We start from the raw sequence: 60,948 nt of genomic DNA, 5'->3' as shown, positions 1-60,948 counted from the left end.
TGTATCTGACTGTAATTGTGTGTGTGTATCTGATTGTAACCGTGTGTGATTGTGTATCTGACTGTAACTGTGTGTGATTTTGCATCTGACTCTAACTGTGATTGTGTATCTGACTGTAACATTATGGGATTGTGTATCTGACTGTGACTGTAACTGTGTGTTGTGTATCTGACTGTAACATTATGGGATTGTGCATCTGACTGTAACCGTGTGTGATTGTGTATCTGACTTTAATTGTGTGTGAGTGTGTATCTGATTGTAACCGTGTGTGATTGTGTATCTGACTGTAACTGTGTGTGATTGTGTATCTGACTGTAATTGTGTGTGTGTATCTGATTGTAACCGTGTGTGATTGTGTATCTGACTGTAACTATGTGTGATTGTGTATCTGACTGTAACTGTATGTGATTGTGCATCTGACTGTAACTGTGTGTGATTGTGTATCTCACTGTAAGTGTATGTGATTGTGTATGTGACTGTAACTGTGTGTGACTGTGTATCTTACTGTACCTGTATGTGATTGGGTATGTGACTGTAACTGTGTGTGATTGTGTATCTTACTGTAACTGTATGTGATTGTGTATGTGACTGTAACTGTGTGTGATTGTGTATCTGACTGTAACTGTATGTGATTGTGTATATGGCTGTAACTGTGTGTGATTGTGCATCTGACTGTAACTGTATGTGATTGTGTATCTGACTGTAACTGTGATTGTGTATCTGACTGTGTGTGATTGTGTATCTGACTATAACTGTGTGTGATTTTGTATCTGACTATAACTGTGTGTGATTTTGCATCTGACTGTAACTGTGCGACTGTGTATCTGACTGTAACATTATGGGATTGTGTATCAGACTGTAACCGTGTCTGATTGTGTATCTGACTGTAATTGTGTGTGATTGTGTATCTGACTGTAATTGTGTGTGTGTGTATCTGATTGTAACCGTGTGTGATTGTGTATCTGACTGTAACAGTGTGTGATTTTGCATCTGACTCTAACTGTGATTGTGTATCTGATTGTAACATTATGGGATTGTGTATCTGACTGTGACTGTAACTGTGTGTGATTGTGTATCTTAGTAACTGTATGTGATTGTGACTGTAACTGTGTGTGATTATATTTCTGACTGTAACTGTGATTGTGTATCTGACTGTGTGTGATTGTGTATCTGACTGTAACTGTGTATCTGACTGTCACTGTGTATCTGACTGCAAATGCATATGTAACTGTACCTGACTGTGACGATATGTGACTTTAGCTGTGTCTGTAAGTGTATTTGACTGCAGCTGTGTCTGACTGTAACTGGATGTGATTATAAATGTATGTAATTGTAACTGCAGGAGATTAGGTGTAGCCTACTGTATATGTACCTGACTGTATCTGATTGTTCTTTTGATTGTTATTGATTGATATTTGATTGTGGATTATGAGTATTTTAACAGGCACAGTCCTGGTGTGACGCTGTATTTGGGGCACTAAGGTCAGTTTGAGTGTACTGTGAGTGTATTATGAGTTTTTTAACAGGCGCAGTCCTGGTGTGACACTGTATTTGGGGGTACTGAGGTCAGATTCAGTGTACTGTGAGTGTATTATGAGTATTTTAACAGGAGCAGTCCTGGTGTGGCGCTGTATTTGGGCTACTGAGGTTAGTGTGAGGGTACTGTGAGTGTATTATGAGTATTTTAACAGGCGCAGTCCTGGTGTGAACGCTGCGGTTGCTCGGTGAGCTGAGGACCCTGCTTGGCTCCAGTAACTGTGGGGTCTCCAGCCTCCAAACTGTCCGACATTCGCTCACAGATAACGTCCACCAGCCGCTCAAACGTCTGCTTCACGTTGATGTTGTCTTTAGCGCTGGTCTCAAAAAACTCAAAACCTAAAATGCAGGATATCATAAAATAAAGTTATTAATGAATCCATTGTTTTATGTTTATTTTCTGTTCATTTTTGTGTGTTTAAATGTAAACATGTCTGTAGCGATGCGAGTAAATCACCGAGCTGATCTGCCAGCTGTCTCCCTCTCTGAGACGCCACCAGCCGCTCGTCCTCCATATCACACTTATTCCCCACCAGCAGTACCTGGGCGTTGTCCCATGAGTATGTTTTAATCTGAGTGGACCTGCAGCATGTCCACACCAATCACATTCAGGTGGTCAGAAAGTGGAAAGAGGTTGTTTAAAAACCATTTAAAGATCAATCAGAACATAGCAGAGCTCAAACAACTCATGTACCACATCTTTCATAAAAGACTGTCAGCTGCGTTTACTCCACAACCTGCTGAGTCGACTGTATTATCTGTATGTATAAATATATTATATATATATAATACAATTGTATTATCTGCAGTCAAGGCCTTTTTACACGGATTCAACAAGAAAATGCACGTTGACTTTTGAAAACACACGTATATTAAAGTCGACTTCCACATTGAGTCGGATAAACTATGATGCTGTGTACGTTCTCTTCTCGCAGCCTGCTCGATTTTTTGTGTTAATTTTATGTGATAAAGAACAAGCTGATCAATCAGAGCTCTGTCATCATGGCTGCAGCCCAAAGAAATGTGCATCAAGATGGCAGTGGAGTCCAACTTGCTTGTAGCAGAGCACAAAAGCTTATACGACCAGCAAAACACTGGCTATGAAACTGCGAAGTTTAAACAAAACGGGACGGAGCAGAGCTGAAAAGCTGAGAATGTCAGTGAGCATGTAACTGGAAACTATTAACTTCCCTCACTTATGAACATGCATCTTTATTTTGCAGTTGATGATGTAAAGAAACTGAAATCTCCTAATACAATAATCAGAAAGGGAAGAAGATTGATAGGCTTGCTGTAGTTCATTCACTCCTTTTTAATGAGAGAAGCAGAAGCAGAGATTTGAATTAACCCACTGACAGAACCAGCCTTTATACAGCTTCAGCTCCTGCATGAGGTGGCAGACTCATATACATGTATGCATATATATACGCATGTATATCTGTGGGTGGATCTCTCCATGTCAGTGTCTCTTTTGTAGAATGGGGTGCATCCAGGCTGCCGTTTAGTTGCAGAGCTTAAGAGAGTTTATACAAAAAAAAATATCAGGCTTGATGTTAAAAATCCATGTTTTCCATTTGGAAAAATGAAACTTGGTATGAACAGGCCTTTACAGTGGTAGTGAAGTTACTGTTAGTTAGAACTTCACAACACTGCACTACACCAACCACAGCCTGGAAAACAAATAGACCTATTTAAAATACGAACCTCAAGACTCTGTAAAGTGTTTTATTTTAAAAAAGTAGTCCAAAACACTATCATGTTATCAGGTGAATTTCTCATTGCACACAGAGAAATAATCAGCCTGAATGAAATAAAATGACCCGACAAAGACCTCAACAGGTACAGAGTCTAAAGACGCTCAGTAAACTCTTATTTTGACATGTGGAGTGAGGTGTGATGGGTTACAGAGCCACGATAAAGAAGAAGAGGATCGTTACCAGTCCTGAACCGCGTTAAAGGAATCTTCGTTAGTGATGTCGTACATCAGGATGAAGCCCATCGCGCCGCGGTAATACGCTGTAGTGATCGTCCGGTATCGCTCCTGACCGGCAGTGTCCTTCAAACACAAACACAGGCTCTCATCAGCCCTCAGCAAAAAACCCACCTCATGACACTCCAAACAGACAGACATGAGGAAAAAAAGAAAAACTGGCCAGACGGAGAACAAAAGACCAAAGAAACACACAAATATTCTCTGTTAAAAAATATAATAACCATCATTTTAACCACTGTTTTATCTTAGTTTAATGTCGTTTCTCTGTATTTTGGTCGTTTCCTTCATAACAAGCGTAAAAATAGCTAGTAGTGCTGATGTCACAGTAGGCAGCTAACTTTCCCGTTCCACCTTAAATAGTCCAGCAGTTCTGACGCCTGAAGCGCCAGAATGTAACTGCTGCTCCATTTAAGGTGGAATGGGAACACTGGAATGAGAATCTGGAGAATGTCTGACTTTAGCTTCAAATCACTGAAGAATTAGTGGGTGATAATAAATAACTGCCCCCTCTTTGAAGGCATATGATTAACAGTGGGTTCCTCTGTGTACCCAGATCTGCAGCTTGATCCTCTTGTCGTTCCTGTATATGGTCTTGACTTTGAAGTCAATGCCGACGGTGCTGACGAAGGCCGGAGTGAAGGAGTCGTCAGCGTAGCGGAACAGGAAGCTGGTTTTCCCGACGCTGCTGTTTCCAATAATCAGGATCTTAAACATGTAATCAAAGTTCTGATCAGCCGATTCCTTCTGACCATAACGGGCATCATTTGCAGAGGCCATCTGTAAACAACAATAAACACACTTATAAACAAACAAACAACGAACTTATAAACAAACAACAACACACACTTATGAACAAATAACACACACTTATAAACAAACAAACAACACACACATTTATAAACTAACACACTTACAAATAAACAACACACACTTATAAACAAACACTTATAAATAAACAACACACACACTTATAAATAAACACACTTATAAACAAACAATGCACACTTATAAACAAACAACCCACACATTTATAAACTAACAAATAACACACATATAAACAAACCACACACACTTATAACCAAACAACACACTTGTAAACAAACAACACACACAAACAAACAACACACTTATAAACAACACACACTTATAAACAAACAAATAACACACTTATAAACAAACAACACATACACTTATAAACAAACAACAACACACACTTATAAACAAATAACACACACTTATAAACAAACAAACAACACACACATTTATAAACTAACACACTTACAAATAAACAACACACACTTATAAACAAACACTTATAAATAAACAACACACACACTTATAAATAAACACACTTATAAATAAACAACACACACACTTATAAACAAACAATGCACACTTATAAACAAACAACCCACACATTTATAAACTAACAAATAACACACATATAAACAAACCACACACACTTATAACCAAACAACACACTTGTAAACAAACAACACACACAAACAAACAACACACTTATAAACAACACACACTTATAAACAAACAAATAACACACTTATAAACAAACAACACATTTATAAACACACACACGTTCAAACTCTCCTTATTATGAACATGATATTTAATGCTTTTACAGTAAATCTAGTCTCTCCTTTCTGATCTGATAGTGGAGATGGTTTATTCAGGCAGTTTATATTCAGGGCTTTTCCTAAACATTACAGCGTTCTTTTATAGCTTTAAAGTCTGTCTGCTTAATTACTGTAATACACTTAGACGAAGGTCACTTTACAAACAAAATCAATTCTTCTTCTCATTATTATTATTGTTATTATTATTAATACTGACAGAGAGGAAATGTTTAGATAATGAGAAAGAGGAAAATCAGACATGCAGGTGTTTATACTTTTATATAGTGTTTGTTTTTATCACGTTCACATGTTTATTGTTATTTTTCACACTCATGTTCACTTCGCGCATGTTTTGTGGAGGAATTTTTACACTAAAAACTTCTTTAATTTATGGTGAATCAATATCAATCACATATATTGGTTTTCAGCCTCTCTGATTACTAATAATCAATATCGGTGGAGATCTATTGATGAGCCTGACGGAGCTCAGACTGTCTCTGAATCCGTCAGTAATCATCACTGGTCACAGCTGATGTGATTGATCAGCTGCAGAGCTGATATATCGGACACTAGAGGGCAGCAGGTCCTCCTGCAGACAGAGACTTTAAACCATCTGGCTAATGAGCTGAGAGAGGGAGATTATTCCACAGACACTGTTCACAGCGGCGCTCCACCCAAAACTACAGCTTACTGTACTGTTTGTGGTGCTTTTGTAGCTCAGCTTCATCAGTTTAACAGAATTCACGATATTACAGCGTTTCCATTCATCAGTGTTCCCTCACTACATTTCCCGGGATGCACTACGTGTAGACGGAGAAACCAGACTTTCTGAACTGATTCAATAAATCATTCACTGTCAAATCAGTGCAGTTACAGTACAACATTCCCACTTATGCACATCGCAAACCCCCAATTTATTACTGTATATTTTCATCGTCGTTATTTTCACAGTGAATTCTTCTACATGACCAGGTCTTCCTATAAAAACAGCTCTACGGTTCATATTTAAATCTGGTTAATCTACTTTGGGTACAAAGTCAGTCAAATTACAGATAATATTCCTGTTCTAAGTGAACACACACTCACACTCTCACACACACACACACACACACTCACACTCTCACACACACACACACACACACACACTCACACTCTCACACACACACACACTCACACTCTCACACACTCTCACACACACACTCACACTCTCACACATACACACTCACACTCTCACACACACTCACACACTCTCACACACACTCACTCACTCACACTCTCACACACACACACACACACACACACACACACACACACACACACACACACACACACACACACACTCACTAACACTCACTCACACACTCACACTCTCACACACTCTCACACACACCACACACACTCACTCACACTCTCACACACTCTCACACACACTCACTCACACTCTCACACACACTCACACACACACACTCACACACACTCACTCCCACTCACACTCTCTCACTGATACACTCTCTCTCACACACACTCACACTCTCACACACACTCACTCACACTCACACTCTCACACACACTCACAGTCTCACACACACTCACACTCACTCACACTCACACTCACTCACACACACTCACACTCTCACACTCACACACAATCACACTCACTCACTGATACTCACACTCTCTCACACACACTCACTCACACTCTCACACACACACTCACACACACTCACACTCTCACACACACTCACACTCACTCACACACACTCCCACTCACACTCTCTCACTGATACACTCTCTCTCACACACACTCACACTCTCACACACACTCACTCACACTCACACTCTCACACACACTCACAGTCTCACACACACTCACACTCACTCACACTCACACTCACTCACACTCACACTCTCACACTCACACACAATCACACTCACTCACTGATACTCACACTCTCTCACACACACTCACTGATACTCCCACTCACACACTCTCACACACACTCACTCACACACACTCACACACACACTCACACACACTCACACTCTCACACACACTCACACTCACTCACACACACTCCCACTCACACTCTCTCACTGATACACTCACTCTCACACACACTCACACTCTCACACACACTCACTCACACTCACACTCTCACACACACTCACAGTCTCACACACACTCACACTCACTCACACTCACTCACTCACACTCTCACACTCACACACAATCACACTCACTCACTGATACTCACACTCTCTCACACACACTCACTGATACTCCCACTCACACACTCTCACACACACTCACTCACACACACTCACAGTCTCACACACACTCACACTCACTCACACTCACTCACTCACACTCTCACACTCACACACAATCACACTCACTCACTGATACTCACACTCTCTCACACACACTCACTGATACTCCCACTCACACACTCTCACACACACTCACTCACACACACTCACACACACACTCACACACACTCACACTCTCACACACACACACACTCACACTCTCACACACACACACACACTCACACTCTCACACACTCTCACACACACACTCACACTCTCACACATACACACTCACACACTCTCACACACACTCACTCACTCACACTCTCACACACACACACACACACACACACACACACACACACACACACACACACACACTCACTAACACTCACTCACACACTCACACTCTCACACACACTCACACACTCTCACACACACCACACACACTCACTCACACTCTCACACACTCTCACACACACTCACTCACACTCTCACACACACTCACACACACACACTCACACACACTCACACTCTCACACACACTCACTCACACACACTCCCACTCACACTCTCTCACTGATACACTCTCTCTCACACACACTCACACTCTCACACACACTCACTCACACTCACACTCTCACACACACTCACACTCACTCACACTCACACTCACACACACTCACACTCTCACACTCACACACAATCACACTCACTCACTGATACTCACACTCTCTCACACACACTCACTCACACTCTCACACACACTCACACACACACTCACACACACTCACACTCTCACACACACTCACAAAAACCTTGTATCTCCATCGCCACCTCGTGTATATATATGGAAGGAAACCTTGTTTTGTCATTTTTCAGTTTTTATCATAATCTGAAAACTCCTGTTCTTTACATTGTGTGTAAATTTCATGATGAATGGAGCAAAAGAAATCCCAGAATGACTTGGAAAAAGTTCTGGTAGTTTAAAAGTATGTTTTTCCTTCTCCTGTAAAGTTGTCATTCATATATACGGTATTATATATACATATATTCATGTATAATATGCACATTTAATATTAATGTATGCATTATAAATATATCCAGTTTATACATTAGTTTATACATTAGTTTATACATTAGTTTATATAGCTCATACCTGTTTATAATACGCACTGGCAGGACAGAAACCTGTAATATATATATATATATATATATATATATATATATATATATATATATATATATATATAGTATATAAGTGCCACCTCTAAAAAGTCCCAAAGCCGATCAATATGATGATTAATATGCTACAATCCAGCAATTACAGCACTAATCATGCTCTCCTCACAGTCAAACATGCAGAGGTGGGTTTAGGGTTAAGGTTGACCCTTTGGTCAGAGAACACACTGTGATTCACCACAATAACCATAAACGCTGCCATTTTGGCCTCAATATAGCAACTTGTGGCCACATTATAGTAAACTGTTGCTTCAATATGCTAAGTTACAGCCGTTATATAATAACTTGTGGCCTTAATATATTCATATACAGACTCAGTAATCTGTGGTGACGCCTTGTCAAAAAGCACTTTAAACGGCCTGTCCTCGAATCTCCAGCACACTTCTAGTGTTTCAAAAGCTCCTCTCACCTTCAAGACACGTCATCAGAAGGTGGTTTTACTGTTTACACTGGAAAATCTCAGCCTGCAGACACTGCAGCGCTGCTGTAGCCGCACAACGGGCGTGTTTACAACACACGCAGCCGTGGTTACGTTGTATATTTTGGCTGGAGTGTCCCTTTAAAGGAACGCCTCACAAAAAATCTAAATTTCTCCATTTTTAATTTTTTTTTAACCTGTTTATGTTTCTTTCGTTCTAGCACTGGAGCTATGAGGCCAGTGTAGCTAAGGAATCGTTAAAGTTCAAACCCCACCGATTAGAGCTGAACAGATGAATGAGGATAAAGGCGAAAGCTCCGGCGGGGCTGCTAATGGTCTGAGCTATGCTAAAGCACTTTAGCCCATGTTCACAGAAGACAGTGTATCAGACAGTGTCAGGAACCACATCTACATCACAGTTTAAACTGGGCTCTTTTTAAAAACAGCGAGTTGGCTTTTGAATTGTCCGTCCCACCTTAAATGGTGCTGCGGTTAAGGTGGAACGGACAATTGGAGTAAGAGGCTCAGCCTGTAGCTCAGAGCTAAAGCTAACTAAGCCGGCCGGAGCCCACAAACGGTGTAAAACAAGGCGGTCGTCGCTGAAAACGCGCGCAGACCGGTTTATCGCTGGTGTTATAGCAGATCTGAGTGTTTATAACGAGTGAATTACGGTTTCTTACTGTTTCATTCGCGCTGATCCGCCGTCAATGAGCTAAAGCAGCTAAACGGAGCTTATTACAGCGCACCCGTATTCAGGGAAACCCCGCCCCTCCTGCGCTATGATTGACCAATACAGTCCGGCCTCCTGCACTCTGATTGGCTGTGAGCTCACATTCCTGCTAGTCCTCCTCCAATCCACTTGCCATCTTTCCGGAATGCAGGTGGGAATAAAACAAACTATCTGCGCCTGATTGTGAGATTATATAGCGCCCCCTGTTGACCTCTCTTATTTATTACATTTAAAGGGAAATTGCAGGTTTTATCTACGTCGTGTACTGCAGAGTCAACGGAGCCCCTAAGGTGACATGGCGATTATCTTTTATTAAAAAGTGGCCACGAGTTAGTATATTTAGGCCAATTCATATTTTGAGGCCACAAGTTGAATTTATCAAAACTTGTGGCCTCTATATAATAAACCGTGGCTTCAATATAGTAATTCGTACCCTCAGTATAATAAGCTGTGGCCTCAACATAATAACACTAGGCCTCGGAATATTAATTTGTGGCCTCAACTCATTTGTGTAATTTGTGGTCTCAATATAGTAACTTGTGGCATCAATATATTAATTTGTGGCCTGAGTTTAATCATTTTTGGCTTCAATATAGTAACTTGTGGCCACATTATAGTAAATTGTCGCTTCAGTGTGCTAAGTTGCAGCCATAACATAATAACTTGTTGCCTTAATAAATTCATTTACAGACTCAATGCACTAATTTGTGGTGACGCCTTATCAGAAAGTGTCACCACATCACCTTTAGGGCTCTGTGGATTCAGCGTTTTTATCAGATCAGATGCAGACACAGAACCAGAGGATCTGAAGAAACGCAGCTAAAAATTATAATATAATCACAACACATTAGATTATATTTCATCACCTAGTTCATCACTTAAAGCTGGTAACGTGGAGTCAGTAAAACAGCTGGAGTCTGTAGTTTATTGGTGTTTCTAAGAGCAGAACAGTTACAGTAACAGATTTCAGGTAAACAGTTCAGGTGGAAGCTAAAAACAGAGTTTAAGCAGGTTCAGTCTGTTCTTACTGAGCTACTCCGTCTCCAGTAACAGTGTGTTTAAAACAGAAAGAATAAAGTGGAACATTTAAAAACACAGACTCCATTTGCTTCAGAAAACAGAGCTTCTGAAATAAAGCGAACAGAGGGATCAACGATTACAGTGAACACGATGTTAACGACTGAAGGAGAGGCTCATTACGCTGCATGGTGAAGCCCTCATGTATCACCACACCTGGCTTACAATCACAGCTTCAGGAGAGTTCAGTAGAGTTACATAGAGTTACACTAGAGTTGAGGAGAGTTACAGTACAGTGTAGTGGAGTTACAGTAGAATTCAATAAAGTTACAGTACAGTTTCAGTAGAGTAACAGGAGTTTCAGTGGAGTTACATTAAAGTACAGTGGAGTTACAGTAGTTACAGTAGATCTACAGTAGAGTTGAACAGCGTTACAGTTTCAGTGGAGTTACAGTAACGTTTCAGTGGAGTTTCAGTGGAGTTACAGTGGAGTTACAATAATGTTTCAGTAGAGTTACAGTAAAGTTTCAGTAAAGCTTCAGTGGAGTTACAGTAAAGTTTCAGTGGAGTTACAGTGGAGTTACAATAATGTTTCAGTAGAGTTACAGTAAAGTTTCAGTAAAGCTTCAGTGGAGTTACAGTGGAGTTACAATAATGTTACTGTGGAGTTTCAGTAAAGTTACAATAAAGTTTCAGTGGAGTTACAGTGGAGTTACAATAATGTTACAGTGGAGTTTCAGTAAAGTTTCAGTAAAGCTTCAGTGGAGTTACAGTAAAGTTTCAGTGGAGTTTCAGTGGAGTTACAGTGGAGTTACAATAATGTTACAGTGGAGTTTCAGTAAAGTTTCAGTGGAGTAACAGTGGAGTTACAATAATGTTTCAGTAGAGTTTCAGTAAAGTTTCAGTAAAGTTTCAGTGGAGTTTCAGTGGAGTTACAGTGGAGTTACAATAATGTTACAGTGGAGTTTCAGTAAAGTTTCAGTGGAGTAACAGTGGAGTTACAATAATGTTTCAGTGGAGTTTCAGTAAAGTTTCAGTAAAGCTTCAGTGGAGTTACAGTAAAGTTACAATAATGTTACAGTGGAGTTTCAGTGGAGTTACAGTAAAATTTCAGTGAAGTTACAGTAAAGCTTCAGTGAAGTTACAGTAAAGTTTCAGTAAAGCTTCAATGGGGTTACAGTGGAGTTTCAGTGAAGTTATAGTAAAGTTTCAGTGGAGTTACAGTGGAGTTTCAGTAAAGTTTCAGTGAAGTTTCAGTGAAGTTACAGCAGCGTTTCAGTGGAGTTACAGCAGAGTTTTTCTGTGGCGTTATAGTAAAGTTGCAGTGGATTTATAGCGGAGTTTCAGTGGAGTTACAGTGAAGATACAGTGGAGTTAAATTTTAAGTTTTGAATTATGACTTTTTAAAATGTTTTATTTATATATTGATGAGGGACATTTTCAGTAGTTTAGTGTGTTTAACTACTGAAACAGAGGATCCAGAACCCACAGAGATGCAGGTCTGAAATTTAATGTTTGCAGAATTTTTTTCATGAAGTGGAACAAGTTTGTGCCTCTACATCGTCACACTGAAGCCCATCAGGTCTTTCATATTTTGGTATTTATTACTCATATTACAGCACTCAGGCAGCATGTGATGTATTAAAGCCATCCGAATTCTACAGTTTGAGCCTAAAATTTTGGGCACAAATACATTTCCTGAAAATGTGAAGCCAAACTGAGTCATGGTGATTTGAGGCTGAAACCTTTGCAGTACCAACACTTTCAAACAGCAGGACAAAGACAATTACATGTTAAAAGAAAAAAGACAGAGAGAAAGAAAGAACAGAGGAAAAGGAGCCAGACTGGAGTGCTGAACTGTAACGTGACCAATACTGTCATCACTAATGGAAATTAGCCAGCGGCAACATGGAAACGGGGGAGGAGGGGGAGGGGTGCTGTAAGGGGGGTTGTTTCGGGTGAGTGTGGGGGGCGGGGGGGGGGGGGGTATAGTGTGGGTACATGAAAGTGTTTTTTGTATTACACAATTGAAAGTACAGAACTGGGAAATGAATAACATGCAACCAAATCACATCAGAAAGAAAATGTAGGTGAAAAATTTGAAAGGTATGAATTATATCCCTCCCTCACACACACACACACACACACACACTCTCTCTCTCTCTCTCTCTCTCTCTCTCTCTCTCTCTCTCTCATACATACACACACACAGTCTCTCTTTAGTGTTTATATTCTGGATTCTATCTCACCTAACATTGCATTTTAGTCAGACTTCGGTTTTTGTGTGAATCCAGTCTGACTGCAGCCCTTACAGAAACAGAATCAGATTTAAATAAAGTGCTACAAACGCTACTGAACTGGAAGCAGATCAGATAATTTCAGCAAAAACATTATTATACATACACATAACCTGTAGCAGAAATAAAAACAAATACTAAGCATTAAAACAACACAAAGGCAATGAGCTACAGAAGCATGTGGGATCAGTTAAAGTGAGTCTAAAACAACAACTCTTTCAGAGCCATTAATCTTTAGACACCGTCGAGGAGTCTTCAACCGAAAACCACTGACAGTGTAGCTTAGTCCAGAACCAGGTGCACTGAGGGTCCGGAAATCAGCTCAGGCTTTTGTTAATGGCAATTGTCCACTAGGTGGCGCTAAAAACAAATACAAAAAGATCTCTCAACACAAACCACATCTCAGCAATGCAGAGGAAGCTGGTGTTCGGTGTAAAAGCACACATAAGCCGTTGGTGAAGGTAGTCCTTTAGCATGTATCCTGAGGTGTTCATGTTAAGTTTGGTCTTCTTTGCTTTTGTTCAGGTGCAAAAAAACACATGAACGCCTGAAGTGTATTTTCTTCTGGAATAGATTTCTAGTGCACATAAATATCTTAGTGTTTCCTGCGTCATAATCATAATACGTCCTGGTATAAAACCACTAAACATACACTTGTCCTTTCCAGTCCACTTCCTCGTTCTGTGCAATGTGAAACCAGGCTGGAAAGCATACAAATATATCTGAATATATATCTCACAAGTCTTCAGATCTTCAGAGCAGAAGGAAACGTTTCTCCAGTGCGAGGTCTACGACTGTAACATAGAGTCGTGATCTGGGAGACTGCTTATGTTTATCATTTACATTTTAGCCAACACAAACAAACTCCTGCAGGGCAAGACATCAACTCTTAACGAGAATTCCCATCTGGAGGGAACTTCCTTTAGTTGTAGGGGAAGCGTAGATTTATAAGAATGAGAACCCTCTGAAATTTCGAAAGTAGTCCAACACTTCATGAAGGCAGATCTTAAAATAGAGGTGATGGTGCGCTTAGGAACATTTTCCACCGACAACAAAACTGTCGTTAATGTTGTGGTGGTAAACTAGCACGACTGAAACGTCCCCAAAAATGACTTCATGTCACATGTAGAGATGAGGCAGGTACACATTCAAAATGACCTCATTAAGGGAAAAGTATTCAGTTCAGTGATGTTGTCTAAAGCTAAAGAGCACTCTGCTTTAACTTGATGCTTTAGATTTACTGGACAGGAGGTAAAGGTTCTACTTCTGTCGCTCACAGAGTAAGTGACGTTAAAGGTGCGCTTGGATAGAAAGCCTGGGGGAGCTGTGTTAGCTGTGCACTTTGCCCGCAATTGTGTACTCCCATTACAAGATCACACAAAGAACACTCTGCCTTTCTATCAACACTGTGGTGTAAAAGCTACAGTACTCTGACTATGAAGTTTAAAATATTAAAACTGCTAAAAATCTCAAGGACAGAATCTTATAGTTCCAGGAGGTCTCAATCAGTTCCTTGAGGGCTGGTGACCCCAGTGTCAGTGCATGGTTGAAAGGAGGAAGAGGAACAGAAGAAAAAATCAACAGGAAGAACAAAATTTTCAGTGTTACGTTCCCAGCCTCACACTTTTCCCTTCTTGGTCAAGTTCTCCATCCTCATCATTGCTATCTGAGGTATCAACGCGCTGGCTGTGAAGAGCTTTGGGCTTCTGATTGGGGTCTGTCTCAGTCCAGTCCTGTCCAGTTTCTGTTTCTTCCTCTGGACTGTCTGGACTCTCTGCGTCTGTCTCTCCTTCCTCCTCAAGTGTCAGAACAAGCTGGAACTTCTCCCCTGGACCTCCAGTCCCACCGGCCCCTCCGGACCCACCACCTGCCCCTCGGCTCAGGCTCTTCTCCTCATGTGCGATGGTGGGGCTGTGAGGGATCAGACTCTGGTAGAACTCCCGGTTATCCTCCAGAGTGTCCAGGATGTCCTGAGCATCAGGATGGACCAAATCTGCCCACGTCTCCCAAAGAGGGTGCACAATGTAATCAATAAACCCCACCTGGAACAACAAACATCACTGTAGTCAGTACAGACACTGCCATCAATAAAGAACTATAAACAGATCAGAAATAGAGGGCCAGTTTACAGGACATGGATTAAGCCTAGTTTTGAACTAAACTGTGATGTCAATTGTGGCTTAATCTGAGTCTGTCTACATAGCGCTGTTGTTGGAGCAAAAACTTGTATCTCCAAAATGGTAACTTCACAGGAGAAGGAAAAAACCTACTTTACTTTTAATGTAAGTCACTGGTACCAGAATTTTTTCCAAGTCATTTTGAGCCATTTATTTTGGTCCCTTCTTCATAAAATATACACACAATGTAAAGAGTAACAGGTGTTTTCAAATTATGTCTAAAACTGAAAAATACTGGCGATACAAGGTTTTCTTCTGACAGCAGCGATAAACAACTAACTGCACAAACTATACACTGATGGGCCAAAAGTCAGGACAGGAGCTAGTATCATGTAGGACCCCCTGTAGCCCAGCAACTCAAGTGCTGCAACTCAACGTGGCATCGATTCCATCGATTTCAATCCCCTGAGCTGACAGTACATGACTGAAGTGCCCTTGAGCAAGACACCTAACCCCCAACTGCTTCCAGGGTGCTGTGGATAGGGCTGCCCACTGATCGCATACCACATTTTTTCCAGTCTTCATGGGTCCAGTTGGCAATCTCACAAACCCTGGTGAAACGTTGTGTCCGGGACACAGATGCACTCTGGTGGGTCTTCTGCTCCCATATCCCATGGAAACTATAGAACACTGCATTGACCTGTGGGATATGCGTGTGGGGCTTCCTGCATTGAATTTGGATGTGATTTCTGCCAGAGTCGCTTGTCTGTTTGCATGAACAATTGAAGCTAGACGCTGGTCATGATCATTAAGCACCTGTGGGCATCCACTGCGCTGTCCACTGTGGGTGCTAATGCCTTCTTTGGTGTAGTCGTGGGCTGGAGGTTAGGTACCCAGCCCTGTAACTGGAAGGTCACTGGTTTGATCCCCTCGGCTGACAGTACATGACTAAAGAGCCCTTGAGCAAGGCACCTAACCCCCATTTGCTCCCCAGGCTCTGCGGATAGGGCTGCCCACCACTCTGGGCAAGTGTGCTCACTGCCCCCTAGTGTCTGTGTTCACTAGTGTGCATGCATGTGGGTGTTTCACTGTACGTATGGGTTAAATGTGGAGGTCTAATTCAACAGTGTGCAAAACACAGTTGGCAAATGGTTCTAAATTCTAAATTCCCTGTACACATGTGACACTGTGGATCAAGGAATGTTAAATACATGCACAACTTCAGAAATGGAATGTCCCATTTGTCCCTGGAACTCTGACAATTCATGTTCCCTTGCCATGAGCATGTTGGCCAGTGTTCAACCTCACTCACAAGATAACATTTCACAACTTATACAGTTATGGACATTCCTAAGCTGACACCGGAGGTAACACCACATCATAATCAATTTACATACTGCTATTCCATGACTTTTGGGACATCTGTATATATGTCTTATCCCTCTGTGAAGCCACAGACCAACTGGATACTGACCTGTGATTTCTCGATGGAGGCATTGTGTTTGTCACACATGGGGCTAATCTCCATCCCTCTGTCCCTCTCTCTGTCTCCCTGGGTGAAGAACTCCACCATAATGCGGTCAGTCCACTGCCGGTAAATCTCCAGAGGTTTGGTGGGGTTACTGAGGTCAGCACAGTGCACCATGTTCTGAAGGACCTTTAAAATAATAGAATGTGATATTTAAACTAAACAAGTCTATTAGAGATTACTCCACACAGTTCTAGGGTGAGTTTGTAATGATTTAGGCTTGCAGTTATCACCATGCTAACAAGCATGTCTTGGGAGATCAACAGCATTCCGGGTATGGAGAAACATTGTGTAGAACTGATTTTTCACTGAATGAAGCAATGACCCTCCAAGGCCTTGGTGCAACAACCTGGTCCTGGAGATTTATCACCCTGCAGAGTTTAGGTCCACCCTTATTCTAACACACCTGATCCTTCAAACGGTGCCTGAATATTACAGCCAGGTGTGTTGGCCCTGGGTGGTTGATCTTCAAGACCAGGAATAGGTACCCCTGACATAAACAAACAAGTAAACGATACCTGGATACGATCTGAGTAATTGTCCAGGAGGAGAACCCCGAGACTTGTCACTTTTTTGGTTTCTACCATGGTCTTCAGATCTGCCAGCAGGTTCATGTGTTTGGACATATCTGTGGCTAGGACCTTTGATGGACAAAAGAAAATAATCCATAAATAACAGGTTTTGCCTGTGTTATCTCTTTATAACCTGTATGCCATACAGGTCCCTCACCATGTCAATGACGATTTTACGCAGCGACTGTCTCTGTTTCTTGCTCAGGTTCTGGAAAATATCACAGTTTTCTTCCTGCAGGAGTTTGAAGCCAACAGCCAGGTGATGGTTCTCCAGCACAGATGAGTCATTGTACATCAGAGCCAACTCTGAATCTGAGGGATGAAGAAAGGCACAATTTAAAACAACAAACATGAACCCTATATTAAATACTTACAAGACTTGTTAGTTTAGAAATGCCTGCTCACTTGTGTTGATTAGAAACTGATTAGATACTCCAGGATGATCCACATCATGGATCGCGCTGGCGAACAGTGCAGCCAAGATCTCGAGGTCAGTGAATACAGCCTAGAAAAATAGATTTATGAATTTCAGACTCATAGATCACACAGAAAGGGTGGTTAGTGTTCAAACACACCTCATTAATCAACAAAGTCAAATTGATGTTTATGATGTCGATTATGAAAGATCATGTATTGTTTACTAAAGAAAAATGCTCTCAATGTTCTATGATGGTCCAATAATCCATACAGTGGTTTACCTCAATGAACAAAGCAAAATAAACATTTCAAATACTCACATTCTTCAAAAATCATTCAAATTGCGTCACTAAAAACAGCAAGTATGATTCATTTGTACCTCAAGTGCTGGAGTTGACAGCAGGACGTTTGTGGACTGAACCACGTCGGCTGCATGGATGCTGTTGTGATACGCAACATCAGCACGGTAGTTCTCCTCCAGCGCCATCATGAAAGTAATAAAGGTGTCAGCTGGGATTTTAAAGTTCTTCAGCAGGTCTCTTTCCTACAGAGGCCAATTTAACGTAGGAAAACAATAAGAAACTTGGCACCATTGTGATATAAGACATTGCAATTGCAGTAACAATACCATGCATTTACCTGGAAAACAGTGTACATTGTGACCGTCAGTGGCCGGTTCCCGGAGTACTCAGATATCTTGAAAATATCTACACCCCATTTATGAATCTCCTCTAATTCCTGTAGATGAGAGACACACAGTTCCCTTCAAATATTCCTTCATCTGCTGTGGGAAAAGTTGCACCTGTGTAGTTCTAAAAGATTCCATGGATCTGAGGATGAAGAGAGAGTCAGACTGACCTTGGCCAGTTGTTCCTCCTGGTCAGTGCTAACCCCGAAGCGTGGAATGGACACATTGCGGCTATGTGTGGACGTCGGTTTCTTCACGCCACTGATCTGGGACATTGGCCTCTTCTTCTTCTCCTTGTCTTTGGGCAGTGGGGATATGAGCTCCAGGTCATGCTGCTTTTCTGCAGAACAGAAAAACAATCATATATAGCAAAGCATCAACACAGAAAATCACTAACATTTTTTAGTATATAGCCTGCCAGTTTAAGTAGCTGTATGGACCAGACATGCTGACCTCAAAGCTAATACCCACTTCATTTAACAATTACAATATCCAACAGAACCCCTAATCAAAAGACTTACAGATTTTTTTAGGATCAACTGAAAAGCACTCAAAGGCACCCAATGTTGAGGAAACACATTTACTTTGGTATATTGCTCACTACCCTCTGGATGAAAGGATTAGTTCCCAGTCTTTCTGAAGGATGGGGTGCTGCTGAGGGTGCTGAGTGCTGTGGAAGTTAAGAAGAAACACTACTCAGGGCTGATGCCATTACTTGAGAAGCTACTGCACACTCTGGAGCTGCTTCCCTGGAGCTGCTGCAATGGGTTTCCAGTACAAGTCCTTGCACCCTGCGATGATGCCGTTGGCATCATCAGTGCTAAGGGCATTAGTCTAGGACAGTTTTGTGATGTCTTCCTCAAACACAGCTACTAACACTCAGTAGGTAGTAACCATGTTTAGTAAGTGTGTTTGATCAGGAACATCACAACTGCTTGAACTGGGGACCTCTGCTGTAAGGTTCCCTTGTAGCAGTGCAGATTGTAGTTCCATGCACTTTGTTCCATAGTCATAGATCCAACTTTGTTGAATGCTGGCAGTGGTGTGGTGCTCCTGACCAGCTGATAAACTACTTTGATGCAGGACAGTGACTCTGTGGAGTGAAACAGCCTGTATTCTTAGGGCACTGGGGGTTGTCTTGGTTTTTTGGATGTCCAGTTCCTGATCACTGAGGAGTTCCTTGGCATGCCCTGGCAAGTACGAGGGTGTACTTGCCAAATTTCTCAAGGCATCAAGGAAATCAGCTGTGTGTACCTATAGGTCATTAATGGAAATAATGCAGGCCTTGATCCAAAAGCCTTTTAAATATGGCCAGATCTATCGCAAACTCCATATGGCATGCTGTTAAATTCTCAGAAGCCATGACCCAGAGTGTAAGGGCTCTCAGGATGGTGTTAGCGCCAAGGGGACCTGCTGTGTATTTCCAGTGGTCTGAACCATAGTGAATTTATTAGGCTATTGTCAGCCACTCTCAGAATGATGTAAGACTAGCTCTTAGAACAATTTGCTTTTGAAAGGTTTCTGTCACTACTGACATATTGTGGGGAGCTCATTCACCACATTGACTCAGCTCTCTTCCAACGTCATCATCTTTTGGCTTCTTGCCTCTACTGAACTCCATCGTTACCACCTCTGAGGGATGCATAATGAGGGTACATTACTTATCACTTTATTTATCAAATTCATTATTAAAGGAAAAGCAAAAGAACAGAACTCCTATCCAGGTTGTCAGGTTTACACCATCCTCCAATAACATGACCCAAAAGACAAGACCGCCAAAAGACTGGAGGACACTGTTGTAAGACCTCAGTCTATAAACCTATGTAAATTAGTGTCGAGCGAATCGTACCGAGGAATGTGCTGGAAATGTACTCGGACACCTGGTTTCCTGACCGGCTCGTTTCAGACAGCTGGGTGAGCTCACGGCTCAGCATCCTTTTAAACTGTGGGACAGACAAATAAAAATACACAAACTCTATCAAAAAAACACCGTTTATACTGAAAAACACAATACTACACTCAAAACAGATGTTGCCTGTGGGTATCTTGACATCTTGATATCCCTGCATGGGCAGAATCACTACAATATACCGGTAAGAGTCCTTTAGCAAGACTCCCAAATCTACCTTAAACTCAGGGACAGGATTAACCCCTTAAATGGTCAGGACCCACCAGCTGGTCTAAAGTTTACAACACACTTCTAGAACCTAAAAACAACTCAGCCACTTTGTATTGTAGTCTGTGTAGTTACTAATAATAAGTGTAAGTATGTGATAATCCTGAGATTTTAAGGGGTTAAACTTAGACTATCTGCCATATCCTCTGTATGTAAATATAGTAGGTGTGGGCGATTAGGCAGATATAATGACATGGTACATGTAGACATTTACACAAATCATCATATAAATCATGTCTGTCTGCCCTGTGATGGACCGGCGACCAGTCCAGGGTGTTTCTTGCCTTTCACCCACTGAACACTGGGATAGGCTCCAGCACAAGGATAAGCGGCTTAGAAGATGGATGGATGGATGATATAAATTATGATATTGGGTTTTTCTGAGCTTTGATAAATTGGAACAGACAAAAACCCTGTAATGCCACATTTTCCCTTTACTAAATCCAGCCAAACTGGAGAAACTGGAGAAACTGCTCTCTCTTTGTAGCAAAACATGCAGCTGGTGTTCTTTAAGTACTGATTTTATTTACAATATGCTCAGAAAAGCATATTGCAGTGTCATTTATCAAGATTATGGTAAAATCATTACAATGCGCACCCTTACAATGTAATAATGAATGTAAGCGTGACTCCTGATTATATTTCCACTGCTTAGACAGCGTGTTACTCAGATGTGTCTCATTACAGTGTAGATACTAAAGAGAGCGAGACATTCATTTAACAAATAATTGAATAATCAAGCTGGTGAGATACTCTGTTCTGAAAGAAATATGCAGTGAATACAGTCTGAGCTCCTCTCAGAGATGTGAGGAAGAGTGAATGAGTTACATAATCACACTCAAGGACTCTCAACCACACACACACACACACACACTCACTCACTCACACACACACACACACACACACACACACACACACACACACACACACACACACACACACACACACACACACACACACATTTATACAACAAACATCACTGTTATTCCAATACTGATACCAAAACATCCAGAATCAGTTGATAGTGATGCCTTTTCAATATTTCTTTAAAATCTTTTAAAAAAGTATTTTTAATTTTAATTTTATTTGATTTTTGAATTATGTATTTCAAAGTCAAGGCTAAAGTGAACTTGATCAAACAAGATCGCCCTTCTCCAACTCATTATTCTCATAATTATAACATAAATTTGACATAAAGGCAAATGCACATAGACATACTAGACAGCACAGACAGACATGAAACATACTTATAGGGGAAAATATATACATATTTAAATATATATACATATTTACAGCACCTCACTTACACTGATCATGTGAAGGTAGTCTGTGATGCTGAAACTACTGGCACTCTTTTAACCCCACAGGACAAACTACACAGCTAACAGCATCACATCACTCAGTCTGAGGATCTGTTACAGCAGTGGATCTTATTCATTCTTATTTCTGCTGATATCAGGCTGATACTGATAAACCATCTCTAAAACTGTGTTTGTGTGTGTGTGTGTGTGTGTTTCTTACCTCAATACTCCTTCTCGTCCTGCTGTCCGGCATCGCGAAACAGACACTATACTAACACACACATAGACACACTACACTCTGCTCTTCAGTTCATATACAGACTTCACTCTCAATGCTTCTCTCTCTCTCTGCAGCTATGCCTTCTCGCACGCTCCTCTCTCTCTGTACTCGTGTGTAAACACACACCACGCGCTCCTCCTCACAGCCAATCAGAAACACTCAGGGAAAAAAAGAAGTGGAGCTGAACAGAGCTGTCTGATTGGCTGGCAGGGCAAGAGCAGTGAATCCGTGTAAGAGAGGGTGCATCAGTGCGGTGCTGCTTCATTAGTGCAAATAAACACATAGAAGTCTGTAATGCAGGTGTGATACTGCGAGTTTATCTACAGTGCCTGGAGGTATGAACCTGAAACCTGAACCAGCTCACACACACTGATAGAGACAGATTATCACATACACTGCAAGCTCTCTACAGCTGACAGCTGGGCTTTTGCTGTAGCGACACTGACTAAACTGAGGAGAGGAGGAACTCTGAGTCTGCTGTAGCTGCTGTCAGTGAAGAGACAGTATGACAGTCCTGCACTGAGACCGCAAATATTATCACAACCTTGACACTGTACAAGATCAATGAGCTATAAGGTGGTGATTAGGACCAATCACAGTCAGGAGGAGGTCTCAGAGCAAACAAGGTGGTGATGAGAACCAATCACAGTGAGGGGGAGGTCGGTCTCAGAACTAACAAAGTGGTGATTAGGACCAATCATAATCAGCAATTAAGACCAATCACAGTCAGGAAGAGGCTCAGAACAAATTATGTGGTGAATTGGACCAATCACAGTCAGGGGGAGGTCTCAGAACAAAGGGTGTGGTGAATAGGACCAATCACAGTCAGGGGGAGGTCTCAGAACAAATGATGTGGTGAATAGGACCAATCACAGTCAGGGGGAGGTCTCAGAACAAATGATGTGGTGAATAGGACCAATCAGTCAGGGGGAAGTCTTGCATATTAGGACCAATCACAGTCAGGGGGAAGTCTCTGCAATGAGGACCAATCACAGTCAGGGGGAGGTCTCAGCGATTAGGACCATTCACAGTCAGGAGGAGGTTTCAGAACAAATGATATGGTGAATAGGACCAATCACAGTCAGGGAGAAATCTCAGCGATTAGGACCAATCACAGTCAGGGGGAAGTCTCGTAGATTACGACCAATCACAGTCAAGGGGAGGTCTTAGAATTAATGAGGCAGCGGTTAGAACCAACTCTGGAAGTTGGAATTGTTTTTTTATTCTGACTTTAACAAGATCTAAAAGTACCACATAGTGCTGAGATTGCATTACTATAGTAATCCTTTAGATCAGGTCATAGGTGGTTTAAACAGGTAATCAGAAAACTGTAAGGGAATACAGTGTTAAACCCTTCCAAACCCACATAGACCATCAAATACACTCTGATCCATTTCCCGAATTCTGTTGGCTGAAGTTTCTGTACCTTGTTTGATGCCATCTGACTGACAGAGTTTCGAGTTTTTAGGGTCTCCAGCTGCTCCAGACACCAGTCCAGCTCCTCCAGCGTCTCCACCGCCAGCTGCTGCACCGGCTCCTCTACACAACACACATCTCTCTGTCAGGCCACTCCGGTCAGTGAAACTCACCATCACACTTGCATAACACTATAGTAAAATCACTCCTGCGGGATTCCCTGTTTTAAAGAGCTCAGTGTCCGAGGGATTCTGACTGACCTGGTAGACTCGTTTTGCACATGGACGGGTTTCCAGAGGATCTCCTGTAAAGGACAATATTATCTGTTATGAATTGTCATGAACATTTGTGCTTTTTTTTACAGGCATTTGAATTAAAGTTGTTCTTATTCTGATCTTGTGATACACAGTATTTCCGCTTACTTGCCAGGCACGCGATCTTGCTGGTAGGTCAGAATGGCAAAGTTATTCCGGACTGTCCTCAAACTGGCCAGGACCTTAAAGAGGGGAAGCAGATGTCTGGCATTACAGTAAATGTAAGATCTTATTTTTACCTTGAATGTAACCCCAGGTTACACAGCTCTAATGAGGAATTACAGTACCTGCAGCAGTATGCGGGACTTGAATTCATCAGATCACACACAGATACAAGACCCTATAAATGTGCATTAGTACTGAAGAAGCACAATGATCTGCAAGGTTTTACTGACCTGTGCGAAAGGGGTCACTATCATGTCTTCTCCGTGTCTGTAAAAAAAGAGAAAAACATTGCAGTGCAGGTAAAAGAAGATCAAAATGTTCTTACATTTCTTTCTGAAATGAAGCAGAGTTTGGGAATAACTGGCAGCCGAGTGGAAATGATAGGCTGGGGCTTATTATGGGAGGAAGGAATGAAGCGTCAGGGAACAGCGTTTACAGTTTCAACAGGCCTGTTTTTACAGAATTCATTTCATCTAAAATATTTAGTAGGCAATTCAGATCCAAATGCTCATCCTTACTTTAACACAGTCTGCAGAACTCTTCACTATGTTCAGCATGGTTAAATGTACCATTTTATTTATTTATTTGTTTGTTTGTTTGGTAACACTGAGTTCTGATCTGAGGAATCAGTAACTGGTAAGAAGTACTGAGAAAAGACTGAACCGCTGAAGGTAAAAGAAGACAACCAGCAACAAGATGGATGGACACAGTCAGAGGTATTATTAACCAGCCTTTCGGAAGCGTGAAGACCCAAACAGAAGACAGGACATTCTGGAGAAACACTGTCCATATGGTCACCAGGAGTCAGAACTGAACTGATTACACTAATTAATAATAACTGTAATAATAAGGGTTATAATAATGGTAATATAAGAGTAACTGAGGACTGCAGAGTGCAAAATGACATATACTTTGTCTTTGTGTGTTTGAGGGGTCAGCAGGTCAGCAGGAACACACTCAGTCTATACCAGGGGTGCACAACTCAGTCTCACTCAACTAGCCCTCACCTCCAACCTCAAACCTATTGTGATGTAAAGAAATACTGTGAAGATCTACTTTTGCCATATTGCCCACGTTCAGTCTGGCCAACATGAAGTTTAGAGAGCTCTTCTTGAAGAAGATTCTATATGATTAAAATTGTTCCCTTGGTTCAGAATGTTGTTGTGCACTCCTGATAAAGCTCCAGTAAACAGTTTCTAATCAAGACATAGCCTCACCAGCGGCTCCCAGCGCTGTCCTCAGAGCCCCTCAGACGGTCCATACCATACAACTCACAACACAGAGAGATAAAGAACAATGTGGACCATCTGGTGAGCCCTGAGAACTGGGTGAGAACCTCTGGTCCAAACTGTAATACTGGGCTTTGGGCTCTGAGTTCAGGTGGGTATGGGAACAGGAACCAGTTAGCAGGTGGATTTAGGGATTAGAGGACAGTCCTGGGTCAATATTCAATACTCAATATATAATATCCTCCTCACCGGCTCAGCCAGTTCACCTCCCAGTGCTTCAGACTCTCTTCCCTTTAAAACACAAGAATAGATGATTCACCACAAACTAAAGTGAGTAGATGGACAATGTGTCTAATCCCTGCATCATAGATATGCTCGAGAACAGCTGAGAATTTCAGACTGGGCTTTAGTTTCCAAACTCACTGAGTGATATTATTGATTATACAACAGTTAGTTCCAGCAACACGGGATGACTGGTTGAGCTGCGTTCTAACTGCTGTTATTTCACCATAACATCACAGGTTTTTCACTCTATCAGTCCGCTGAGACGCCGTTGCTAAGCAACGACTCTGACAGCTGAACGTTTTTACTTCTTACTTTTCCACAAACAGAAAACAGACACTGTTAAGATCAGATTTGACCGACAGCCGATTTGGTCAAACTCTGAAGAAGAGACGACACTAAATTCCCAAACCGTCAGTTGGTCTGTGAGGAGCTGGAGAACGAACTGCCGGCTGTGCAGCGAGTGGGCGGAGCTCGCTACTCTGACGTAACAACAAGCTGCTCGTTAAGGAACTATAATTTGGAGGAAGGAACTGAACATTAAAACATATTAAACGCCGCATTCACAGCCCAGTTTATTCATTTCTTACTCTATTTATTTAATTGTTGTATTAAAGCAGTAGAACACTCGAGGAGTGTGTTATCACCAATAACATCACGGTTGTGATGATCTACGGCCACCAAATCACAGCCGATCTTATTTCATGAAACACGCTCCTCGAGTGTTCCATTGCTTAAATATAACATGCAGTCAGCAGGATAGTGTGAGCTGAAAATATCCTTTTTCAGACTTTAAATCCAAAAGACTAAACTGCAGCTCAGACTAACTGCACTCTCATTACAGCTCACCACCATATACTGCATATCAGACAGAGTATAGATGGATTAACCCTGACTGGCAGGTCCAAACGTCCACTAAATACTTCTATAGCTTTCTATAATATCTTTATTATTATTATAACTCCAGCCAGATTGCACTGTAGTCCAGATACACTGTTAAATAAAGGTGACATGGAGTGATAACATAGAAGAACCACTTTTGGCTCCCTAAAGAACCAGGTCAGATTTGTGAATGTGAAAAACTTTTACAAAAGCCAAAGGGTTTAAAGGTTCTTTCTAGAACTTTTAGATTATGTCTTTACACTTTAAAAAAGTTCTTCATACTCATGATAAAATGCTAATGAAAAGGGGGCTGTGATTAGTAAATTCTATTTGATCTGTATTACATTAATTTATAAAAACACAGTATTTGATATTTTATCTTATGAACTACTATTTTTTTTATAAATATACGCTCATTCCAAATTTGATGCCTACAACACATTCAGAAGAAGTCACAGGAGCATGTTTACACTGTGTTACATCATCTTTCCTTTCACACCCAAGACACAAACTGATCCAGTTTTGTAGGCAGAACTTTTTGAAATTCTTCTGTTATATAAGTCTTTAGCTGTGCAACCATACAGGAGTTTAAAAAACACATTTTCAGTGGGAGGCAGTTCTGGACCACAGGCAGGTCAGTCTAGCTTCTGCACTCTCTGAATATGCAGCCATGCATATTCATCTTTAGGTTGAAATGAACAAGGACATCCCTGAAAAAGACAGTGACTAAAAGGCTGCATATGGTGCTTTAGAGTGTGTTCTGTGCTAATAGAACTTTCACAGATTTGCAGGTTACCCACTAATAGCCCCCCAACACCATGACAGATGCTGGATTTAGAACTTTATGTTGGTAACAATCTCGATGGTCTTTTTCTGGAGAATACAACGTCCATTTCCATTCTGAAAGGTGGATTCTTCAGACCACAATACACGTTTCCACTGAGCTTCCGTCTGTTTCAGATTATCTTGAGCCCAGAGAAGTCAGCAGCGTTTCTGGCATTGTTGGAATGTGACTTCTGCTGTGCAGAGTTCTGTCTTAACCTGCATTTGTGGGTTCAGAGATGGACACTGCTTACCAACAACAGTTTGTCAAATTCCTGAGCCCATGTGGTGATCTCCATCACAGAAGCATGCTGGCTTGAATGCACTGCTGTCTTAGGGGTCGAAGGTCATGAGCATTCCAGTGTGTTTTTCAGCCTTTTCCTTTATACACCAAGATTTCTCCAGATTCCCTGAATCTATTCTGCACTGCAGAGGGTGAAATACCTAAAATCCATGTAATAACTTGCTGTGGAATGTTATTTCCCAACTGTTGGATTTTTTGCTGATGCATTTTTGAACCTCAACCATCCTCACTCATTCAGAACTCTGCCTTTCCTGGATGCTCCTTTCATACCAAAGCATGATTACATCACCTGTACAAGATGTTTAAGATGTTTCTTGAACAGTTCAAAATGCTGCTAGTTCTAAATTGCTCCTGTCCTAACTTTGCTCTGGAACATGTTGCAGAAATGAGTGCATATTTACAAAAAACAATGAAATTAATAATGTAAACCATTAAATAAGTTGTCTTTGTGCCTTTTCATCAGTCTGAGAACCACTGAGAACCACTCAGCTAAAGGAACTCCCTCTGCTCTGTAGCTGAAGGGACGGAGGTCAGAGGAGGAGGTCAGTACTCACAGCTCGCTGGCTGCAGACGAGTTGCGGGATGTGGCTTTGGGTGAAAGGTCGAAGTCAGAGTCGGAGCGGTAGAGGAAGGATTCCCGGCGTTGGCTGTGGGGAACGCTGGCCTGCAGGACCAACCCTGAGCCTGAACCACCCTGAGGGTCCATAGAACTGCGGCCCAAACACAGGCCATTCTCCGCATCAAAACTGGAGAACAGAGGAACACAGACTGGTTAGAACACCTGACCTAGAACTTCACAGAAAAGCCTTTGATACATTCCAGATATTCTGTCCATCTGTATGACTGCTGTAGAGAAAAGAAGGGAAAAGGGACTGTTAGTGAACCATTAGCCATCATTAGAGGGACAGCACTTGAATTCCATTCATGTCAAGTTTATTGAATAGATACGATGGTCATATCTGAGAAACTATAACACAGACTAACAGGTACAGTGCCTATAAGATATGATGAGAATGTTATGATACAGAAACAGTAAATGACGGTATATTTATACTTGTAGGAGAATGTTGCTGCAGCACAAGCATTTCAATGTATTTTTATGGCCTGTATTTTAAAAACACCTGACAGTACACCAATCATGAATCTTATACAAAAAATACTCCCAAAGAAAAGCATCTTAAAGTTTGTTGACATTATGCTACTACTTACTACAAAGTAAAATGATGGTTATTTTACTGTGTAGCTGTGCTTCATCACACAACTAGAGAAAACCTTTTTACTCAGAATACACAGAAACATTCTGTGATAAGAGCAGAGTAAGAATGACATCTGTTAGATCTGCTGTGATGCTGAGTGAATGAGGCTGAGGGGGGTTTTCCGTCTCAGTGCTCTGAGCTCAGTGTGTCTGTGAGTCACTCTGAGGGCAGCCCTGAGATGTAAACAGCTCAGTGACGTAGAGGTGTGTGAGCTGAGTGTAAACACACTGCTCACATAAAGAGGTCAAACAACCTGGACACTCTGCGAATACAAACATGAGATTCGAGAATCCGAGACCGAAGAAGTGCCAACATTGGTCAGCCATGTTTTACCTAATTTAAAGTTCTGTTGTCTGTGTGCCTTAATCACATTTACACTAAGCTCAAACAGTTCAACATCACAGCTGGACACTCCACCACACTGACCTGACATTCTTTCACAATACACTCACGTACACACCTGTATACTTTCTCCTGAAGTGATTCAGTCATTCAGATCAGCTCTGAATTTAATTAATGATTCAAACTCTCTCTGTATCAAACCATCTCACACTGCACAGAACATCTCACACTGCCCCAAACTGTCTCACACTGCACAGAACCATCTCACACTGCCCCAAACTGTCTCACACTGCACAAAACCATCTCACACTGCCCCAAACTGTCTCACACTGCACAGAACCATCTCACACTGCCCCAAACTGTCTCACACTGCACAAAACCATCTCACACTGCCCCAAACTGTCTCACACTGCACAAAACCATCTCACACTGCACAAAACCATCTCACACTGCCCCAAACTGTCTCACACTGCACAGAACATCTCACACGGCCCCAAACTGTCTCACACTGCACAGAACCATCTCACACTGCCCCAAACTGTCTCACACTGCACAAAACCATCTCACACTGCCCCAAACTGTCTCACACTGCACAGAACCATCTCACACTGCCCCAAACTGTCTCACACTGCACAAAACCATCTCACACTGCCCCAAACTGTCTCACACTGCACAAAACCGTCTCACACTGCACAAAACCATCTCACACTGCACAAAACCATCTCACACTGCCCCAAACTGTCTCACACTGCACAGAACATCTCACACTGCCCCAAACTGTCTCACACTGCACAGAACCATCTCACACTGCCCCAAACTGTCTCACACTGCACCAAACCATCTCACACTGCCCCAAACTGTCTCACACTGCACAGAACCATCTCACACTGCCCCAAACTGTCTCACACTGCACAAAACCATCTCACACTGCCCCAAACTGTCTCACACTGCACAAAACCATCTCACACTGCACAAAACCATCTCACACTGCCCCAAACTGTCTCACACTGCACAAAACCATCTCACACTGCACAAAACCATCTCACACTGCCCCAAACTGTCTCATACTGCACAAAACCATCTCACACTGCACCAAACCATCTCACACTGCACCAAACTATCTCACACTGCACCAAACTGTCTCACACTACATCAAACCATCTCACACTGCACCAAACTGTCTCACACTGCAACAAACTGTCTCACACTGGGCGAAACTGTCTCACACTGTACCAGATTCTCACACTGCAACAAAATACCTCATACTGTATCAAACTGTCTCACACTGCCCCAAACTGTCTCACACTGCACAAAACCATCTCACACTGCCCCAAACTGTCTCATACTGCACAAAACCATCTCACACTGCACAAAACCATCTCACACTGCACCAAACTGTCTCACACTACATCAAACCATCTCACACTGCACCAAACTGTCTCACACTACATCAAACCATCTCACACTGCACCAAACTGTCTCACACTGCAACAAACTGTCTCACACTGGGCGAAACTGTCTCACACTGTACCAGATTCTCACACTGCAACATACCTCATACTGTATCAAACTGTCTCACACAGCACCTAACTGTCTCACATTGTATCAAACTGTCTCACACTGTATCAAACCATCTCACACTGCCCCAAACTGTCTCACACTGCACAAAACCATCTCACACTGCCCCAAACTCTCTCACAGTGTATCAAACTGTCTCAGACTGTATCAGATGGTCTTGCACTGTATGAGACTGTCTCACAATATGTCAAACCGTCTCACACTGCACCAAACTGTCTCACACTGGGCAAAACTGTCTCACACTGTACCAGATTCTCACACTGCAACAAAATACCTCATACTGTATCAAACTGTCTCACACGGCACCTAACTGTCTCACCTTGTATCAAACTGTCTCACATTGTATCAAACTGTCTCACACTGTATCAAACCATCTCACACTGCACCAAACTGTCTCACACTGCACCAAACTGTCTCACACTGGACCAAACTGTCCCACACTGTATCAGATTCTCACACTGCACCAAACTGTCTCACACTGCACCAAACTGTCTCACACTGGACCAAACTGTCCCACACTGTATCAGATTCTCACACTGCACCAAACTGTCTCACACTGCACCAAACTGTCTCACACTGGACCAAACTGTCCAACACTGTATCAGAGTCTCACACTGCACCAAACTGTCTCACACTGGACCAGATTCTCACATTGCAACAAAATACCTCATACTGTATCAAACTGTCTCACACTGTACCAAACCATCTCACACTGCACCAAACTGTCTCAGAGTGTATCAGATTCTCACACTGCCCCAAACTATCTCACACTGTATCAAACTGTCTCACATGGCACCAAACTGTCTTGCATTATATCAAACTCTCACACTGTACCAAACAATCTCACACTGGACCAAAATGTCCCACAATGTATGAAACTCTCACAGTGTACCAAACCATCTTACACTGCACCAAACTGTCTCACACTGGACCAAACTGTCCCACACTGTATCAGATTCTCACACTGCACCAAACTGTCTCACACTGTCTCACACTGCACCATTTTGAACTGGTACTCATGTCTTTGTGTATTTGCTAAAATGTTTTGTGTTATATGAGTTTTATTGGTCAACTGTGTACAGTACTTTGGTCTTAAACATACTTCACAAATAAACATGTTTGTTTACACCCCATGCAAAAGGCAGAGTCCTTTGATTTTTTCATTTAATATCAATACCAAGTTAAAACGGCAAATGAATACTTAGTGTCAAAAAAGAGTAGTACTGTACTATTATTATGGAAGGATGAAATGAATTATACCAGCAAGGCCAGAATAAGCTCAGAAACTGAATAAGCTCAGTGCTTCACATGGATCTCATGTGAGCTGAATGTGTTTTACACTGAATTACATAATCAGTCAATGCAGACCCTCCTTCATTCATAAAGGGGGGGGGGTTCTTTCATGCTCTCACATCAGAGCATTTCTGTTGCTATCTGAAGCTCCTCTGATCTATAAATAGCTCAGCTGCTTCCAGCTCAGTGTTCTGTAGTAGTTTCTGCAGCTCTGCTGGGCTAAAAATACCCCCATCACAGGAAACCTCCCCAGCAGAGCTGAAGGAACCACTACAGACACACGGAGGGATATTTTTAACCCAGTGACGCTTTATTTAGCTCTGCAGGAACAAACTCTTCCCTCCATTCATTAATATTTATGTGGTTTTTTATTCAGTAGCACTATTTTTATACCACACTGCACTGCATGTCCACATCCACATCTACACTCTCTCCTTTCTTTTATTAACATTCAAAATGTTATTTTCTTATTTTTTCTCCTTATTTAAATCACAGCAACAGTAAATTAATATTAATGTGAAAATCAGTGCTGCGGTATGTTACTACACACTTTATCTCTTCAGGTCATTCAAAAAACAATAACAACAACAAAAACACTGCGAAAAGCTGTAATGATCACCCCAATAACTGCTGAGTCAGCAGAACCTTAATTAGAACATAACTAACTGGAAACTGCATAATCAGTTCAGTGGGAGCATCTGGAGTTAATAAGCTGTGAGATTAAATCTAGCTGGTTAACGCTGTGATCAACTGTAGCACCATCAGTTCTGGTTCTGGTTTATTCTGGTCTGAGATGAAGACTTGCCCCTAAACACACATTACTGCTTTAAAAGCTTCGTGACTCAACTGGCTGAAATGTTCATGAGAACTGCTTTGATAGAAACCGCGCCCTCTCTGGTCAGACTCCAAAGCTGCACGGATGTGAATTGGATAAAATTAGCCTGTAAAGCAAAAAAGGACTATTCCTAATTATGGATGCACACATCACAGCTCTTCCTTCAAAAATGAGCTGAGACTGATGAAAAGCGTCCTGTGGGCAGCATCCTGTGACCACTGATGAAGGACTAGAGGGTGACCAACACAAACTGTGCAGCAGCAGATGAGCCATCGTCTCTGACTTTACATCTACAAGGTGGAGCGACAAGGTAGGCGTGTCTAATAGAGTGGACAGTGACTGGACACAGTGTTTAAAAACTCCAGCAGCACTGATGTGTCCGATCCACTCGTACCAGCACAACACTCACTAACACACGACCACCACCACGTGCTTTGTTACTGCAGTGCTGAGAACGATTCACCACCCAAATAGTACCTGCTCTGTGAGGGTCCATGGGGGGTCCTGACCACTGAAGAACAGGGTAACAAAGTATCAGAGAAACAGATGGACTACAGTCTGTAACTGTAGGACTACAAAGTGCAGCTATACAGTAAGTGGAGCTGATAAAATGGACAATGAGCGTAGAAACAAGGAGGTGGTCAGAATATTATGGCTGATCGGTGCATACTTATAAAGCATATTCATGAATCAAAGAGGTGCCATAACTCTAGCCTACAGCCCATTCAGCCAATGGAAAGCTGCGGTGCAGAAATATCCGCCCACCAGTCTCCATGGCAACGCATACTGCAGCAGTCTATCTGTGTGGTTGGAAGTTGTAAATGCAGCTCAGAAACTCCATAGTAAAACAATAAACAAAAAAGTGGTTTCCTGCCAATGAGAAACTGTAGAACAGACTCAGTTTATATCTCAATACCTACATTTAGAGTCGGTTATTCATTCAGCCTAATGAGAAACTGTAGAACAGACTCAGTTTATATCACAATACCTACATTTAGACTCGGTTATTAATTCAGCCTAATGAGAAACTGTAGAACAGACTCAGTTTATATCACAATACCTACATTTAGAGTCAGTTATTCATTCAGCCTAATGAGAAACTGTAGAACAGACTCAGTTTATATCACAATACCTACATTTAGAGTCAGTTACTCATTCAGCCTAATGAGAAACTGTAGAACAGACTCAGTTTATATCACAATACCTACATTTAGAGTCGGTTATTCATTCAGCCTAATGAGAAACTGTAGAACAGACTCAGTTTATATCTCAATACCTACATTTAGAGTCGGTTATTCATTCAGCCTAATGAGAAACTGTAGAACAGACTCGGTTTATATCACAATACCTACATTTAGAGTCGGTTATTCATTCAGCCTAATGAGAAACTGTAGAACAGACTCCGTTTATATCACAATACCTACATTTAGAGTCGGTTATTCATTCAGCCTAATGAGAAACTGTAGAACAGACTCAGTTTATATCACAATACCTACATTTAGAGCCGGTTATTCATTCAGCCTAATGAGAAACTGTAGAACAGACTCAGTTTATATCACAATACCTACATTTAGAGCCTGTTATTCATTCAGTCTAATGAGAAACTGTAGAACAGACTCAGTTTATATCACAATACCTACATTTAGAGCCAGTTATTCATTCAGCCTAATGAGAAACTGTAGAACAGACTCAGTTTATATCACAATACCTACATTTAGAGCCTGTTATTCATTCAGTCTAATGAGAAACTGTAGAACAGACTCAGTTTATATCACAATACCTACATTTAGAGTCAGTTATTCATTCAGCCTAATGAGAAACTGTAGAACAGACTCAGTTTATATCACAATACCTACATTTATAGCCTGTTATTCATTCAGTCTAATGAGAAACTGTAGAACAGACTCAGTTTATATCACAAAACCTACATTTAGAGTCGGTTATTCATTCAGTCTAATGAGAAACTGTAGAACAGACTCAGTTTATATCACAATACCTACATTTAGAGTCGGTTATTCATTCAGCCTAATGAGAAACTGTAGCACAGACTCAGTTTATATCACAATACCTACATTTAGAGTCGGTTATTCATTCAGCCTAATGAGAAACTGTAGAACAGACTCAGTTTATATCACAATACCTACATTTAGAGTCGGTTATTCATTCAGCCTAATGAGAAACTGTAGAACAGACTCAGTTTATATCACAATACCTACATTTAGAGTCTTTATTCATTAAGCCTAATGCATTTCTTATTAAGTCAAATATTCTGAAAACAGTTATGATACATAAACCATTTGTGTTTGTGTTTAATTGCAAATTAGAACAAACACTTGTGTCTCCAACATAAACATAGAGCTTTTTTACCGCTTCTGTTTGTAGACAATGATGATGGGTCGGTTGACTGAACGTGGAGAACCATAACGCTCCGCTGATATACAGTTCCACCAGAACAGAGAATCCACTGTTTACAGGAACATTCATCTTCATTTTCTCTCACATTACTGACATACATATGACCCAAATATCCAAATGAGCTCCTTTTGACTTTTTCCTCCAAAGAAAAACAGCACAGTGTTTCTCAGAGATCTGAAAGGGGCACATTATCCAACACAATCCTCTGACGTGCATTAGAGCATCATCTCCTGCAGCACATCTCGATCTGAGCTTTGCTTTTTGTGTGAAATCACAATCAGAACTCACGCATTGTTAAATAACGCCTCTCTTTCTGTTGCAGCTCCTCCCTCTTTTCCACGGAGAGACTATGAACAGAAAGAGGACGCAACAAAAAAGTCCTCATTCCCGCCTCCTGTAGTTTACAGAGTTTTACTCTTCAGGTCTGCTCTCTGTTTCAGTTTATACCCTATTGGATTTATTTACATGTTAGTTTGATCTCTATGACTCTGATTCCTCCAGCTCCCATGCTTTGTGTTTTTCTCTGCTGGACTTTGATCTGGTCTGGTGTTAAACCTGCCTTTTGTACCAATCCTATCCCTTCCTGCTTTGTTTTATGTTCACCATGTGTGTATTTCGTAAATCAGCGGTGGTAACTGAGTAAATGTAATTGGTTTCTGTACTTAAGTAGTTTTTTATGTATCTGTACTGAAGTTGGACGACTTTTTCCTTTCACTCCACTACATTTCAGAGTCTAATATCTGACTTTTTCCTCCGCTACATTTTGAGAAATCTGTCGTTCCTTTTGGTTTCTGTGTGTATAAAAATGTAACATGTCAAAACGAAAGAAGCGCAAAGCCAGAGCACCAATCAGGGCCCAGCGGTCACTTTGTTCTGATCTTGTTTTGACCTGTCCTGCTTTCTATTGTTTACATTTATTTGTCTCAACAAAACACACGCAAATAATCCCTGCTGAAAACCCACAGAAACCATTAAGTGTGTCTGTTGGTTCCAGATGGTTATGTAATGCTCTTAATGGGTTGATATCACCGTGTAAAGGATCCTAATGGTTTAACAGGTGAACAGTGACTGATTCTAAATGCATCTAAAGGTTTGCTAATGGGATCTGAAGATGTTCTGCAGAAACTGGTGGTCTGTATTAATTCAGTTCCCATTAGAGAGTAAAACCAGGGATAATACTGTAAGATTTAGTGTGAGAAATAACAGTAGTCATCGTAAATAACTGATGGTAATTGATTTTAGGCGATTAGGTAATGAGTTCAGATCCTTTCTGAAAGCAGTAGCAGGAGGGCTATGGAGGTCTACATGACATCAGAGCTCTGAACCCGACTGGATGTACGAAGAGAAGAGGAACAGCTGCCTCAGAATGAAAAAGCTCCTCCTCCAGAATCATAGCACATTAGAGCCGGGTGCTCCTGTGTCGGCCTCAGAAAAGGAGATTTTACTGTGAGGCTTAACCCGGTCAGTGCACAGACAGGGTCCTCTGTCCGTCCAGCCATGCCGGCTGAGTGTATGAGTCTAAAACTTTGGAAATGTACGTTTGTGAGAGAAATGACCGAATGAGAAAACAAAGCTCACGCAGGCACTTTGACGCAGTTCTGATTCTCTCTAGTGTTCAGTCTCGGTTTGAATTCAGATTTCAATAGAAGACAATTCTGAACTTTCACACTGAAGATTTTCTTAGTTAACACTGATATAAAATAATTCCTCTGTGGTTAATTATGATTAATGAACATAAACAGTGCTATAACATTAGCACATACGGGTGAATAATTTCTGTGTCCCAGATGGCTGTAAGTAAAATGTAACTGAATAAACGACTGAATAGAGTGAATTAGACCTTGTCATAAAACACAAATATTAAGGATGTTTTGTTTCTTTGAATTAATTCAAACATAGTGACACTGACAGTGACAACAATACAAAATAAAAGTCTTAGACTTCACCGTTATTAAGCCTACAATATATATATATTATAATATAACAGCTACCACAACTACAGTCACTACAGCAGCTACAGCAACTACAGTCACTACAGCAGCTACAGTCACTACAGTAACTACAGCAACTGCAGTCACTACAGCAGCTACAGAAACTGGTCACTACAGCAGCTACAGCAACTACAGTCACTACAGCAGCTACAGTCACTACAGCAGCTACAGTCACTACAGTAACTACAGCAACTACAGTCACTACAGCAGCTACAGTCACTACAGTAACTACAGCAGCTACAGTCACTACAATAGCTACAGTCACTACAGTAGCTACAGTCATTAGTCACTACAGTAACTACAGCCACTACAGCAACAACAGCAACTACAGTAGCTACAGCAAATACAATAACTATAGTCACTACAGCAGCTATAGTCACTACAGCAGGTACACCAGATAGAGTAACTACACCAGCTACAGAAAAGACATCAACTACAGTAACTACAGCAGCTACAGCAACTACAGTAACTACAGCAAGTAAAGAAACTACAGTAACTACAGCACCTACAGTAACTACAGCAGATACAGCAACTACAGCAGGTACACCAGCTACAGTAACTAAAGCAGCTACAGCCACTGCAGTAACTACAGCAGCTACAGCCACTACAGCAGCTACAGCACTTACAGAAAATACAGCAGATACAGCCACTACAGTAACTACAGCAGGTACAGCGACTGCAGTAACTACAGCAGCTACAGAAACAACCTCAACTACAGTAACTACAGCAGCTACAGCAACTACAGTAACTACAGCAAATAAAGCAACTACAGTAACTACAGTCCCTACAGTAACTACAGCAGCTACAGCAAATACAGCAGGTAAACCAGCTACAGTAGGTACAGCCACTGCAGTAACTACAGCACCTACAGTAACTACAGCAGGTACAGCCGCTGCAGTAGCTACAGCAGGTACAGCCACTGCAGTAACTACAGCGCCTACAGTAACTACAGCAGGTACAGCCACTGCAGTAACTACAGCAGGTACAGCCACTGCAGTAACTAAAGCAGGTACAACCACTGCAGTAACTACAGCAGCTACAGACACTACAGTAGCTTCAGCAGCTACAGACACTACAGTAGCTTCAGCAGCTACAGCAACTACAGCAGCTACAGCCACCACAGCAGCTACAGTAACTACAGCAGCTACAGCCACTTCAGTAACTACAGCGCCTACAGTAACTACAGCCCCTACTGTAACTACAGCAGCTACAGCAAATACAGCAGGTAAACCAGCTACAGTAGGTACAGCCACTGCAGTAACTACAGCACCTACAGTAACTACAGCAGGTACAGCCGCTGCAGTAGCTACAGCAGGTACAGCCACTGCAGTAACTACAGCGCCTACAGTAACTACAGCAGGTACAGCCACTGCAGTAACTACAGCAGGTACAGCCACTGCAGTAACTAAAGCAGGTACAACCACTGCAGTAACTACAGCAGCTACAGACACTACAGTAGCTTCAGCAGCTACAGACACTACAGTAGCTTCAGCAGCTACAGCAACTACAGCAGCTACAGCCACCACAGCAGCTACAGTAACTACAGCAGCTACAGCCACTTCAGTAACTACAGTGCCTACAGTAACTACAGCCCCTACTGTAACTACAGCAGCTACAGCTGCTGCAGTAACTGCAGCAGGTACAGCTGCTGCAGTAGCTACAGCAGGTACAGCCACTGCAGTAGCTACAGCAGGTACAGCCACTGCAGTAACTACAGCGCCTACAGTAACTACAGCAGGTACAGCCACTGCAGTAACTACAGCAGGTACAACCACTGCAGTAACTAAAGCAGGTACAACCACTGCAGCAACTACAGCAGCTACAGCCACCACAGCAGCTACAGTAACTACAGCAGCTACAGCCACTTCAGTAACTACAGCGCCTACAGTAACTACAGCCCCTACTGTAACTACAGCAGCTACAGCTGCTGCAGTAACTGCAGCAGGTACAGCTGCTGCAGTAGCTACAGCAGGTACAGCCACTGCAGTAGCTACAGCAGGTACAGCCACTGCAGTAACTACAGCGCCTACAGTAACTACAGCAGGTACCACCACTGCAGTAACTACAGCAGGTACAGCCACTGCAGTAACTACAGCAGCTACAGCCACTGCAGCAACTAAAGCAGGTACAACCACTGCAGTAACTACAGCAGCTACAGACACTACAGTAACTTCAGCAGCTACAGCTGCTACAGCAACTACAGCAGCTACAGTCACTACAGTAACTACAGCAGCTACAGCAAATACAGCTGGTAAACCAGCTACAGTAACTACACCACCTACAGTAACTACAGCAGCTACAGCCACTGCAGTAACTACAGCAGCTACAGCCACTACAGTAACTACAGCGCCTACAGGAACTACAGCAGCTACAGCCACTACTGTAACTACAGCGCCTACAGTAACTACAGCTGCTGCAGTAACTACAGCAGGTACAGCTGCTGCAGTAGCTACAGCAGGTACAGCCACTGCAGTAACTACAGCACCTACAGTAACTACAGCAGGTACAGCCGCTGCAGTAGCTACAGCAGGTACAGCCACTGCAGTAACTACAGCGCCTACAGTAACTACAGCAGGTACAGCCACTGCAGTAACTACAGCAGGTACAGCCACTGCAGTAACTACAGCAGCTACAGCCACTGCAGTAACTAAAGCAGGTACAACCACTGCAGTAACTACAGCAGCTACAGACACTACAGTAGCTTCAGCAGCTACAGCTGCTACAGCAGCTACAGCCACTACAGCAACTACAGCAGCTACAGCAGCTACAGTAACTACAGAAGCTACAGCGCCTACAGTAACAGCAGCTAGAGCCGCTGCAGCAACTACAGCCGCTACAGCAGCTACAACCACTATAGCAACTACAGAAGCTACAGCCAATACAGTAACTGCAGCACCTACAGTAATTACAGCAGGTACAGCCGCTGCAGCCGACTACAGCAACTACAGCAGCTACAGCAACTACAGAAGCTACAGCTACTACAGTAGCTACAGTGTCTACAGTAACTACAGCAGGTCCAGTTGCTGCAGCAACTACAGCAGGTACAGCCACTGCAGCAACTACAGCAGCTACAGCTGCTACAGCAACTACAGTAATTACAGAAGCTACAGCAGCTACAGCAACTATAGCCTCTACAGCCACTGCAGTAACTACAGGAGCTACAGCCACTACAGCAGGTACAGCCGCTACAGCAACTACAGCCACTACATTAACTACAGTCACTACAGCCGCTACAGCCACAACAGTCACTACAGTAACTACAGTCGCTACAGCAATGACAGCAGCTACAGCAGCTACAGAAACAACAGCAACTACAGCAACAAAGAAACATCAGCTACAGCAACTACAGCAGCTACAGAAACATCAACTACAGCAGCTACAGCAACTACAGCAGCTACAGTAACTAGTCACTACAGCAACTACAGCACCTACATTAACTACAGTCACTACAGCCGCTACAGCCACAACAGTCACTACAGTAACTACAGTCGCTACAGCAATGAAAGCAACTACAGCAGCTACAGAAACAACAGCAACTACAGCAGCAAAGAAACATCAGCTACAGCAACTACAGCAGCTACAGAAACATCAACTACAGCAGCTACAGCAACTACAGCAGCTACAGTAACTAGTCACTACAGCAACTACAGCACCTACAGTAACTACAGCAGCTACAGTAACTACAGTGCCTACAATAACTACAGCAGGTACAGCCACTGCTACTACAGCAGCTACAGAAATGACATCAACTACAGTAACTACAGCAGCTACATAAATTATATCAACTACAGTAACTACAGCAGTTACAGCAAGTACAGCAACTACAGTAACTACAGCGCCTAAAGTAACTACAGTAGGTACAGACACTGCAGTAACTACAGCAGCTACAGCCACTACAGTAACTACAGCAGCTATAGCCACTACAATAAGTACAGCGCCTCTAGCCACTACAGTAACTACAGCGCCTACAGTAAATACAGCAGGTACAGCCACTGCAGTAGCTACAGCCGCTACAGTAACTACAGCAGCTTCAGCCACTACAGTAATTACAGCGCCTATAGTAACTACAGCAGCTACAGCCACTGCAGTAGCCACAGCCGCTACAGTAACTACAGCAGCTACAGTAACTACAGCAGGTACAGCCACTGCAGTAACTACAGCAACTACAGCAGCTACAGCCACTGCAGTAGCTACAGCCGCTACAGTAACTACAGCAGGAACAGCCACTGCGGTAACTACAGCAACTATAGTCGCTACAGCCGCTACATTAACTACAGCCACTACGGCAGCTACAGCAACTACAGCCGCTACACATTAACTACAGCAACTACAGCCACTACATTAACTACAGCAACTACAGTAAGTACAGCAGCGACAGCCACTGCAGTAAGTATAGCAGCTACTGCTATATAGAAGCTGCCCTCATAGCAGTGACCGAGAAACTCCAATCAGCAAACTGTCATCTGTCCTGATCCTTCTTGATCTCTCAGCAGCTTTTGACACAGTCAACCATACTATCCTTCTGTACATCCTCACCAACCTTGGAATTACTGGCGATGCGTGGAAGTGGTTCAAGTCCTATCTGGAGGATTGCTCTTATCAGGTAACATGGAGAGGGTTCATATCCTCTCCATGCAGGCTCTCCACTGATGTCCTGGGTCCTCTTCTCTTTTCTCTTTACACTAGCTCTCTTGGTGATGTAATATCTTCTCATTGCTTCTCTTATCACTGTTATGCCGATGATACTCAACTAATGTTTTCTTTCTCACACTCTGACACACAGGTTTCCAGTCGCATCTCGGCATGCCTGTCTGACATCTCTTCATGGATGGCAGCTCACCACCTGAAGCTCAATCCCAGCAAGCCTGAGCTGATATTCATCCCTGCAACTACATCATGATCTTGCCATCTCATTTGAGAACTCTTTGATTGTTCCGTTTGTAGAGGCAAGAAGTCTTGGCCTGAATATCTATGGCCAGTTATCGTTTTCGACTCGCATCGCGAACCTAACTCGGTCATGCAGGTATCTCCTGTACAACATCCGAAGCATCCGACCCTTCCTCACCCGAGTGGCTGCCCAGTCTCTTGTCATCTCTAGGCTTGACTACTGCAACTCGCTCTTGGCTGGTCTTCCCATGCAGACCATCAAGCCTCTGCAACTCATCCAGAATGTGGCAGCACGGCTCGTCTTCAGTCACCCCACTGCTGCACTCCCTTCACTTGCTTCCTGTAGCTGCACGCATCAGATTTAAAACCTTAATGCTTGTCTTCAAAGCCTAAAATGGACCAGCCCCTACCTACTTGATGGCAATGGTGAAATCTCAAACTATACCACGAGCTCTTCGAGCTTCGAGTACAGCTCGGCTTGACCTGCCATCCTTCAAGGCGCGTGGAAGACAAGCGTCGAGAATGTTCTCTGTACTGGCACCCAGGTGGTGGAATGAACTGAAGACACATCTCTTTACACAGCACTTAAATGAGCACTGAATTAAATATTGTTTGCAATATATTGTGCTGCACGTATACAATAAAATATAATATATTGCACTGTGTATTGCAGTTTACTGTATTGTATTGTATTGTACTGTTGTATTGTACGGCACAGAGTTCTGTGTTCAACTCTGTTCCTTTTTCTCTGGGTATCTACAGTGACTTTTGTATCTAGCAGTATCTGAGCTCAGGACTGTCTTTTCTCTAACCTACTGGTAACTAGCAAAGATACTTTCTCTAGATAGACAAAGCACTTCTTGTGAGTCGCTCTGGATAAGAGCGTCTGCTAAATGCTGTAAGTGTAAATGTACAGCAGCTACAGTAACTACAGTAACTACAGTAACTATGTGACTATCTCATACACCAGATGCGCTGCTCTGTATGAAGGTGTGTATCTGTGTTTGTCTCTCAGCTCCTCTCCAGTCTTCTTGAGTGTGATGCGTCACCACAGACAGAACTGACTGCAGTGAGTTCAGCCTACAGCGCAAACACACAGCAGTGTACAGACTGCCGTGCTCGGTTTTATATGTCTGTCTGAGCTCCACAGACTCAAAGGAGGAAGTTGTAAGTACGCATCTGCTCCACTCTGCTCTTTGCTTAAATGGAAACATTTGAATGGCGACTTTCTGAATGATTCATTTATGTTCATTTTATGTAAATATCTTATTCTCCACTTTACAGCGGGTTCATTTGAGACAATTAAGAATAATAATGATGACATCATCCTGAAACCTGACGACAAGCTACAGACCAGGATCACTTTACTCTGAGTTTTCTGCTCAATACATGGAATAAAAAAGGAACATCCAAGTCCAGCAGCAGCAGGAATGAACCATATAAGGCCTTTCAGACTTCAAGATAAAGATCAAGAACATTTCACAGCACCAGCTCAACTCCACATTAGCCATATTTAACCAGCAGGGGTCCCTAAACTACACAGTATAAAGGGGGACCCTTTCACAAACCACCAAAAAGGGAAATGCCTGCACTCACCCTACATCACAGACACAGGTCTGGAGAGCTGGTAGATCGATGGGCCGTGGTAGGAGAGATTGGTTAAAGCAGTCATGCTGAAAATTTGGAGCAGCACACACTTGACGTCAGCAGCGCACCCAGCCACACATCGACCACTGCAGGTCCGGGGCTTTATTTTTGGTTCTGGACACTGACACTGTTATCCTGTGATTGCATTACCTCATCTGACTTCCACAGGGATCACTCTGAACGTCCACAGTGAGATTATGAAGTTCTCGAACCAAAGCTGCCATAACAAAGTTATAAATCAGTCTAAACCTTCTAAACCTCCACATACTGAATGAAATACTAGAGAGGAGCAGAGCGGGGCCAAGTCCAGACCTCCGTTTAGGGTACGAGCTGTCCTTTCCAGCCATGCTGGAAACAGAGGTGATGCCCTAAATCACATCTCAACTTTGTCAAATAAAATCTGTTTGTACATGTTTTCCTGAGAATCCACTCCTCCAGCAAGAATCTACCCTCTCAGAAATAAAGGTACTAAACTGGCAGTTCCTCTCTGGTCACTGGGACCCTCAAGGCTCCAACTCAGTGCCTTTAGTCAGGGAACATAACGGAACCATAATCCACTAAAATGATATGTTCTAAGCTGTACTGACTCCACACACCAAGCCTCGCCTCCATTCTTTTATTCTACTGTTCTGTTTTAAAACATTCAGTTATGAAAAGGTACAAATACCAACTTTTCACCTGGAAAAACTGATTTAAGCTTCACAATCAGACCTTAAACCACTGTAGAACCTTTGAGGAACATTTACACTGTTTGAACCTTGATGAGCAGAAATGTACCTGTGCAGAACCTTTATTTCTAACTGTGTAATGTTCCTACAGAAATCTACTCTTCTGGGAGTAATTTGCTTTTTTGGAGTGCATCCACACTTCCAGAAGGAATCTAGATCCTTAGATCCTATAAACATTGTGAGCTACACATACATTTAACATCATACCTTTTTGGTTAAAAACCCTCAAACAGTCCCTCCACAAAGCCAGCAAGGACTGCATGTCTTCAATCCTCATCCTCCTTGACCCATCAGCATCCAGATAAATTGATAAGCTGACACTGTGAAACCCTGGATGCTCATTTCAACAATTTTGGGCTTGGGCACTGGCAGCACTGCTCTTGCTTTGTTCTTATTCTATCAACAAACCAACCAAGTAGCCTTGAATGGCTCTCTCTGTCCCTACAGCTTCTCTCCTGGCATTCCCCAGGGCTTAGCACTTGGTCTGCTTCTGTTCTCTTTGTACATTAAACCACTGGGATCAGTGATTAGCTTACACAGATTCTCTCACCACTGCTATGCTGATCACAGCCAGCGTCTTCTTTTTTCCACCAATTACCTCCAACGTTTTTCAGAGGTTACATTATTTACAAAATGCAGCTGATAGGATCCTCACCTACTCAGAAAACTGACCGTATCACCCTGTCCTTTAGAGTCTTCACGGAGTACCTGTAACGTTCGGCACTGAAAAAAAATCTTTACAAGTGTAAACATCTTAAATGTAGTCAATAAATCCAGTATTTCTCATTATGATGCTGCTGTAACAATATTGTAAGATTATTCCACCTGTTTCTTACATTTATACTAGTTTTAAGTGATTTTATCGGTGAAAATGTCTTATTCCATTGGCAAATTCTACAAGTAAATTGTAAAAACAAGTGAAAACAAGTAAAAATGAGTAAATTGATCTGCTAATAAGACACTTTCATATGACAAAATGGCTTAGAAACCAGTAAAAATGTCTAGAAATAACTTACAATATTATTAAAACAGTCTCCTAATGAGAAATTGATCTTTTTGAAGTGTGTGTCCAGTACTAGGGTCTTCTTATTTCTTCTCAATAATTGGTTGTCCCATCCCGTACCTTTAGATCTCAAAATTTAAGCCTTCTTTATGATCCAACATTTAAATTGACTCCTATGGAGTAAAGTGATATCACTGTAAGTTGCTGAGCGTCTGCCAAAAGTCATAAATGATGACTGTCTTTCTGATATCTCATCATGGATTGTGGCCCTGAAACTACATGTGGACGTGACAGAACTAGTTCACCCACCTGCACACAGATCACATAACATCCACCACCAGATTCTGCAGATTTATCCTTCTCAACATCAGGACAGGTCAACCCTCCCTGACTCCAGAGGCTTCTGAAGTTCTTGTTCAAGCTTTAATCACCTCCAGACTAAACTAGACAATTCCCTTCTTCCATCTCTCTTCTACAGAGCATTCAGAATGCTGCAGCTTGTTTGGTCCATAACCTCCTGAGGTTCTCCCATGTGACTCCTATGCTGAGATCACTCCACTGGTTGTCTGTGGAAGCATGACTCAGATACAATACCCTGCTTCTCACATTCCAGGCCTCAGCTCCTCACTCCCTCTGTGCTGTGGTACAGAACCACACCTGCATGCCAGTTTATGTCTTCAAGCTGTGGCCTCTTGATATTTTCTTTCTTAAAATCTAAGCATGCCTGTAAGACCAGGTCTCACTGCTTTAGTGTCATTAAACGGTCCTCAGTGATGGAACAAACTTCTCAATAAACTCTGGACTGCAGTCACTAGAGCTGGGCATTGGCAGCAACTTCACAATACTAAAAACATCATAATACAAGTGTCATGATAACATATGATATAATGACACAAATACTAGATGTGCAACTGATACTTTACTCTAAAATGTGTCTGTTTCAGTAATAAAAACCAATGACTAAGGATTTTGCAGTGTTTATGAAATTGTTGTCATGGTTTTATTAGGGTCTGCATTGTTATTATGGTTATATATTATTACAATATTATATTAAAAATAGCAGTAGGTGTGCAGAATGAGCAGTAAAATAATTAGAAATCCTTGAAAATAAAAATCTTTGAAATTACAAATAAAAACTGTCCACATAATGATGCCCACTGTGTATCACTATAGGACTACCAGCAGTCTAGACTGGCGTTGACAACCTACCATAGGACAGTGAGAATTTCACCAAGAGATCAAACATAAACTACAGCATGGAACAAACCTATAAATATACCTGGTATATACTGCGCTGTGTCATATAATCATCATAAATATGCCATCGCAGTCGTTACATAACAGTGCCTGAAGTGGAAAACTGTACTTTATTAGCAGCCCCTGTTTATTAAATGAGAACGCTATTTTGTGCTCATGGGGAAAAGAGATTTCAAGCTTTTTCCCCACACTGGGGCAATAATGCATGGTCCATTTCTGTACACAGGCTTTTGACAGACATTGATGTAACTATTTTGCTTTTTTACATTACAGATATTTGGTAAATCATTCAGTTAATATTTAAACTTAAAACCTAACTCTGAATATTACTGGAATCACCGGTTAGCCCATTAACCGACCTGCTTGTTAAACAAAGTGAGGTTAATTTCATTCGCAGACAGTCTGTTATTCTCCCTGCTCTGAATTTTCACCTTTCTGATGATTAAAACGTTTTCAGTCTGCTCCTCCTTCTGCCGTGCTGCGGCTGCTGTGCTCATCTATAAGCACAGTGAGGTTTCGTAAAAGCAGAGCTGATCTGTAGATCTAAACAATCTCAGCTGAAACTGCAGCTTGTTTGACTAAATTGCAGTGATGGTATTCCAAAGTGTCCATGGTAGCGCTATTGTGTATAGTATCGCGATATACCGAGTAAGAGAATACTGCACATGTCTAAACAGCATACAACACCAAGGTGCTCTATAAGGGCACAAACTAAATGCTAATGGATAAGTGCTAAACACAGCAGGCTGTGAACAATTCTACTGTGGACAGTTTTACTATCTTCACTACACAACCAATAAGGATCATGCAGGCCTTAACAACGATTAATGAAAGATATTCATCTCATTTGCACACAATAAACTAATGAATGAATGCTTTGAGCTACAGCTGGGCAATACCACAGTATTTATCATTAATGTGATAAATTACATCACAGTGTGTTACAACATAGTCTATGCATATCATGGATATCATTAGTACTGATCAGTTCCCGGCTGTATGTTTGATTAGAGCAAAATTAGTCCTGTTTAACTGTATTTAGTGCAGTGTTTGAAATGTTATATACAAGTTTTTGGATTCATAGTGTTTTGTCCCTTCTAACGTATCAGACCTCAAAAAAATTTATATATATATAAATGATTACTTAGGCTGCTAGCCTTTTATTCTATTACATAAAGAGATAAAGAGCACATGTTTTCCAGGTTGTTGTAAATGTCTCAGGCTTACAGTACCTGTTTCACTCATGCATAAATGTGCCGTACAAAAACAAGTTTATGAATATCTCCTCAATGTCTGCCCTCACATTTATGTAACCTGGTCAGTGTATAATACAGCCTTTGTCTGCAGTATCTGCAGGCACTACGCTTCACTTTGGCTTCCACTGTTTGCACACTTAACTCTGGAGAAAGTGAGTAATCAGAAAATGTAAATGCAAACGTAAATATAAAGTTCCACTGAATCTGCTCTTCTTTTACAGAGACCACTGACAGGGTTTGGCGATGTGTGCTGGTTGAACCCCAATCAGACTCTCACCACTGATCCATTGATTCTCAGCCTCAGGCTGTCCAGGAAGCACAGCGGCTGCACAAACACACAAACGCTAACACACCACTCTGCGTAATCAGACTATTTGCTCCTGCAGTGAGTCTGTCTGATTAAACACGTCACAGCTTTCTAACGTTTCTGAAGGTGAATAAAATTCCAGTAATTAACTATGTAGATTCTTCCTCACAGCAGAATGACTGAAATGTTCCATAAGCGAGAGTCACACTGGTGACAGTCCAAGCTTCTGCATGGCAACAACGTTGAAATGAGTATTTTCTCATTTCTACACATGTTCTTGTGACTTTGACTTTCCTTTTCTGCTGCTGTAATAACATTTTGATTGATAAAGTTCTATCTAAGATCAACCACACCTCTTACTCTGCATGTGGATATACAGGTGGATGTATATGTGGAGCAGGCCAAATACTACAAGGTCATGCAGATGATACTCAGATCTACTTTTACCTCTCCCTGAACAACTACAGTCCCCTTAACTCACTTTGTAAGTGCCTTGAGTTCATCACTGACTGGATGGAACAAAACTTTCTGCTGAATAAACATAACACAGATATTTTATTTGGGAATAGCAATGAGAGGCACAGACTAGCTGAATATCTGGACTCGAGAGTCTAAAGAACTCGTACGTAACCTTGATACACTGACGAACTCTGATCTCAGTTTTTCAAACCAGTGACTAAATCAGCTTTTTATCACCTTGAGAACATCAACAAGATCAGAGATGCTCTGACTAAAGCAGACCTGGAGAACCTCATCCACACCTTTTATTTCTGGTAGGATTGATCACTGTAATGGTCACCAAACTGGACCCCCCAAAAAGACCATCAAACAGCTTCGACTGGTGCAAAAAAGAGTGTAAGGAGCTGCTGCTGCTCTATAACGGCGGCGTATTTATCTGACCTGCTGCAGCGATGTGAGCCGAGCAGAACTCTGGTCATTAGGAACCGGTCACACAGTCCTGCTGAAGGTGAAGACTAAACATGGAGAAGCAGGAGCAGCTTAAATGGACGCAATGGACAGAGAGCGTTAGAAGAGCCCTGACACTGGACACTTTGAACCTGCCTGAAAACGTTCCTGTTAGAGCAGCTTTCAGCTCAGTTTAAATGCTGTTACTGTTTCTAGACCCTTTTTTCATCTGTGATGACACTTTATTATTCAAATTAAATTTTAAATTTTAAATTTTTTAAATTTGATTATTTAACTATCCTAATTCAATTTCACTTTGACTTTAATTTGAATATTTTCTTTTTTAAATCTATGGAGCCCCGCTGGTGACATCCTGTATAAATAAAAATAATACATGGCCACAACTTAGTAAAGTGTGGGAATGAGATGATTAAGTCATGGCCACGACTTAGTAAAGCATGCCTTTAAGGCCATAAATCTATTGTTTCAATCATGTTTTAATTTCTATTCTCGTTTACTTTTTTACACGACTGTTTTCTCATGTGTAAAGCGCTCTAAATGACAACTGCGTACGACAGGTGCTGTATGAATAAACTTGCCTTGTCTAGAGACGAGTATGAGAGGTTTCATCTCCAGTCTTTAGTAAACACTGCTACCAAAATCCACTCTGTAAGACTTCATCAGGCATCATATAGTCAGTCCCCATACACACATCTCTCTCCAAGCCTTTACATCTACTGAGACACCTGACACAGGAGTTCATCCGTCATCCAGATTACACAGTGGGAATGTAACAGCTGTGGCATTGCAGCGGTTTTCTATAAAAAAGGACAAAAGTACGGACAAAATTCTGGCTCTAGGCTGCTGCTACTGTTTCTAGCTAACGTACTTTAGTCCATGTTGACAGATAACAGTTTGTCATACAGTGTCAGAAACCATAGATCAGAGAAATCTAATCTCGATATCTCTGTAGGTGCTACTGGTCTACAATGAGATCAGACGTTCAGACAATGTTTAGAAGGCTAATCGTCCACCTAAGAAATGCCAAATATTGCCAAACTGCATCCGTTTTTAAGCCAACTGGATGCCGTGAAGCTCATTCCTGGCTTTATTTCAGGAGACTGGAGTCCTGTAAAGCTCTGTTCACAGCTCTTCCAAAAGAGTCAATTACAGCTGATTCAGAATCTGCTGTTAACAGAAACGAGAAGAGAGAGAACATCTCTCCTGTTCTAGCTACACTCACTGGCTCCCTGTTTCCCACTCAAAGCTCTTAACCGTTTAGCTCCTTCTTTTATGTCCCAGCTCGAGCCTTCAGGTCCACCACAGCCCGTCTGTTAGATATTCCCATAGTCCCCCAAAATAAATCAGCCTTCGTCCACCACACACCCAAACTGTATTAGAGAGGCTCTGTGGACATTTTAAACAACTTAAAACATCCTTTTTAATAAAGCTGACAAAATGCCTTGATTTATCTTTTTATTTTAACCACTACTGTATTTTTATTTGTGCTATTTTTGATTTAAAAACTCTTTGTTCTTTTATTCATATGACTCTCATGTCCCTCTTCTATTATTATTACTTTTATTTGTTGGATTTTTTATTAATTGTGTTCTATTTTTGAGCATCTTTGAGCTGTATTTAATGTATGAAAGCTGCTATATAAATACAGATTTATTATTATTTTTATTATTATTATTATTATTATAAATAACACTTCTAAATCTCTCCTGCTGCTCAGATGTTCCTCCTGTATCTCATCGTGCTTTTAAAGCACAATTATCATTATGCGACCTGAGACATAAAAGAGGTAACTTATTAGCCCAGCCAGGTTTGAGGAAAGTGCCTGATGATGTAGGCGTGCAGTTAGCGCCGCATTCAGGTATAAGCCTCTATCACCTCTTAGCTACATTAACCTCGTAACTCCAGCACTAAAACAACAGAAGCAAACGTCAGGCCCAGAAAACGTCTCAGCAAATCAGCTGCCACCGTGAGTAAGCGGCTGTACATACCCGATGCAGGAGTGTCTCCGTGTGGAGTAGCCAGTCTTCCTGGGGAAGCGAGAATCTTTGTTCATGATGGGGCTTGAGTTACGTTTCTGTTCCAGTGACAATGTGACGGGAGCTTTTCTACTTCAAACAGCAAAACCTCAGCACACCTGAAAACCTCACCTCCACTGGTTCCTCCTGTTTGTCCCAAATCCACATTATGCCAAACTCAAAGTCAAGCCGAAGTCCAGCTTCGAGCTGAAGCCTCCATCTGCCACTAAATGCCAACTGCGTCTGACTGTTTGACTGTCTAACTGTTACTGCACTAAACCATTGAACAAAGGAAGCAAACACATAAAACTAACGAGGAAACAGAAACGTTGACTCTGAAAAGTGAACTTATACAGTACGTTCAGCTGAAACTCACCACCCTAAAGAAATTCTATACCCTGCAGTCAGTCCAGCTAATACAACCGCTGGGACACCAGGCCAGAACCAGCTCTGAGATCTCTGAGAACAGTTTGATCTGATTCTGCATTTTAAAATGCTTTATCAGTCGCTTTCCTAAATTTCCAAAGTAAAGCTGAAACTCTCCAAACCCTCAGAGCATCTGAATATGAGCTAAACCAGTTTCCAGAGCTTCCAGCTTAGGTCTGGTCAGATCAGCCAGTAAAATATTTCCATAAAAGAATAAAAAAGCCAGATCCAATATGGATAAAAAAAACTCTCATAATCCCATCCTCACACGCTCCCAACACACACTCCGGCCTCCCCGCTCCGAGTTCAGAACACTGAGACTACATTCAGCCTGGGACAGAGAGGGGGGGGTTGGAGATAGAGAGAGAGAGAGAGAGAGAGAGAGAGAGAGAGAGAGAGAGAGAGAGAGAGAACAGAGAGAGAGAGAGAGAGAGAGAGAGAGAGAGAGAGAAATACAGGGAGAGAGAAAGAAATACAGAGAGAGCAGAGAGAAAGAGAGAGAGAACAGAGAGAGGGAGAGAGAGACAGAGAGAGAAATACAGAGGGAGGGGGAAGAGAGAGAGGAGAGAGATACAGAGTGAGAAAGGGAGAGAGAGATAGAGAGAGAGACAGAGAGAGAGACAGAGAAATACAGAGCGAGGAGAGAGAGATACAGAGAGAGAGAGGGAGAGGGAGAAGGAGAGAGAGATAGAGAGAGGGACAGGGGAGAGGGACAGAGATAGAGAGAGAGAGAGAAATACAGAGAGAGAGAGCAGAGAGAAAGAGAGAGAGAACAGAGAGAGACAGAGAGAGACAGAGAGAGAGAAATAAAGAGGGAGGGGGAAGAGAGAGAGAGATATACAGAATGAGAGAGGGAGAGAGAGGGACAGAGAGAGGGAGAGAGAGAGGGACAGATAGAGAGAGACAGAGAGAGATACAGGGCAAGAGGGGGAGAGAGAGATACAGAGTGAGAGAGAGAGAGAGAGAGAGAGGGAGAGTGAGATACAGAGGGATGGAGGGGGGAGAGGGACAGAGAGAGGGAGAGAGAGAGGGGGAAAGAGAGAGAGATAGAGGGGCAGAGAGAGAGAGAGAAATACAGAGAGAGAGAGAGAGCAGAGAGAAAGAGAGAGAACAGAGAGAGACAGAGAGAGACAGAGAGAGAGAGAAATAAAGAGGGATAGAGAGAGAGAGAGAGAGAGGGACAGAGAGGGAGAGAGAGAGGGACAGAGAGAGAGAGAGAAAGAGGGAGAAAGAGAGGGACAGAGAGAGAGAGAGAGAGAGACAGAGATAGAGAGATCATGCTTCAGCAAGTATACTTTTTCTCACAGTGTTTCCATAGATGGATATTTGAGTTCCTTTCATAGAGATGGAGATTAGGGTTCCTGTGTGGTTTCTCAGAGTGTTGCTGCAGATGGAGGTTAGGGTTCCTGTTTGGTTTCTCAGAGTGTTGCTGCAGATGGAGCTTAGGGTTCCTGTGTGGTTCTCAGAGTTTTGCTATAGATAGAGATTGGGGTTCCTGTGCAGTTCTCAGAGCTTTTTGAAGATGGAGCTTAGGGTTCCTCTATAGTTCTCAGAGTTTTGCTATGGAAAGAGGTTACGGTTCCTGTGCGGTTTTCAGAGTGTTGCTGCAGATCGAGGATAGGTTTCCTGTGCGGTTCTCAGAGCTTTTTGTAGATAGAGGATAGGGTTCCTGTGTGGTTCTACAAGCTTATTATAGGTAGAGGTTAGGGTTCCTGTGCTGATTCGGTGCTCCTGCTGAATGTGTTTCTGTATGAAAAAGACTGAGATCGATCCCCATGTGGCATTGACCTGTTTCCAAATGAGGTGGCATCTCCACCCAGCCTGCAGCTAAATAACGACACTATTAGTGTTAAATCCAATAGGCAGAGGGAGGGAACAGCAGCCTGTTCACACACAACCCAATACACAACACACCAACATACCATCCGACAGCTTCAGCTGCACTTAATAACAGACCCCCTGCGTCATCATCGTCTACAGTTTCCTTCAGTAATATGGTGGAACATCTCACAATGTCTCTGGTGATACTAGGCCATTAGCCCAACAGTATCTAGACACTCCACACCCATAGCTGACATAAGAGTCCAATTGCAGACATACAGCTCATACAATCTCCATAGAAAAGTACTGACCAATAGAACAGGACACTCTGCAGCAGCCTCACGTGATCCCAAGGTCTCCATGCCCAATGCCCAGTGTGGGCTAGAGGGGCATAAAGCTGTGTTCTCTGGAGTAATGAAGCTCCATCCAGTACCTTTGGGATGAGTTGGAGTTCCAGAACCTACCATCCAACATCAGTACCTGACCTCATTAATGCTCAATCAAATCCTCACAGCAATGTTCAACATCTAGTGTAAAGCCTTCCCAGAATAGAGGCAGCAAATGGGGAAATTAATACTCTGGATATTAGAAAAGACGCTGGATCAGCAGGTGTCTACAAACCTTTGGACAAAACAGTATAACTCCTCTGTTCAGCCCCACTATATAACAAAGCGGCTGTAGATTTGGGGTCTCCAGTCTTACTGAGCCAGAGCGGCAGCAGGTTTTCTATCCAGCCACACAGGAGTAAACCTCAAATAACTGATGAAAATCTGCAGCTAAACCAGTCTTTTGTGGAGACGACTGGTGCTGCACTCTCAGAAATAAAAGTACTAGATTGTCTCTGGGTCAGTCCCTCTCTGGTCACTGGGACCCTCAATGCTCCATCTCAGTGCCTTTAGTCAGGGAACATAACTGAACCATGATCCACTGAAATTATATGTTCTAAGCTGTACTGACTCCACACACCCCGCCTCGCCTCCAGGCTTTTATTCTACTGTTCTGTTTTAAAACATTCGGTTATGAAAAGGTACAAATACCAACTTCTCACCTGGAAAAACTGATTTAAGGTCCAAAATCAGACCTTAAACCCACTGTAGAACCTTTGAGGGAACATTTACATAGTTTGGACCTTGACGAACCAAAAACGTACCTGAACAGAACCTTCATTTCTAAGAGTGCAGATGCACTGATCTCTGTTTTTAGTAAAGAATTGGATTTGCAGCACTGAAGTTCAGTCAGCAGTGGCTGTTAATAGTGTTGCTTCGACTGATAAGAGCATTTTGCCTTTAGGGCTGCATTCAGACTCGGCAGGTTCGGTTAGATTAGAATGAGCCGTGCTGTTTGCTCTGTTAGCACCCTTCATCACAGCAAGTGTGGACACAGCCATCTTAACTCTGCCACACCAAAGACCCCCTGAGCAGGTTGGTCTCGGTTTGCTCCAGAACCAGTGCAGGTGTGGTTCATCTGAAGTATGAACAAAGATATCCAAAGATAGAATGAACCGGCATCCAGTCTCTGCAGAACCTCTCTGCTCCATGGAGAACACAAGTTTCTGATGCATGTTCTTTATGTTATCTCTTCCTCAGCCCTGAATCATAGAACAGACAGTTTGGGGTTTAAACCAATGTCTAAAGTTGCTCCATACACATTTGACTGCACTTCTAAATTACGTTCTGTATTAATGTGCTGGGGATTCTCCATTCTGTAAATGCAGTGAGCCACTCGAGGCTGTTAGTCTCAGAGCTGATTGCTCTGATATCACAGGACAGACAAAACAAGATGTAAATAAAACCTGCTAGAACAGAAAACAACATGATTCAGAAAGTTCAGTAGACATTGAACAGTTCAGTTACTGTACATCATAAAATCTGTCCAGTCAGCCGAGATCTTTCACTTGCATGACTTTTGTTTACGTTGTTTGGTTTGATGTTAAACATGTGAGTGTGAACAACAAACAAACCATATATAAAATACAACAACGCACCATTTTCTACTGTGGTCTGGACCAAGAGAACCAAACTACCCAAAATGCACCACACACCAATGCATACACGATGACCATCCCTGCAGAGAGTCCAGGTGGAGATGTACACAGTGCCTGGAGGAAAGTGACTTTCAGTGGCAGGACAACTTCACCATCTCTGATCTACTCTGAGATATGGGCAGGTTGGGTTTGTTTAATCTCTTCTCTTCTTTTTCCGTCCTGCCATGATTCATCTCCAGGACTGTAATTCATGCGTTTCTGCGCCTAATCCATGACATTCTTTCCATAGAGAAATCGTAAGTGTCTATGAAGTTTGTTCCCTCTTCAGGTCAGACCTCCACTATTTACACAGAGCAACGGAGCGGCCAGCGGGAGTGTCCATCAAATGGACAGCTCAGAGTAAAGCTCAAAGTAAAGCTCAAAGCTTTAGTGTCGAAGTCAACAGCTATTAAACAGAGATAGAACTCTGTCTGTTTATATCACACGAGCCGGAGACGTGCAGTTCATGACCTGTATGTCAAGCATTCGTCTAGAACCTTGTCTCATAAATTTACTACCATAACACAGCTTTTCTGCTCACTGGACACCTCAGCGCAAACTGTTTATAGTCCACACTACATCAGTGAAATTACGATGGTGCGTTTGATGATACCTGGATGGTACCAGATTTGTATTATTAGTCTTCTAAAGATCAAAAGGCTTTTTAATACAAAATTCTTTGTGAGATAAGAGTCTGTAATGTGGCATAAAGTGCATGAACAGCTCTTCTGAGGAAAACAAAACAGCTGAAAGAAGCTAGACCAGTTACTTTGGATCCATGAGTGACTTCTGCCAGTGCTGAGTGGGAGCTGAGAAGATTCTGACTATGAAGGGTGTTCTATGAAGTTCTATTATTCTGTCCTCTGTGAACACTGGACTGGTGCAATACTGGTGTACATGTGCTGTCAGAGCAAAACCTCGTATCACCAAAAAATCATTCTTAATTTTGAGAGGAAATTAATGAAACTAGATTTTTATCCAAGCAGCTTTGGAGCATTACTATTGGTCCATTCATCACGAAATCATAAAAGTTTGCCTGAAAAGGTAGTCTGTGACATCAACACCACCCTTATAATATTTTGGTTGTGTATAATGTTGCTGCATGCAATGGGTTACAATTAAGTCATTCTATGCAAGAGTTTTGATCAATTCAAATTGTGTGCCTTCTTAACAGTGAATTGCATTTTTTCGTTTGTCATTTTGTTGAAAAATGAACTCATTTACAGAGTAAACACCCCTCACCCCTGTGACTGTTGTAACACTAATATTTATATTGTTCAGTGAAGCATTTTTAAATATGGTGATATTTAATGCAATCCATATATCAAACCACAGTGGTAAAATGTAATGACAATAGAAAATTTATATTACTAAATGTAGAAGAAGAGAGTTTGTTTGAACCTTGAGAAGATGTGCTGACACTAAACCCTGCAGGGCCACAGATCTCTCAGAACAAAGAGACCTATTGATCCTGACACAGCACACAGCCCACCTCTTTTAGTGTCATTTTTGGTTGGTAATGTTATCATTGATACAAAACTTGATAGGGTGCAAATGTCTTAATAAGCCACAGCATATGCCTTGTGATGTTTTGTTACGTAGATGCCACTAGCACAAGACACCCAGCTCTGCAACTTTGTACTAAAGCCTTAAACTGAGGTCATAGGTACTTATGTGATGCAAAGAGAGAACCCACCAAATCACCAGCACCAAGTATTAAACACCAAATCACCAACACTAAACATCAAACACCAGATCACCAACACCAAACATCAACCACCAAATCACCAGCACCACACTATCACAACACCAAATACAAAACCATCAAAACCAAACACCAAACCACCAACACCAAACTATCACAACACACCGACAATATCAAACACCAAACCACCAACACCAAACTATCACAACACACTGACAATATCAAACAGCAAAACACCAACACCAAACTATCACAACACACCGACAACATCAAACACCAAACCACCAACACCAAACTATCACAACACACTGACAATATCAAACAGCAAAACACCAACACCAAACTATCACAACACACCTACAACATCAAACACCAAACCACCAACACCAAACTATCACAACACACTGACAATGTCAAACACCAAACCACCAACACCAAACTATCACAACACACCGACAATATCAAACACCAAACCACCAACACCAAACTATCTCAACACACCGACAATATCAAACAGCAAACCACCAACACCAAGCTATCACAACACACCTACAAAAAACACCAAACCAACAACACCAAACTATCAAACACCAAACCACCAACACCAAACTATCACAACAAACCAACAGTATCAAACACCAAACCAACAACACCAAACTTTATAAACACACCGACAACATCAAACACCAAACCACCAACACCAAACTATCACAACACACTGACAACATCAAACACCAAACCACCAACACCAAACTATCACAACACACTGACAACATCAAACACCAAACCACCAACACCAAACTATCACAACACACTGAAAACATCAAACACCAAACCGCCAACACCAAACATCAACCACCAAATCACCAGCTCCACACTATCAGAACACACCGACAACATCAAGCACCAAACCACCTACAACAAATACAAAACCATCAAAACCAAACACCAAACCACCAACACCAAACTATCACAACACACTGACATCAAACAGTGTGAAGAGTGTACCTGGGTGTGTGTTAGTGTGAAGAGTGTACCTGGGTGTGTGTGTTAGTGTGAAGAGTGTACCTGGGTGTGTGTGTTAGTGTGAAGTGTGTACCTGGGTGTGCATTAGTATGAAGAGTGTACCTGGGTGTGCGTTAATATGAAGGGTGTACCTGGGTGTGTGTTAGTGTGAAGGGTGTACCTGGTGTAAGTCAGTGTGAAGGGTGTCTGTCAGAGTGAAGGGTGTACCTGGGTGTCTGTCAGAGTGAAGGTTGTACCTGGGTGTGTGTTAGTTTGAAGGGTGTACCTGGGTGTGTGTCAGTGTGAAGGGTGTACCTGGGTGTCTGTCAGAGTGAAGGATGTACCTGGGTGTCTGTCAGAGTGAAGGTTGTACCTGGGTGTGTGTTAGTGTGAAGGTTGTACCTGGGTGTGTGTCCGTGTGAAGGGTATACCTGGGTGTGTGTCAGTGTGAAGAGTGTACCTGGGTGTGTGTTAGTTTGAAGGGTGTACCTGGGTGTGTGTTAGTGTGAAGGTTGTACCTGGGTGTGTGTCAGTGTGAAGAGTGTACCTGGGTGTGTGTTAGTTTGAAGGGTGTACCTGGGTGTGTGTTAGTGTGAAGGTTGTACCTGGGTGTGTCCGTGTGAAGGGTGTACCTGGGTGTGTGTCAGTGTGAAGGGTGTACCTGGGTGTGTGTCCGTGTGAAGGGTGTACCTGGGTGTGTGTCAGTGTGAAGGGTGTACCTGGGTGTGTGTCCGTGTGAAGGGTGTACCTGGGTGTGTGTCAGTGTGAAGGGTGTACCTGGGTGTGTGTGCCAGAGTGAAGCGCCTCTGCAGAGTGATGCTGCGGTTGAGCTTCCTGAGGAGCCGTGGAGGGTTGCAAGGGGAAATCCGAGGAGAGTCGTGCGGAGACATATTCGGGGACCCGGGTGGTGAGTTTCCCTTAGAGACGCTGGGTTTGAGCTGCAGGTGGGACAGCCTGTCGCTGCCCTTCTCCTCCTCTGAGCCTTCAGACAGCATTTCACTCATCGCTTCACTCATCGCTTCACTCGGCTCTGCAGGTATAAACTCCCTAACAGCTTCGCCTGCCTGTCTCGATTCTGCCCCGCTGCCGGAGTGAAGTTAAGTCATTCTGAGTCTCAATAAAAAACCTCTCGCCCTTCAGGATGTCTTACAGACAAACTGTAGACGCTGCTAATGGATCCCACCAGCAGAACCGTTCCTCATGAACTGCTGTGTTTACATTAAGGCCTCCCCTCCCCCAGACTAAATATAGCAGGCCAATTTACAGTGACAGTGAACTGTGGCAGGACTGACCCACCTCCACCATGTACAGGACTGTCCACTCCTCACTGTTTCCTGCTCCAGTCCCTCAGTGTACTTCAATATTGACCACTGACAAAGGTCCCTTAAAGACAATAGCAGGACAAGAACATCACAGAAACCCCCTCAAAGGAGTCAGTTTGCTGTTCACATGCTCTCAGCTTACCGGGCGAAGTCACATGAAAGAGTCCAGAGTGGAAAAGAAAAGGCGAAGTTAAAAACAGAGCGTCACGATGGTCTTTATCTCCCACTTCAAGCCTTCCCCTGTAGGCTTTGATCATCTATGGGGCTAAAAAGGTTCATACAGTCTTACAGCTGCCAGATAAACTCACTCTGAGAGGAAAACAGTGTGAGCACATTAAACCTCACGCAGACTTAACCGAAGCGCTGCAGTGCCTCAGCCACAGCTTCACTATCAGGGACCATCTGCACAATGTAGATGTACTCAGCGCACGTTGCTGTGCCTCCTTTCCCGATTTGAGGAACTCTGTGCCTCAGACACAGAATATGGTGCAGAAACTTCAGCAGAACTGACGCACTTTGCTTTGCTCTCCTATCAAGCACAGCTGTGTATGTAACGCAGTAAAGCAGGACTCCACCTCGTCTCCGTCTGCTGAAGGTCGAACGTACGGCTAATTATCACACAAAGCACTCTGAGCTTCTTCGCTTTGTGGATTTTAGTCTGCACTTTTTTCATGTTAAACCTTTTTCTTATTTGATTGTTTTACTCTATCTTACTCGGCGGTTTATTTCTTTTACTGTTTCATCTAATCGTTTAGTTCATGATAGTTTTATTACTTCAGTCGTTTAAAAGTTTACATTTACAGCATTTGGCTGACGCTCTTATCCAGAGCGACTTACAATTTGATCATTTTTACACAGGTAGGCCAAGGCGGTGTTAGGAGTCTTGCCCAAGGACTCTTATTGGTATAGTGTAGGGTGTTTGCCCAGGTGAGGATTGAACCCCAGTCTACAGTGAAGAAGGCAGAGGTGTTAACCACTACACTAACCAACCACCTAAAAGCACCATATCCTACATTTTTCCTGATGCACATGACGAATCGTGAATCAGTATCGTGATTTATTTTTTTTCCATATCGCCCATCAGCACATTTTAACTGACCACACACACACACGATCAGCCCTGTTTGGTTGGTTTTAGAGCAGCACAGCGTGTGAAATGATGACCAAGTCACCCCTGGAATGATAAGGTTCTCTCTGTGTTCTGAGCAGTTCTGAGATGTCGAGCATCAAAGATTTTCAACA

The 60,948-nt window shown here is 42.3% G+C and overlaps 2 protein-coding genes across 4 annotated transcripts; both read right to left on the bottom strand.

Annotated features, from left to right (window-relative positions):
- Nucleotides 1-753: 753 nt before the first annotated feature.
- Nucleotides 754-9,896, bottom strand: LOC108414035 (ras-related protein Rab-3A-like). The gene is made up of 5 exons (XM_017686798.2): nucleotides 9,811-9,896; nucleotides 4,079-4,306; nucleotides 3,474-3,592; nucleotides 1,994-2,118; nucleotides 754-1,875 (listed from the first exon to the last, which is right to left on the bottom strand). The coding sequence occupies exons 2-5, from the start codon at nucleotides 4,304-4,306 to the stop codon at nucleotides 1,685-1,687; spliced, it is 663 nt and encodes a 220-aa protein (XP_017542287.1). The 5' UTR covers nucleotides 9,811-9,896; the 3' UTR covers nucleotides 754-1,684.
- Nucleotides 9,897-12,826: 2,930 nt separating this feature from the next.
- pde4ca (phosphodiesterase 4C, cAMP-specific a) lies at nucleotides 12,827-52,104 on the bottom strand. 3 transcript variants are annotated; one of them, XM_017686800.2, is made up of 17 exons: nucleotides 51,781-52,104; nucleotides 51,378-51,678; nucleotides 28,222-28,413; nucleotides 25,627-25,668; nucleotides 24,379-24,415; nucleotides 24,092-24,165; nucleotides 23,930-23,973; nucleotides 23,680-23,792; nucleotides 20,346-20,439; nucleotides 18,667-18,836; nucleotides 18,448-18,546; nucleotides 18,188-18,352; nucleotides 17,797-17,896; nucleotides 17,549-17,703; nucleotides 17,338-17,460; nucleotides 16,766-16,948; nucleotides 12,827-15,216 (listed from the first exon to the last, which is right to left on the bottom strand). In XM_017686800.2, exons 2-17 carry the CDS (start codon nucleotides 51,440-51,442, stop codon nucleotides 14,779-14,781), a joined length of 2,094 nt encoding a protein of 697 aa, XP_017542289.1. In that variant the 5' UTR covers nucleotides 51,443-51,678; nucleotides 51,781-52,104; the 3' UTR covers nucleotides 12,827-14,778. The 3 variants fall into 3 exon arrangements, with proteins under 3 accessions (XP_017542289.1, XP_017542288.1, XP_017542290.1); XM_017686799.2 differs by having other exon boundaries at nucleotides 51,378-52,104; XM_017686801.2 differs by lacking the exons at nucleotides 51,378-51,678; nucleotides 51,781-52,104 and adding an exon at nucleotides 43,861-43,934.
- Nucleotides 52,105-60,948: the final 8,844 nt, after the last annotated feature.

This window comes from Pygocentrus nattereri, chromosome 17, assembly GCF_015220715.1.
Source record: "Pygocentrus nattereri isolate fPygNat1 chromosome 17, fPygNat1.pri, whole genome shotgun sequence".
In the NCBI taxonomy this organism is placed as follows: domain Eukaryota; kingdom Metazoa; phylum Chordata; class Actinopteri; order Characiformes; family Serrasalmidae; genus Pygocentrus; species Pygocentrus nattereri.
The sequence above is the reverse complement of the archived record's forward strand: the minus strand, read 5'-3'. Positions and strand labels throughout refer to the sequence as shown.

Coding starts and splice junctions, on each gene's coding strand:
- LOC108414035 (XM_017686798.2), bottom strand. CDS start 4,306: ATGGCCTCTGCAAATGATGCCCGTTATGGTCAGAAGGAATCGGCTGAT. Junction 3,593..4,078: donor GGATCAAGCTGCAGATCTGG/GTACACAGAGGA, acceptor TTGTGTTTGAAG/GACACTGCCGGTCAGGAGCG. Junction 2,119..3,473: donor TTTAACGCGGTTCAGGACTG/GTAACGATCCTC, acceptor GACATGCTGCAG/GTCCACTCAGATTAAAACAT.
- pde4ca (XM_017686799.2), bottom strand. CDS start 51,442: ATGAACAAAGATTCTCGCTTCCCCAGGAAGACTGGCTACTCCACACGG. Junction 25,669..28,221: donor TCGTCTGCAGCCAGCGAGCT/GTGAGTACTGAC, acceptor TGTGTTTTAAAG/GGAAGAGAGTCTGAAGCACT. Junction 23,974..24,091: donor CAAGATCGCGTGCCTGGCAA/GTAAGCGGAAAT, acceptor TGTCCTTTACAG/GAGATCCTCTGGAAACCCGT.